At 37.6% G+C, this 72089-nt stretch overlaps 2 protein-coding genes across 3 annotated transcripts; both read left to right on the plus strand.

Annotated features, from left to right (window-relative positions):
• Window positions 1–21477: 21477 nt before the first annotated feature.
• LOC128264875 (uncharacterized) lies at window positions 21478–22263 on the plus strand. Its single transcript, XM_053000579.1, has one exon. The coding sequence runs from the start codon at window positions 21506–21508 to the stop codon at window positions 22193–22195; it is 690 nt and encodes a 229-aa protein (XP_052856539.1). The 5' UTR covers window positions 21478–21505; the 3' UTR covers window positions 22196–22263.
• Window positions 22264–29629: 7366 nt separating this feature from the next.
• LOC128264874 (uncharacterized) lies at window positions 29630–32872 on the plus strand. Of its 2 annotated transcripts, none has more exons than XM_053000577.1 (2): window positions 29630–32605; window positions 32646–32872. In XM_053000577.1, exon 1 carries the CDS (start codon window positions 31900–31902, stop codon window positions 32560–32562), a length of 663 nt encoding a protein of 220 aa, XP_052856537.1. In that variant the 5' UTR covers window positions 29630–31899; the 3' UTR covers window positions 32563–32605; window positions 32646–32872. Both variants share the same exon structure in this region; 1 of them encodes a protein (XP_052856537.1).
• Window positions 32873–72089: the final 39217 nt, after the last annotated feature.

Here is a 72089-nt window from a genome sequence, read left to right on the forward strand (position 1 = left end):
CACACTACCGTCGCCGTCAATTCGAGTTGGAACTGAGACGGCGCCAATTCTGTTCCAAACAAACGAAGTTGCAAAAGTCATCAGCGAGCAATTAAAAACAAAAAAGGCCCCAGGCGGTGATATAATAACTCCTAAAATGCTAATTGAACTCCCAAACTGTGCAGTTGAGGTAATTTGTAAACTATTTAACGGGATTACACGACTTGGCTACTTCCCAAAAAAATGGAAAAAGTCGGTAATCATAATGATCCCAAAGCCAGGAAAAGATCACACAATACCAGCCTCATATAGACCGATAAGTTTACTCTCGTGTCTGTCAAAACTGCTCGAAAAATGCCTTTTGACACGCATAATCCCATATCTGAAAGAGCACAACATTATTCCGGCGCATCAATTTGGCTTTCGAGAAAGCCATGGAACAATAGAGCAAGTTAACAGATTAACAACAGAAATACGAACTGCATTCGAGTCTCGGGAATACTGCAGTGCGGTATTCCTTGACGTTGCGCAGGCTTTCGACCGAGTCTGGCTCGATGGCCTTGTGCATAAAATCAGAGCGTTACTACCGGAAAACACTCACAGGATACTTGAATCGTACCTTTACAACAGAGCCTTCGCCGTGAGATGCAACACTACAATATCCGACGATTTCACGATAGAGGCTGGAGTTCCTCAAGGTAGCGCCTTGGTCCAACTCTATTTCTCCTTTACACCGCAGATATTCCCACGAACGAGCGGCTAACTACTTCTACATTCGCAGACGATACCGCGATCTTAAGTCGGTCCAAATGCCCAATTCAGGCAACAGCACAACTAGCTGATCATCTCGTGGTAGTGGAGAGGTGGTTATCAGACTGGCGTATAAAAATAAATGCGAAAAAGTGTAGACACATAACGTTTACTCTTAACAGACAAACGTGTCATCCGCTAACTCTGAATAACACGCCACTTCCACAAGCTGACGATGAAACGTACCTTGGCGTCCACCTTGACAGCAGACTTACATGGCGGAGACATATCGAAGCTAAGAAAATTCATCTAAAACTAAAATCCAATAACCTCCATTGGCTCATAAACGCTCGCTCCCCCCTCTGCCTGGACTTCAAGGTTCTGCTCTACAATTCAACGCTTAAGCCAGTCTGGACTTACGGCTCCCAATTGTGGGCAAACGCGAGCAGCAGTAACATCGACATTATCCAGCGAGCACAATCAAAAATCCTGAGAACTATCACTTGGGCACCTTGGTATGTTCGGAACGACAACATCTACAGAGATCTTGAAGAAATTTCAAAACCACACCAAGCTAACTTCTCATCCAAACCAACTCGCCAGGGCCCTAGCCAGGGTTTCCAACCGGACCCGATTGCAAGGAAATGACCTTCCAGCTCAGCAATAGTTATTAGAGCCCTTACATCCCGCGTCAGTCAACTTGACTGTCAGATATAGCTTTTTAATTTAAGATTTTATATACTTATTGTTAGTCTCAATTCAGATAAGATTCAATAAATAAAATGCATATGTAGAAAAAAAAAATTAAATTCATGGTGACCCCGACGTGATCGCAGTTGGGTTCGCAAATTGATTACCAATTTTTGTCTGTGAAAAAGTAGAACAATTACCTTCAAACACACAAAAGCAATTTATTCGTGTAGCTTCGGCTAAAAAATTAAATTCCGAAATAAATTTCCTCGCTGAAAATTTTCTGTCGTTCCTTTGGTTGTTGCCCAAGACGTTTCTTCCGCCGCTGCATCAAAATCGGACGACTATAGCATATAGCTCGTTCCGACTTATATGCTACCTGCAATAGAAAGACAACTTTTGGGAAAGTTGCATACTTAAATTTGCCAACAGATCAATTTCATCAGAGTAGGGATCAGTTAAATTTGGTCTGTACAGACAGCCAATTAAGATTTTGATGCAGTTTTAGCATTTCTAATTTCAAGGAATATGTACTCAATAGCGCTGCGATCCTGTTGGCTACGAATAAATGTTGTATTCAGTCTTTTATGAATATGGCCATCACGATCAGATCTAATTAAATAATATCCACAACACTGAACAATAAGATCAGACATACCCGGGACAAACCAAGTTTCTGAAACACAAATGACATCCACATTTGATTGAACAAAAATATTTCTAAATTCATAAATTTCTTTAGTTAAAATTTGGGCATTGATGTGAAAAAAAAAAATAAACACACCACACCTAGAATCTTAAGAAATTTACTTTTAGTTAAAAAAATTAAAGATCATTAGTATAGTTAATATTCGATTATATGTCACGAAAGGAGTTTTCAGGTTCTATGTCTTGCTGATTAGCGGCATCAGACTGGTTGGAGATAGAACTCTGTTGTGGAGCAATATTGATAAGTTTTTAAAGACTTTCGATGGGTATGGCTTCCCCTTCGGCTTGATGTTTATGTGCACCAGATCCCTACGGGAAAAGTCTGCTGCTAGCCGCCGAATTTTGAGGAGTAAGCTGCTCATTGACATAGAAAGGCGTAGCAACCTCAAAGCCTAAAAGCTGAAGATTTAGTGGTTGCTTATAAGCACGACGATATGCACCGATCCCTCGCAGAAGCGTCGCCTTGTCTCGAATATTTTCCATCTTTACAAGCATAACCGGGTCCACAACAGCATTTTGAATTTTGCTTCGAGCTCTAAATATAGATTTTGTCCTTAGCGCTGGTGCGATTCCAAGTGAAAAACAAAGCGTGTTCAAAAGGGCCCGAAGATTCTCAGCTGCAGCTAATTTTTCTTGGAGAAACGATTTGATTCGTTCCTCGGATTCCTTCATCTGAAGAGCCTGCTCACCGAAGCGCTGGTTAATGAGGACCATGAGAGTTGATGATGAAGGGGTAGGAATATCTGATTCTCGGAGATTTCTATTCAGTTCAGGATTGTTTGAAGTTCCAGCTCCCATTTTAGCTTTTTTACATGTCCATCCATATTTATGTAAAATAGTGAGGTGGTTAACAGTAGCACTGCTACATTTGTGTTGAACTGCTTGCAGCCGAAGGGGTACAACTGCTTGCTTACGATTGGTTGTTATCCGGCAGCACTCAACTCTCATTAACTCTGAAGATGCAAATAGATATCTTCTTTCACCAAACAGTTGCACAAACAACAGCCCAAGCGTTTCCAGGTTATTTTAAATTGATTTTTTGCCGTAGGTAACGAGTCAATTGCAAAAGTTGCAAGTTTTCGCGTGGCGACTGATTTCACAAACACAGTATACGAATTGAATTATAGGTTGTTTTGTTTACACGGCTTAGATAAAAAGCTTGACGGAACGCTTTGTTGACGTCTGCCCTCTTCGACTCTCTCTCCGATTGAATGGTTTCACTCTTATCACTTCCATCATGCTTCGGTGTTGCATTTCAAAAAGCGCACATACGCGATCATTGGACTCAATTTGGGGTGTAGGCGATCCCACTTTGACTTCCTCAATGGATTCCGCGGCGTTTCGAGCCGTGCACTTTCTAGGCTGTGATATTTCGAGACCGCACCTCGATCGAGACTGTGTCGATCTATCAATCAGAACTTCCTTTTATATACAGCCAAAATTGGCCAACATCCTCTTGATTACAGACTATACCAAATACCATTTGGCCGTCTCTTTTTCTCGCACCATGTCACACCGAGACACCGAGACAGACACAGAAACCCATATAAAAAAAGTAAAGGGAAAGAAAGAAAGAAAGGAGGGAGGAAAAGAAAAGCATCAAATAGCAATTATAACATAAGCTTTAATTCTAAGTAAAAATGTGGTTTCAAGTAAATCAACATTTCATATTAATTCTTATTTTAATAACGTAATACCACGAAAACAAAAGAAAAATATTCGACACGGCCATCCTGATATGCACGTCCACGTGTGCTACAAAATAATAAGAGTAATTATAAGGTACCGTTCAATCTGAAACGATCATAATATTAATAAAACCTATTAATACGTCGCTCGCGGTTCCTTTTTCTAATAGTTACTAGTTAACTAGATTATTCATTTGTGAATAAAGATTTAAAATTTGGCGCCTCACCATAACCAGGTGAATACATGAACATGTACCTACGGCAACCTAGTGGCTAGAGTTGATCTAGTAGTATGATTGTATAGAATTTTACATTGTAGTCCATCAATGTTACATCTTAGTTAGAATGCTCTAACGGATTACCGACGTCGCTTGCGTCACTTGCTTCATTGGAATCCACCAATAAGCTATCATCATCTTCTATTCTCTCATTACACACATTTAACTCTCTAAGAATCTCTTCAATAGGCATTTTCCTTAAAGCGCGTTTTCATACGTTCGTTTATTAGTCAGTGATTTTAAAACAAAGCGGTCCCCTACAAGTAACTCTGATGCCTCCTTCGTTTTTAAGCAAAATATAATCACCAATTTTAAAAAGTTTACATTTGTTTCTATCAAATCTTTTCTTTTCATATTTAGCATTATTTTCCATATTTTCTTTGGCATTTTTTCTTACAGTGCTTTAATCTATCTTATTATTCTCTTCGCAGAGGGGCATCATATTAAAAGGTCTCGTTTCTTTTCCAATTAACAGTTCTAGAGGACTTGCTTTAAACATTAGGTAAAGGCATCACACTGGTCTATAATATACTCATTTTGATCCCTTTTGCCACTTAATTTTCCTGTTTTATTTACTTTCTGTATAGAGTGTAGTATAATTGGCAATTTACCTGGGGGTGGTTTTGTCAATTTACAGGTGATACAATTATTTACGAATTTTCGGACATATTTAGACATATCGTCGAGCCAGTAGAACTCATACACCGTGTCCAATGTCTTTTCCCACCCGAGATGAACTATTGCCCCATGGACGTGGTTTATGTAGTGGAGTATAGAACCTCATATCGTATGTTTAGTTGCGCCACCTAGCGGGCGGTTTCGGTTGTAAAGGGCAACCTTAAGAGGGGAAGATTAATCGTCAATAGGTAGGACTGCATTAGCGTTAACGTTTTTAGCGATAGCCCAGCTCTAATCCCGGTTGTAACCCATCTTATAATATCCGCCCTCGAAAACCTCATGATTTCTTCTTAATCTGAGTCTCGACCTGAGCGGTTGTATAGCTGGCAAAAGAACAGCGATAATACAACTAAAGTACAAGCGATAATACAACTAAAAGTAAAGAGGTTGTGGCCGATCAAGGCTTTCGCAGCTCACCACTGCACAAATTTTTGCGCGGCATACGGTATTACAGTGGAAGTGAACCAATTCTTGGCCAGATTCTGGCCAAAACGGTTAGTTACCACACCCTCACGGGTAAGTCATAACCTATAACCGGTGCAAGTGAACATGCCCTCATTCAGGCGTTTTATTTGTCATAGGGGACGGCGTTCTTACATGCCCTTTCGTCGCCGAGTACCTCCGGCGATCATATCGTCAGTCAATTTCTGCCCCAAAAAGGAAGTTCAATTCGTCCACGTCTTCGTCTAAACCACGGAGCAGCGAGGAGAAGGAAACGCCATCAGGAACTCAACATAACCAGCGCCAGCATCATGCCGCAATAAGTTTTCAGTGCATTTTTTTTGGTATCATACGTCTGTCGACTTAATTAAATTGCATACCAACAAGTGATTATAAACCCGTCTGTGCTCTCATAATCTGCAGCTATGGCCTACAGTAATTAAATCCCAGTATTTCCCATAGTGAAGTGTCTAAAACTAAGTCAGAATAGAGCCCAAAGGTAGACGCAAAGCAAAATGCGTATATAAGAGTAAAAGCAAACTAAATGTAAATATAAAAGTAAACAAAGAAATGCATGTATACAAGTGATCGCAAAGCTGAGTACATATAAAAGTAAACGCAAACCTTAATGTAAACACAAAAGTAAAAGCAAACCCAGATTTTTACACAGATAAAATGAAGTAAATTTGAAGTTGCCAAATAAAAACATATAACCGGTTGAAGACATAAAAATCGTATAAGATAAGGCTAAGTTCTACTAATTAAAATCAATAAAAAAATATTAATAAGTTAAAATGTTAAAAGAAATGTGAATAGAAAAAGAGCAGTAGGTGTGCATAAGAAGAGAACAAGAAGTTCGAAAGCTTTTATCGTTAGTTATAAATAGACTAAAAAAGATGCGAATATAGGTGGAGAGGAGGAACATGTAAAATTCTAGAGATGTGTATGTAAGTTTCGGACCAGTTAAAGATGTGCAGACGTATGAGCCGAAAAGGTTGTAATTGCCGAATTTCTTTGGCTTGCATATTGTATACAAATTTTCAGCAACACCACCAACATATGGAAGCGCTTTCATCAGTGGGATTTCTCAGGTGAGCCAAGTTTGACAATTTAATACCCTTCGGCAAAGTTAACGGTCTTGAGAGTTATCCGAAATTTTATTACGCAACTAATTGATCAAGTAAAAATTTATCGCTATACAAAAAAAAAAAACCCTTGAAATATAAAAGCAACCAAATACTAAATAAATTGTCTGAATGATAACGATAATATTTCTTATTAAACAAACAAAAAGAAAACAGTGAAGTAGAAAAGTAAATCTGTAATATTCGATTTAAATATATTTTAATACCCTTTTGTTACTGAAATGAAAATAAAAAAAAAATGAAAATTTAAAGTTTTATTAAGAATTATGCATGCTAGTTTTAAACAATACCTGTATACACAAAAATATCTTAATTTAAATGAAGTTAATATCTTCCCCCCTTATATTTAGTGAATAAACACTTATTATAATGTCTGAGTAAACAATCATCTTTTTAACTCCATTCTAACCCGAGAGCCTTCGTAGAATCAGTTATTAAAAGGGGCCTGATGCAGTATTGTATTGGAAGAGCATTGGCCATGGTAGAGAGGGCTGATAACACCCCCATTTACATCTAGGGGCGTGTAGTGTGAGAAGTGCTATCTCTGTCTGTCTGTCTGTTTGATATGCTATCTCTTTTCCGGCCGATATTGGCTCGTTGCCTATTTGCACGCAATACATATTATTTGTTAAAGATATTTAAGAGCACCCGTAAGCTGCAGCCTCCCAAGAACACCACGACATTCGCTGACGAGCTAGAGCCGGATTTAAACGCGTGCAGGGCTAACAGTTTGCAATATCATCAGCTCAACGTTGTTCGTTACAGGAATAATAATAAATAATAACTAAATAATATTGGCGCCCAACGTGGGGCCTTACTGTACAGTAAAACCCACTAAATAGCATACAAATACTATACATTTTCCTTTCAGTTATATTTCCATAATTTTCCTAGTCAGCCGTGTCAACTTTCTATCGCATTGGAATGCAGTGCTTATATTTTCAGAAAGAGTAAAAACACACCACGAAGAAAGTTTTGATGCAGCTGTCTCCTTTATTTGTGTTAAACCACAATGGTTAAGTGCGTTGGATTTTGGTCAATTACAATTATCTAATTATTTTGGCTACCCACACTTGACGCAGCGATGCATAGGTAATTAAGCTAAAGTCTAGTAATTCGGCACTGCAGGAGAACAGAGCTAATGCTAAGAAGCAAAAGCCTGGCCGCAGGTTATGAAATTAGGGCTTTGAGCAATTGTTACCAGGGAATTTTATTTCAGGCAGAGTGTGAAGTGCTTGGAACTACAATCCTAAAAAGAACTATTAGTAGTTTAGGTTGGCCACGCTACACATAAAGGTCAGATAATCAAAATAGCCAGTATTCTCTTGTTGTGCATTTATTCTCAGCTTTATCTTTTTCTCCATTTTTCTTAAGAACTTCTCACATCATTTTTAACTAGAGCTTCGTCGATGAGCTCTTGGTTATGCATGGAGTTAATTGTTTTTCCGTCATAAATTTTAGTAATAGCATAAGCTAGTTGCTTACGATCTTATATTTTCGATTTTTCCGAATTTTTCTTTAGCTAGTTGCGTTTCATTTTAATATTTGATTTACAAAACCAGCCAACTGTTGTCTAAGCGGGAAATTAATAAACTATGGGAGTAGACCATTCAGATAGCGAAGAAGCCGGAAGATCGTCTGATTTTTGTGTCTTATGCAATTCGCGCATTCTTGAAAAAGATTTATACAAGACAAAATGCGGGCACGGGTTTCATAGAAAGTGTGTAAGCACACATTTGAAGAGCAAGAAAACCTGCTCAACCTGTAAAGCTGCTGGTTCTGGAGAACTTACTACAAGATCAGATAGTTTTATCGCACAAAAAACAAGAAGTCAAAAACTTTTAAGTTCACAAGCAGAGGGCGAAAGTCAGGGATCAGAAGATATGGAGAAAGAAAATCAGAGTCGAGAGCGTGGGGGCGAGGACCTACAAAGTATGGTGTTAGATGCAGTAAAATCTATGCAACACGAGTTGCTTACGCAATTATCAGAAAAAATGTCAAACATGATACAATCCAATCTAGCGGCCAGAATCCCCCAAACCGACACTTCATAGCGCTACCGATTTAGGGTCCTCACTTGATCAGCTTCTTGGCATAGATGCAAGGCAATCGAATGCAGGACAAAATCTTTCTCAGGCTAACATTTCACCTAGATCAACAGCCACAGAACTTTTTCACAGGCCAGATAAGGTGGCACATATAATGAATGGATGGAAACTCCGTTTTAGCGGAGACACAGGCGGCATAAGCGTAGATAATTTTATATACAGGGTACAAGCTCTAACCGGTCAAACACTTGATTCAAAATTCGATGTAATTTGTAGCAACGCAAGTGCATTGTTTGAGGGTAAGGCAAGTGACTTTTACTGGCGGTATCATAAATCAGTGCAATCCGTAAAGTGGAGCGAACTGTGTGGCGCACTTCGTCGTCAATTCAGGGATACTAGGACAGATGTAGATATTCGAGAATTGATTAGAGATCGAAAACAAAAAGAAAAAGAGAATTTCGATTCGTTTTATGATGCTATAGTTCAGTTGACTGATAGCCTGGATTGCCCTTTGAATGAAAAAGCCTTGATAGAGATTCTAAGGCGCAATCTGAGAGCAGAAATAAGACACGAAATCTTAAATATTCCTACGGAAACAATCTCAAAACTTCGCGAAATATGTAGAAGACGAGAATGTTTCCTTGATGAGGTAAAGCGGAATACACCGTGGTCAAAATCCTTGATCGCAAAATTAAAGGGCTTATGGATACCGGAGCGGTCAGTTCGCACAGGAAATTCTTGGTAGTAAAGTCCCCATTCGCAGAGTGTTTAATAATATTTGTACTGCAGATGGAAGCAAGCAGAATATTGTAGGTCGATTAAGCACAGATATAGAATATAATGGTCAGATAAAGGCTATTGATATGCACATAGTTCCTTCTCTGAAGCAGAACCTTTATCTCGGCGTTGACTTTTGGCAACTTTTCGATTTGTTACCTCCCGATATTCAGATTTCGGAGCTAAGCGCTCATAATCTGTCTGAGGAACAGAAGAAAACCCTCCAGAAAGTAGTTGATCAGTTCCCATCATTCGCATCCGCTGGTTTGGGTAAAACAAGTCTCCTTTCACACCACATTGATGTGGGTGACGCTAAGCCCATAAAGCAGCGCCATTTTCCCGTATCGCCAGCCGTGGAAAAGCTGTTGTATGGAGAAGTAGATCGAATGCTGCAGCTCGGCGTAGTAGAAGAGTCTGATAGCGCTTGGTCCTCGCCAGTGGTCCTGGTGCAAAAACCTGGAAAGGTTAGGCTTTGCCTAGATAGCAGGAAAGTGAATGCAGTTACTGTCAAGGATGCGTACCCACTGCCACAGATTGACGGCATCCTAAGTCGCCTACCAAAAGCCGTTTTTATAAGCAGTCTGGACCTTAAGGATGCATTTTGGCAAATCCCGTTGGATCCAGCATCTAGGGATAAGACTGCGTTTACGATCCCAGGTCGGCCGCTTTACCAATTTAAGGTAATGCCGTTTGGCCTTTGCAACGCTGGCCAAACAATGTCGCGTTTAATGGACAAAGTTATCCCTGCTTCACTGCGCAATGAGGTTTTCATCTATCTTGATGATCTCTTGCTAGTGTCAGAGAGCTTTGAAGACCATATAAAAGTCCTGAAAACAGTCTCTGATCGCATCCGATCTGCCGGTTTGACAATCAATGTTCAAAAAAGTCATTTTTGCGTTCAGCAGGTCAGGTATTTAGGGCATGTCATCGGGGAAGGTGAGATACGCACAGATCCGGAAAAAGTGTCAGCGATTGAGAAGTTTCCGTTGCCCAAAACCCTGAAAAGTATGAGAAGCTTCCTAGGTATGGCGGGCTGGTACCGCAAATTTATAGACAATTTTGCTACGGTAGCTGCACCCTTGACAGACTTACTTAAGGCAAAAAGAAAATTCACGATGACAGAGGAAGGACATCAGGCAATTATAAAGTTGAAACGAATGCTTTGTTCCGCACCTGTCCTTAGAAGCCCAGATTTTTCAAAGCCCTTCTACATCCATTGCGATGCTAGCAAAAGTGGCGTAGGAGGTGTTTTAGTCCAGAAAACGGAACAGGGTGACGAGTACCCGATCGCTTTTGTCTCTAAAAAGCTTAACAAGGCCCAAAAAAGCTACTCAGTAAGTGAACAAGAGTGCCTGGCTGCAATTGTAAGCGTTAAGCGATTTCGTCCCTACGTAGAAGGTCAGGACTTCACGATAATTACAGACCATGCATCGCTGAAGTGGTTAATGGGTCAGACGGATCTCAATTGCCGTTTGGCAAGATGGGCTCTCAAATTGCAAGCGTTTAAATTTACGATCGAACATCGCCGGGGATCACTTAATGTAGTTCCAGATGCTCTCTCTAGAGTCAACGAGGACGAAATAGCGAGCATTGATGCTTCACAGGGCTTGCTGGTGGATGTAACGTCCAAACATTTTCAAAGCCCAGAATATTTAAGCCTGGTAGATAGTGTTAGGGCCAACAATTCGAAATTTCCTGACTTAAAAGTGTTAGATAACTTGGTTTATCGACGATCAGAGCATGCGACAGGTGAGCCTCTTCACGATGTTTATATCTGGAAACTATGGGTACCAATACAGCTGGTGCCCGTTGTGTTGGAAAATGCACACAATCACCCACTTGCTGCTCATGGAGGCGTGCATAAAACTCTAGAACGTATACGCCGCTACTATTACTGGCCTGGTTTGGTGGGTGACGTAAAGTCATACATAAGCAAATGTGAGACCTGCAAGTCCACAAAAGCCCCCAACTGTCCGTTAAGGCCTCCCATGGGAAAAGCACCAGAATCTCAACGATTCTTCCAGCGTGTTTATATAGACTTTCTAGGTCCATACCCTCGGTCGCGTAGTGGAAACGTCGCAATTTTTATAGTTCTGGATCACTTCTCGAAGTTTGTCTTCTTGAAAGCCGTTAAAAAGCTGGAAGCGGCCATCGTTGTGAAGTATATGAGAGAGGAGTTGTTTCATTTGTGCGGCGTGCCGGAAACAATAGTTTCAGATAACGGCTCACAGTTTAGGGCTGAATTGTTTCAAAAGTTGTTAAGGGAACACAGGATTACTCATAAGCTCACAGCAATCTATTCGCCCCAAGCAAATGCATCAGAGCGAGTGAATCGCTCAATAATTACTGCTATTCGATCGTATGTAGATGCTAGCCAAAAAGATTGGGATGCAAATCTAAGCAGCATTTCCTGCGCCCTTAGGTCTGCCACCCATTCAGCCATCGGGACATCTCCTTATTATATGGTATTTGGCCAACACATGGTGACATCAGGAGGCACTTACTCCTTATTGAGATCGCTGCAATCTTTACAAGATAGAGGGGTGACATTCACTAGAACAGACTCGTTAGAATTAGCTCATAGCAAGGCAATTAAGTTATCAGAAAAGCAAGACAACAATAATAGAGAGCGCTACAATCTTAGATCGCGTGAGGTTTCCTACTCCAATGGTCAAGAAGTGTTTCGGAGGAATTTTAAGCAAAGCTGTTTTCAAACAGGATACAATGCCAAATTAGGTCCTGCATTTGTGAAGGCACGTGTGCGTCAGAAGCTAGGAAATTCATACTACGACATTGAGGACCTTCAAGGTAAACTCGTCGGACGCTACCATGCAAAAGATCTGCGCCAATAGTCTTGGCGGGATCAGCCTTGTTGGGTTTACCCCCAAGTCTGATTTTAGCGGGGGGGTGTTGTAGTGGAGTATAGAACCTCATATCGTATGTTTAGTTGCGCCACCTAGCGGGCGGTTTCGGCTGTAAACCTTAAGAGGGGAAGATTAATCGTCAATAGGTAGGACTGCATTAGCATTAACGTTTTTAGCGATAGCCCAGCTCTAATCCCGGTTGTAACCCATCTTGTAATATCCGCCCTCGAAAACCTCATGATTTCTTCTTAATCTGAGTCTCGACCTGAGCGGTTGTATAGCTGGCAAAAGAACAGCGATAATACAACTAAAGTACAAGCGATAATACAACTAAAAGTAAAGAGGTTGTGGCCGATCAAGGCTTTCGCAGCTCACCACTGCACAAATTTTTGCGCGGCATACGGTATTACAGTGGCAGTGAACCAATTCTTGGCCAGATTCTGGCCAAAACGGTTAGTTACCACACCCTCACGGGTAAGTCATAACCTATAACCGGTGCAAGTGAACATGCCCTCATTCAGGCGTTTTATTTGTCATAGGGGACGGCGTTCTTACATGCCCTTTCGTCGCCGAGTACCTCCGGCGATCATATCGTCAGTCAATTTCTGCCCCAAAAAGGAAGTTCAATTCGTCCACGTCTTCGTCTAAACCACGGAGCAGCGAGGAGAAGGAAACGCCATCAGGAACTCAACATAACCAGCGCCAGCATCATACCGCAATAAGTTTTCAGTGCATTTTTTTTGGTATCATACGTCTGTCGACTTAATTAAATTGCATACCAACAAGTGATTATAAACCCGTCTGTGCTCTCATAATCTGCAGCTATGGCCTACAGTAATTAAATCCCAGTATTTCCCATAGTGAAGTGTCTAAAACTAAGTCAGAATAGAGCCCAAAGGTAGACGCAAAGCAAAATGCGTATATAAGAGTAAAAGCAAACTAAATGTAAATATAAAAGTAAACAAAGAAATGCATGTATACAAGTGATCGCAAAGCTGAGTACATATAAAAGTAAACGCAAACCTTAATGTAAACACAAAAGTAAAAGCAAACCCAGATTTTTACACAGATAAAATGAAGTAAATTTGAAGTTGCCAAATAAAAAGATAAGATAAGGCTTAGTTCTACTAATTAAAATCAATAAAAAAATATTAATAAGTTAAAATGTTAAAAGAAATGTGAATAGAAAAAGAGCAGTAGGTGTGCATAAGAAGAGAACAAGAAGTTCGAAAGCTTTTATCGTTAGTTATAAATAGACTAAAAAAGATGCGAATATAGGTGGAGAGGAGGAACATGTAAAATTCTAGAGATGTGTATGTAAGTTTCGGACCAGTTAAAGATGTGCAGACGTATGAGCCGAAAAGGTTGTAATTGCCGAATTTCTTTGGCTTCCATATTGTATACAAATTTTCAGCAACACCACCAACATATGGAAGCGCTTTCATCAGTGGGATTTCTCAGGTGAGCCAAGTTTGACAATTTAATACCCTTCGGCAAAGTTAACGGTCTTGAGAGTTATCCGAAATTTTATTACGCAACTAATTGATCAAGTAAAAATTTATCGCTATACAAAAAAAAAAACCCTTGAAATATAAAAGCAACCAAATACTAAATAAATTGTCTGAATGATAACGATAATATTTCTTATTAAACAAACAAAAAGAAAACAGTGAAGTAGAAAAGTAAATCTGTAATATTCGATTTAAATATATTTTAATACCCTTTTGTTACTGAAATGAAAATAAAAAAAAAAATGAAAATTTAAAGTTTTATTAAGAATTATGCATGCTAGTTTTAAACAATACCTGTATACACAAAAATATCTTAATTTAAATGAAGTTAATATCTTTCCCCCTTATATTTAGTGAATAAACACTTATTATAATGTCTGAGTAAACAATCATCTTTTTAACTCCATGCTAACCCGAGAGCCTTCGTAGAATCAGTTATTAAAAGGGGCCTGATGCAGTATTGTATTGGAAGAGCATTGGCCATGGTAGAGTGGGCTGATAACACCCCCATTTACATCTAGGGGCGTGTAGTGTGAGAAGTGCTATCTCTGTCTGTCTGTCTGTTTGATATGCTATCTCTTTTCCGGCCGATATTGGCTCGTTGCCTATTTGCACGCAATACATATTATTTGTGAAAGATATTTAAGAGCACCCGTAAGCTGCAGCCTCCCAAGAACACCACGACATTCGCTGACGAGCTAGAGCCGGATTTAAACGCGTGCAGGGCTAACAGTTTGCAATACCATCAGCTCAACGTTGTTCGTTACATTTTACTATCGTCCACGTAAATGAAAAGTATTTTAGAACGCAATTCATTTATCGATTTTATGGAGTAGATTGCATCGTAGCCATCCATGCTCGCGTCAGTGTACAGTTCGAGAGGATATTGGGGGTCAAATATTAAAAGCACATGCTTATCAGTTAAAATACCGATAATTTTTTTACCCACTTTCTCATGGTCGCTTTTCCACTTGTATACTTTATTTTTTGACAGGTGAGGGCGTACAACGGCTTCATTATCTCAGAAAATTTTTGGACGAACTGTCGAAAGTATGACGCTAAACCAAAAATAGCCTTACTGGTGTAACTGACTGCGGAGGGGGTAGATTGACCAAGGCATGTACCTTTCGCGGATTTGGTCTAACTTCGCCATCCTTGATTTGAAAACCTAAATAATCCACGCTTGTTTTTTAAAAGGATATTTTCCCGATATTTAATGAAAAAGCAATTTGAGGTAATGGCTCAGAACAGTTCTTAATCTTTTAAATGCTTCTTCTTGTGTACTAGAGGTTTTTAAGATATCGTCCATATAAACTATGACATATGAATAGGCCAGATTACCTAACGCTTTAATTACCGCCCTTTGAAACACAGGTGCCGCATTCTTAAGTCCGAAAGGCACTTAACTCAAACTGATCCTCTTCTGTAACGCATGCTGTACGCTCAACTGAGTTTGCGTGAATCGGAATCTGGTGATAGCCTCTTGCCATATCCAAACACGTGAAATACTTTACCTCACCTAATCTAGCAATCTGATCGATAATAAGAGGCAACGGTTACTTTTTTGCCACCGTGTTCGAATTTAACTAGGGATAATCTATACCGAGTCAGTCAGATACATATTTTTTTTACTAGAAACATTGGACTAGCAAATGTAGAAGAGCTAGGTCGGATGATATTAGCTTGTAGTAATTCTTTTATTCTTTTACTCACTTTTTTTTTTTTTCCTCTTTACTGATTCTGTTTGGACCGTTTTTTTTGGATAAATTAATCGAATATAAAACTCGGTGGTTGTCACTCGCCTTGTAAGGAATCCATCTATAAATGCGTCCCAGAATTCATTCAAAATACACAACAAGCTAGACTTATTTACACCATCCAACCCAGTAATGATCTGCGGTATCGGATTTGAACTTTGGTAATGTTATTTGAATTGGATTTATTTTTTTATTTTATTTATTTTGCATCCTAGCACTACGAGTAATTAAACTCTTAGTTTAATCACTAACCATACAACGTATAGGCTGGTCATTTCATAGAACGATTTTGGACACAAAAAAACGGCAAGCGGGAGGCCCCCCGTGCGTGCACTTCGTGTGCGTTCGGGTTTTTTGCTCTCTCGTTCTTATTCTCATTTTTATGCTCGCGCACTCATTGCACGAGTTCAGTCGTTCAGTCGCAGAGAGGCGCTTTTTGAAGAAGGCTGCCCTGCGCTTGAATTCGTCTTTTTATGTATGCGTGATCATGCATTCTCATACACGGGAGCATGTATGCGTTTATTTCATTTCGGCGCATCAAGAATATTTTGTCTTTTGCCACTATTCAAACTTGGTACCCTAAGAATATGGGCGTATTTACTATTGGGTTATGATAAAAATATGAATATTATATGTTATAATATATTTTATAATATTTCAGCATACATTTTATTTTTGTTTACAAATTCAAATCAGTGGTAGCAGTAAAATGTTTTACATATATGTACGTATTCGAATTTATAGAAATCAGTCCACAGTGTAATTTTAATTGTCTTTAAACAAGTAATAAATAAAAAAAAATACTTTATATATTTTTGTAAAGGTAAATGGAACAAATATAAAAATCCGAATTTTTTGTTTAATTGTTATTTTAATGATAATAATTTTAAATTTTAATTGTACCAATATCTTGGATTAAAACGAATTTTTTAAAGACAATAACAATTGTTACTACTACTCAGAATCAATGCAAAATGGATAAGACTCACCGGATGTTGTCGAAGTGCTTTTTGGTCCAGATACGTTACACAAGTTAATACGCTTTTATTCTGTGTCCCAGATTCCCACACTGGTAGCATGTAATGGTTCCCCTCTTAGCGTCGATCGGTCGGCTGAAAATTGAATGGGTTCCGTGTGGTTTCTTCGAGCTGCTTTTCATCGCGTGGCAGTCGACGATTTTATGGCCAATTTTCCGCAGAAATGACATTTCTCCGAAGCGATATAATTTCCTGTATTGACTCGTTCTGCACCTCTGCTCGTGTTTTAATATCCGTTGTAGTGCGCTTCCATTCATAGGTTTTTCTGACACTATCAGGTCCACTGTAGAGCAATAGAAGCTGCACTTGCCCCTGCGGTATCGGATTTGAACTTTGGTAATCTTATTTGAATTGGATTTATTTTTTTATTTTATTTATTTTGCATCCTAGCACTACGAGTAATTAAACTCTTAGTTTAATGTACTAGTCACGTTGTGTTGTGATACGGAGTTACAATATTCTGATTCTAGATTACAATTTCTTTTAATATATAAAATTAACATTTATTTAAATTTGAGTTAAAATGTAGTTAAGTTAGATAGAGTTTGTGGTTAAGTTTTCAGCATTTTATGTCAATTCTTATTTTAAGAACGTGATACCAAGAAAACAAAAATAAAGATCCGACATACATATATATATTTTAAGTAAGTTATAAAAACAATGTACATACATACGTTTCGCATACATATATTAGCATACATTCGGCTTCTACATTTATTTTTAATAAAATATTAAATGTACAATAATATCAATTTGCTTTTTTTTAGCATTAAATATTCAATAATATAGTTTTGATATTAAAACATAAAGCTTACAACATCATCGATTCTACATTTTAATATCAAAAAAATTTTAAATAATTTGAAATTGTTTTTGTGAATGTTGATATTATCGAATCGCGTACTTTTTCATTTCAAAGATTTCAAAGTATTAAGTATCACTCATAAAATCAGACGGAATTTCATTGGAATGAGTATCATATCTTACCAATTTAGTATGTGTATATATGAAATTCAATAAAAGAGATTTACTTCTATTCTTGTAAAAAAATAAGCTGTTTACTTAACCTTATAGCCTATTGGAAGCTATGCAATTTTTTTTTGTTTTGTTATTTATTTTATTTATTTTTTGGGCTTAACAACTAATACCATATCATTTAAGAGTGAATATATTAAATGTAACTTTGTTTTAACTTATTAGAGATAAGGCAAACAAGGGTAATTGGAGTTAGTGGCCTATTGAACAATTATAATTATTTTAAATCCATTCATTTCCTGTTTCTGAAAGCCAAACAAAGTGACACATTAAGACGGGCTAAGAGAGAGACAATTGCTACTTCAACACCTGAAATGTTGGATATCCAATTCAAATTCATTACGCTAAAACATTAAATGCTATAGTCGATTACAAGTCACAAAAATCATTTTCCTGTAAACGAGCAGGGTTCCCAAAAAGTAATGTGAAAGAAAAGCTTTGAAGCTCAATCAAAAACGGTTATAGACTACTATAGGGATTAAATACAAACATAATCTGAAATAAAACATTAGTCTTACCTACGCATTGCCACCCATATTTTTCATGAACAATATAAAGCTCCCATTAAATTCGGGACATCCCTCAAATATCGCTATCGACCAAACGAATGTTAAGGGGGGTTATCGATAATTTACAATTTTATTAATATCCTGCAAAAGCGGCAAGGTCGTATCTAAAATATGACAGCGTTCTAGAGAACGACCGCTCGCAGGCATACACCGCTGCACCTGAAACTTTAAACGCGTTTAACTCGAAACGGTATTTTTGAAAACTGCTGACATCATAGCTCGACTACAAGTTTACCGATCGGTCAAATTAACACTTAATGATCTTGAATGGGTCGTACATACAAGGACCTACGAACTTTTGGATAAGTTAAAATTTGTCCATTTGGCATAATTTTAAAGATAATATTTTACCCCAAAAATTACTTTTTCGTTAAAACCGATGTCATTTTGTTAATATCTGATCGTAGGTTATTGTAAGGGAAATGTATTTAGCTTTCATAATCTTTCAGAATTTTTCGATTTCAGACTCTAATTCGACAGAAATCATGTCAGCAGTTAGAGTTTTTTTTTTTTGGACCCTCGGCAGATAGCTCATAGCTCGTTATTTCTCAATATTTATGTAAAAGAGAAACCTTAAATTAAAGTTGACAACTTACCTATTATGTGCAAAAAAATTTCTAAATATTCTACTATGTACTTTCCATTTTAAAAAATTGAAAAAAAAATCCTTAATTTTTCGTTAGTTACACTGGTACAGCTCCTTAAAAAGGTCTTTCACCTGTTTTAAAGCCTATTTTATTTTAAATCTCCAGTTCTGCTTAACCGATTGCGTCGATAGCTTATTTAACTAGAAATGGAACACTCTTTAACTTCATACATGTTATAAGGATAAGTTTCCTAACATAGATGCTAGAGCTCGACAAGTTTCAATAAAACAAGCTATTAACCTCAACAATCCGCCGATAAATTTATTTTATACGGACAATATTGAATTTTTGTACTAGCTGGTAACCAGAATAAAAAAAAAATAAAAATTAAAAAAAGTAAATTACACAAACTTAAAATCAACAATTTTACATCGCGTTCTGTATTTACATGTATATTTTCAATGCGTTTTGTTATTATATGGACGGCCGTCCACAGTGATAGTGCACTTGCAGCAATTTATAAACATTTTTCTACTTCCACAGTATCAAATTAAAAAAAAAAATTCAGACGTGACCGATTATTTTAGCAAGACCAGATTGGTTGGCACTTAAAAAAAGTCTTGGGTTGTTTATTATTTTTTTCAAATCTAAGAAAGGTGTAATGTATTTGCAGAAATAAATATTTGGGTAAGGTGAGAGGTACAAAATTTTCGCAGTATGTAAACAGAGAAAACAATTTTTAAAATGTCATTACAAAAAAAAACAATTCAAAACTTTGTGAATACCAACATTTTTGGAAATCATACAAATTATTTTACAATGCATATATGAAATGAAAAGTACTAAAGTTTTCAAAAATTTTTTTTAAAGAAACAAAGTTTTCGCTATATACGTTGTAAAATGTTGTTTTTTATGCTAATGCTAAGGCAAACTTTAAGTGAACGGCCAATCATACAGGTGTCTTCGAAATCTGAACTAAAAATAAGCCAAATTTCGTTTCCCCCTACCGTTCCAGGAAGACCAAACAATTTAAGAACGTAACTACATATATAGGAAATGGGCAGTAGTGGTCGGTACACATACAACATAAACATAAATGACATGCTCTGCTTCTCTGCCGGCAAAACAAAATGCTTTGCGTCAACGACTTATACAAAATAAATATTCTTAAATATCCTAAAAAACATTAAAATTATGATTTACTTGCTTATATGCTTAAAATCATTGAAGCTTTGATGATTTGAAGCTCAACTATTCGATAATTCATATAACAGCTTTAAGATATTTTTTTTTCGATTTTAATAGAATTAAAAGGGTAATTCTGAACTTTCAAATAATTAATAAATCAGAAGAAAGAAAAAAGTTTTATATAAAAAAAATATTTTTTTAATATTTTTATTGTTTTTATGGGAGTTATATGATACAGTAGTCCGATTTTATTTAATTTAAACCGTAATTCTGAAACATTTTATCATTACTATATGTCGGAGAACTAAAAAAAATTAGGAAACAGCAAAGTTATAATTTTTTTTATTTATTTTTCCCATTGTTCTAATGTGAGCTATATGCTATAGTCGTCCGATCCGGCTCGTTCCGACTTATGTACTACCTGCAAAAGAAAGACAACTTCTGGGAAAGTTTCATGCAGATAGCTTTAAAACTGAGAGACTAGTTTGCGTAGAAACGGACGGACAGACGGACAGACTGACTGACGACTCTCCTAGTGATGCTGATCTAAAATATATATACTTTATAGGGTTGGAAAAGTCTCCGTCACTGCGTTGCGAACTTCTGACTGAAATTATAATACCCTCTGCAAGGGTATACAAATTAATAAGTAAAATGCTTCATACAATTTTAAAATGCATATTTTCTCTCGTCAGTATAGATTTTAGAATAAAATGTTAAAATTTAAAGCGAGAACGGAAGTTAGCGCCAACCCTAATTTTTAATATCACTGCAGTCAATATGATATAAGACAATGAAAGAAAAAAAAGAGCGAGATATATATCATAATGTTAAACCTATGTACGTTTAATAAATTACGATTTTAAAATTTTCAAGAACTTATTTCCACCCGAAAATTCAGCTTAGAAAATTTTGGTCAGTATGAAGGATATATGACAGCTATTAGAAATAGTAAACCGATTTTGATTAGATCTTAAGGGATAGATTCTAACACTTATACTAAAATTTAAAAACAAACAACGAACTTTGTAATTTTGACCGACGGACAGACGTAAATAGTATAATTTAATAATATTCAAAATGTTACAAACTTCTGGACAATAATACCCTCTGCAAAGGTACAAAAATACGCTTTTATGGAAAAGACCGGTATTACCCGTGTTCATATAAAATTTAAATCAAAGCTAATATTATATATCATGAAACATCGTATAGCTATTTTTGCATTATTAATCTTTTTTGCTAACAATAAATATATTATATATAAAAAGCTGAAATAGCTTTTTGGGTACATATATATATTTAAAAAAATATATATTTTTTTGTTTAATTTTTAGTTTTTCCTTGTTCATTTTGTGATATGTTTATCAGATAGGAATAGATAGGGAGCAAAAAAAATTATTAATAGTTGCGCAAGAGCAGACGGACCTCAAATATAGGAAAAAACATCAGTGACACGTCGGCCTACTGTAAAGCAATGTTGCAGTGTGGGTCACCCTTGACTGCAAAGCCTGCCGACCTGGGTCCAATCTTATTGATTTCTGTAATATTAAATGAGTTTATATATTTAAAGTTCATAATATAATAATCCCTAAAACCAAATAGATATTACTTAATTTCAAATAAACGAGACTAAAACACAGATTTAATTCATATAAATTAAGATTTTTTTCCGTGTTAGTAACTACCTAGGTACTAGTATAAAACTGCTCCCCAACAAAGCTTATAAACAGTAAGGCTAGGGAATTCAAGAGCTATTGGTTGCCTTTAGTAAAATGCAGTTTACATCAAATAAATCAGAGTGTCGGCCCATTCTCAGGTTGATGCTTTTAATGGCACTAGCTGCGAATGCCTGTTGTAATTCCAGTTTGAAAGTGGTGCCAAACAGGGGTATTACTGTGGACGACCATGTTCCATGGGCAAGTGGAGCCAGACTTATTAGTGGCAGCCCATGGGACCAAGCTTGGCTCAGCTGGAATGCTAGACATACTCTCGGATTCGGGCCTACACCCAGTGAAGTGTCAAATGCCGTTTCAGTTGCTGGTCAGGCCTCAGCCAACTTTTTTGTTGCGCAGCAACAACTACAGGCTGCTAAGGAGAATGTGTTAAACCAACAACGTATTGCAACGGAAAAGCAAACGCAGGCTATAATATTGAAACAGAAGTCTCAGGCGGCAGCTGCTATTCAGCGCTCTGAGGCTATTCAACAACGACTCGCGGCATCAAAGGCGGCGGTAGCTCAAGCTGCCGCTCAAGCTGCTGTCGCTGAAATTAAAAAAACTGAACACGAAGCTGTCAAGCTTGGTTATTTTACTCAAATAGCGCACCCAAGCTCTAATCACCACATCTCCTCTTTAAAGCCAGCAAGCATTCATTTGCCTATATCTAATATGGAACCGATTGGATTTGGGTCCTGGCTAGATACTTATGGTAACAATTTCGGGAAACTAGTAAATGATTGGTAAACATTTAATTACCACTGGATAAGTTTTGTAATTTAATAAATTTAATAAAAAAATTCATTTGCAAAATATGTTAAAGTCAAAATGGAGTCTTACTTCGGCAAGCCGATGTTTTTATAGTATTGCAGAATTCACTAGCTTACAAACTTAAATCGACAAGATATACTTTTTTTTTCATTGTGTATTCAAGTTTCTCATTGTTTTCATGCCTATTTTATATTTGTTTTCCAGCTTACTAGAAATATAACGTTTTTTAACTTTTCTATACATGTGATAAGGATTGGTTTTCTAATATAGATCAAGCTCAAAATAAAAAAATCATCGCCTGAAAACCCAAATTAGTTTTGCGCGTTAAACCTTTCGACCCCAACCTTTTCCCAACTGCTGAAAATGCTTAAAAAAATTACAAGTTGCCACGCCCATTGGCTTTGTACCAAGTGTTGCCTGTGGCATCGTAAAAATCGTTACAATATTGTTAATAGAATTGTATAATTTTATTTTTGTTAATCTTTAACGACTGTTAGTCTATAATTTCAATACCGTTGTCGGTTTTTACATAAACATTTTCTACGATGCAAGTGCTGTCTCTTGCAAAAAACATTTACAAATGATCTTCAAATTAACTTTTATAGGCTCATACCCATGCAGCCTTTGGTATAACCCTTCGAAAAGAAATTGGAAAGAATTTTCACTTTTATTCCCATCGCAATTTTTTGGAATTTCGAGCACAAATTGTAGACAATTCCCAAAGAGTTGCCGATGAAATCTTTAGGATATCCCCAGGAATTCTGTCGGAAATCACAAAGTATTCCCTAGGAACTCCTGGGGAATTCCTTGAGAAAATTGGGAGGAATCCTACCGGAAGTCCTAGTCATAATCCTCAAAAGTTCTTGGGGAATTCCTCGCATAGGATTGGCGCATTAAAACGCATTTAGCCTAACGCGCATTTATTTACACAGTGAATCCCATAAGGCTTAATTCCGCATTTAAAATAAATGCGATAAAAAACCATTCGCCCCGAACGTTTTTAGAAAAATAACGGAAAATACCGATATATGCAAGGTTGAAGCAATTTTTAATTTCTTTCGAATATAAAATCTATTTTGTATAAAAATTAGTGAAAACAATGGTGCACGCTGCAAGTTCTGCTCCCAGTACCACAATGCATTACTGCTGGATCTCTGGCAGGAAATAACTCCCACACAAACGGGGATCCTTGCCCTTTTTTTCTTTGCAAACCTGTTAAACAACACCATCAGCTTCTCTTCCTTGTCGTCCAAGTTGGCCTCCAAATGCCTCGGTCGCATTATGGATGTCCTGCTGAGCACTTAAGAGTTGAGTAAACTCACTCTTATTCATTATTTTTAATTAATTTCTTTTGGATTTGACAAAATTCAAAAGTAAACAAACCCAGATCAGCTGTTCGTGCCACTCACATGTCGGAGTAGCATTAGCTAAATGCTAATGCTCCAATGGAATCAGGCACATTTAAAAAGTCCACTAATGCGGCAATGGAATCAGGCTATTAGTCGTTGTCACGTCAGTGACCTTTCCTCAATTATACCTTGCCTTGATAACGAAATACCAAGTGAAAATTCTCTGAAAGTTGACAGTCCCAATTGCCTCTGGAACGTTAAAAAAAACAAGAAAGGAAGCAAACTTCGGCAAGCCAAAGTTAATATACCCTTGCAGCTATTGCAAAAATTTAAAATTCTTAAAACCATTTAAATTGTGATTTACTTGCGTGTATGTTTAAAAACATTGAAGCTATGATGATTTGCAGCTTAATTATTCGATAGTTCCTATGGCAGCTATATGATATCATTTTCCGATTTTAATAATATTAAACCCGTAATTCTGAACTGTCAAATTATTAATAAGTCAAAAAGAATACGGCCGTCCACAGTGATAGTGCACTTGCAGCAATTTATAAACATTTTCTACTTCCACAGTATCAAATTAAAGAAAAAAACTCAGACGTGACCGATTATTTTAGCAAGACCAGATTGGTTGGCACTTAAAATAAGTCTTGTGTTGTTTATTATTTTCAAAACTAAGAAAGGTGTAATGTATTTGCAGAAATAAATATTTAGGTAAGGTGAGAGGTACAAAATTTTCGCAGTATGTAAACAGAGAAAACAATTTTTAAAATGTCATTACAAAAAAAAAACAATTCAAAACTTTGTGAATACCAACATTTTTGGAAATCATATAAATTATTTTACAATGCATATATGAAATGAAAAGTACTAAAGTTTTCAAAATTTTTTTTAAAAGAAACAAAGTTTTCGCTATATACATTGTAAAATGTTGGTTTTTATGCTAATGCTAAGGCAAACTTTAAGTGAACGGCCAATCATACAGGTGTCTTCTAAATCTGAACTAAAAATAAGCCAAATTTCGTTTCCCCCTACCGTTCCAGGAAGACCAAACAATTTAAGAACGTAACTAAATATATAGGAAATGGGCAGTAGTGGTCGGTACACATACAACATAAACATAAATGACATGCTCTGCTTCTCTGCCGGCAAAACAAAATGCTTTGCGTCAACGATTTATACAAAATAAATATTCTTAAATATTCTTAAAAACATTAAAATTATGATTTACTTGCGTATATGCTATGATGATTTGAAGCTCAACTATTCGATAGTTCATATAACAGCTTTAAGATATTTTTTTTTCCGATTTTAATAGAATTAAAAGGGTAATTCTGAACTTTCAAATAATTAATAAATCAAAAAAAAGAAAAAAGTTTTATATAAAAAAAATATTTTTTTAATATTTTTATTGTTTTTATGGGAGTTATATGATACAGTAGTCCGATTTTATTTAATTTAAACCGTAATTCTGAAACATTTTATCATTACTATATGTCGGAGAACTAAAAAAAATTAGGAAACAGCAAAGTTATAATTTTTTTTATTTATTTTTCCCATTGTTCTAATGTGAGCTATATGCTATAGTCGTCCGATCCGGCTCGTTCCGACTTATGTACTACCTGCAAAAGAAAGACAACTTCTGGGAAAGTTTCATGCAGATAGCTTTAAAACTGAGAGACTAGTTTGCGTAGAAACGGACGGACAGACGGACAGACTGACTGACGACTCTCCTAGTGATGCTGATCTAAAATATATATACTTTATAGGGTTGGAAAAGTCTCCGTCACTGCGTTGCGAACTTCTGACTGAAATTATAATACCCTCTGCAAGGGTATACAAATTAATAAGTAAAATGCTTCATACAATTTTAAAATGCATATTTTCTCTCGTCAGTATAGATTTTAGAATAAAATGTTAAAATTTAAAGCGAGAACGGAAGTTAGCGCCAACCCTAATTTTTAATATCACTGCAGTCAATATGATATAAGACAATGAAAGAAAAAAAAGAGCGAGATATATATCATAATGTTAAACCTATGTACGTTTAATAAATTACGATTTTAAAATTTTCAAGAACTTATTTCCACCCGAAAATTCAGCTTAGAAAATTTTGGTCAGTATGAAGGATATATGACAGCTATTAGAAATAGTAAACCGATTTTGATTAGATCTTAAGGGATAGATTCTAACACTTATACTAAAATTTAAAAACAAACAACGAACTTTGTAATTTTGACCGACGGACAGACGTAAATAGTATAATTTAATAATATTCAAAATGTTACAAACTTCTGGACAATAATACCCTCTGCAAAGGTACAAAAATACGCTTTTATGGAAAAGACCGGTATTACCCGTGTTCATATAAAATTTAAATCAAAGCTAATATTATATATCATGAAACATCGTATAGCTATTTTTGCATTATTAATCTTTTTTGCTAACAATAAATATATTATATATAAAAAGCTGAAATAGCTTTTTGGGTACATATATATATTTAAAAAAATATATATTTTTTTGTTTAATTTTTAGTTTTTCCTTGTTCATTTTGTGATATGTTTATCAGATAGGAATAGATAGGGAGCAAAAAAAATTATTAATAGTTGCGCAAGAGCAGACGGACCTCAAATATAGGAAAAAACATCAGTGACACGTCGGCCTACTGTAAAGCAATGTTGCAGTGTGGGTCACCCTTGACTGCAAAGCCTGCCGACCTGGGTCCAATCTTTTTGATTTCTGTAATATTAAATGAGTTTATATATTTAAAGTTCATAATATAATAATCCCTAAAACCAAATAGATATTACTTAATTTCAAATAAACGAGACTAAAACACAGATTTAATTCATATAAATTAAGATTTTTTTCCGTGTTAGTAACTACCTAGGTACTAGTATAAAACTGCTCCCCAACAAAGCTTATAAACAGTAAGGCTAGGGAATTCAAGAGCTATTGGTTGCCTTTAGTAAAATGCAGTTTACATCAAATAAATCAGAGTGTCGGCCCATTCTCAGGTTGATGCTTTTAATGACACTAGCTGCGAATGCCTGTTGTAATTCCAGTTTGAAAGTGGTGCCAAACAGGGGTATTACTGTGGACGACCATGTTCCATGGGCAAGTGGAGCCAGACTTATTAGTGGCAGCCCATGGGACCAAGCTTGGCTCAGGTGGAATGCTAGACATACTCTCGGATTCGGGCCTACACCCAGTGAAGTGTCAAATGCCGTTTCAGTTGCTGGTCAGGCCTCAGCCAACTTTTTTGTTGCGCAGCAACAACTACAGGCTGCTAAGGAGAATGTGTTAAACCAACAACGTATTGCAACGGAAAAGCAAACGCAGGCTATAATATTGAAACAGAAGTCTCAGGCGGCAGCTGCTATTCAGCGCTCTGAGGCTATTCAACAACGACTCGCGGCATCAAAGGCGGCGGTAGCTCAAGCTGCCGCTCAAGCTGCTGTCGCTGAAACTAAAAAAACTGAACACGAAGCTGTCAAGCTTGGTTATTTTACTCAAATAGCGCACCCAAGCTCTGATCACCACATCTCCTCTTTAAAGCCAGCAAGCAATCATTTGTCTATATCTAATATGGAGCCGATTGGATTTGGGTCCTGGCTAGATACTTATGGTAACAATTTCGGGAAACTAGTAAATGATTGGTAAACATTTAATGTATTATTATTTGTAATTTAATAAATTTAATAAAAAAATTCATTTGCAAAATATGTTAAAGTCAAAATGGAGTCTTACTTCGGCAAGCCGATGTTTTTATAGTATTGCAGAATTCACTAACTTACAAACTTAAATCGACAAGATATACTTTTTTATACCCTTGCAGAGGGTATTATAATTTCAGTCAGAAGTTTGCAACGCAGCGAAGGAGACGTTTCCGACCCTATAAAGTATATATATTCTTGATCAGCATCACTAGTAGAGTCGATCTAGCCATGTCCGTCTGTCCGTCCGTCTGTCCGTCTGTCCGTCCGTCTGTCCGTCCGTCTGTCCGTCTGTCCGTCCGTTTATATGCAAACTAGTCTCTCAGTTTTAAAGCTATCTGCATGAAACTTTCCCAAAAGTTGTCTTTCTATTGCAGGTAGTATATAAGTCGGAACGAGCCGGATCGGACGACTATAGCATATAGCTCCCATTGGAACAATCGGAAAAATAAATGAAAAAAAATTATAACTTTTCTGTTTTTTAATTTTTTGTTTAGTTCTTCGACATATAGCAATGTTTAATTATTTCAGAATTATGGTATAAATTTTATCAAAATCGGACGTCTATAGCATATAGCTCCCATAGAAATAATAAAAATATATAAAATAACTATCTAATAATTGAGCTGCAAATCATCATAGTTTCAATGTTTTTTTTTAGCACATACTCAAGTAAATCATAATTTAAATGTTTTCAAAAGTATTTAATTAATGCAATAGCTGCAAGGGTATATGAACTTAGGCTTGCCGAAGTTTGCTTTCCTTCTTGTTTTATTTTATCTAATAAATATATTAATTTTAACCGACAGCTTTATAATAATTAAAAGAGAGAGTGGAAAATTTCAAAGATAGTCAAAAAATTCAAAATGTAAAAAACTAATTGAAAAACATTAGAATCTAATACTTAAAACTACAATTTTAAAAAATTTATTTAAACAACCCTTTTTTCTTTACCATACAATTTTTATTAATCATTCACATTTCTTTTAAATATTTCTGTGTACTCAGAAATGAATAATATCTAACTATTGTCAACAGTAAACTGCTTCGTAGATTAATAATCTGCTCCAATGATCAATACTTTTGTACAACTGCCAACAATTTTATTATTGACACAGTGCTGTACAATTTCCAAGCATTGTCAGAACTGTGTGCTATGTTATTTCAATAGACAAGTGACAAGGAACGACTCAAGGTCTTACTACTCTTTTATTGTTACCAGGTTTTGCATCTTTGCAGTAATAAGACTGTAGTTCCAAACAAAACCTTCTGATATCAAACACCTCTTGACGAGGTAAAATTGAAGTGACGATCGCCCTTTAACTCCAAAAACTTCTGATATACTATTTTGTGTCGACTATTTTTTAATTTACCAAAAAAAAAATGCCTTTTTTTTCAATTAGTTCAGCAGACCCAATCTAACCCTAAGAAGAATGGAAATAGGAGTTTTTCGTTTGTCGCTGCCAGGAACGACTCTGTTCAATGCATGTATTGCAACTCAGCTAAACATCAGATTGGAAACTGCGCTTCCTTCGCAGCCCTGATAGTTCAGCAAAGATTCGATTTCGCTAAAAGAGCACCCTTATGCATTAACTGTTTAAGAAAGGGTCACACTGTCAAAAAATGCAAATCGAACAGATGTAGAGTGTGCAATTCCTCACATCACACTTTGCTACATATATATGCCCCAAACACAAATCTCGCGTTTCCACCTCCTTCTCAGCCCACGCTCATGCAGGAGTCTCCATCCACTTCGCATGTTTTGCATGCGAATGCATCGGATCGAGTCATTCTTGCAACTGCTGTTGTGAGCGTCCAAACAAAAAGCGGCGAGTTTGTATTAGCTCGAGCGTTACTCGACTCTGGTGCACAAATAAACTTTGTAACCGACGAGCTCGCTCAGAGGCTCAAAATTACAAGAGAGGACGTGTGCATGAGCTTGCGAGGCATTGGTGGAACTAATGCCCAAGCCACAAAAAAAATACACACGATTGTGAAGTCGCGAGTAGGGAACAGCCAATTGTCGTCCGATTTTTGGATTATGAAAAATATTTCTGGTTATCATCCGGATCAAGCGGTGAACACCAGCGGGTGGAGGGTGCCTGAAAATATTCAGTTGGCAGATCCATTCTTCTTCAAGCCCCAAAAAATAGATATGCTTATCGGCGCTGAAACATTCTTTGAACTTTTATCTATTGGCCAGATAAAGCAGGGGCCTGAATTCCCCATCTACAAAAGACAGTTCTCGGCTGGATAGTGTCAGGCAGATGTGCCTCTGAAAATAATAAAAACGCTGAAAAAATGGTACATCTCAGCTGCCAGGAGGAAGCGTTGGAGTCAATTGACACAACCATGCAGAAATTTTGGTCTGTGGAGGACTTGCCGCCCAAGGCTAAAGTCCATACTCCTGAGCAACAACTCTGTCAACAACACTTTGAGAAAAATACTCAAAGATTGTCGTCCGGTAGATTTTCGGTTCGTTTGCCGTTTAAATCTGACCCAAATACTCTTGGTTCGTCATACGAAGTTGCGAAACGTAGATTTTTGTCGCTAGAAATTGTCAAAGGACCCTTCGCTGAAGAAGATGTATATTGAATTCATGGAGGAATATGTTTCACTGGGCCACATGTCCTCCACCAATGACAAAATTCCGAATACTCCGCACTATTTCATTCCGCACCAATGCGTTTTACGGCCACAAAGTACTTCAACTAAGTTGAGAGTAGTTTTCGATGCATCGAGCCGTACTTCTACGCAGGTAGCGTTGAATGACATCTTGATGGTAGGCGCAACTATTCAAGAGGAGCTGTACTCGACTCTGCTTCGGTTTAGACTGCATAAGTTTGCCCTTGCGGCCGACGTCAAAAAGATGTATCGCCAAGTGATGGTGGACGAAGCTGATCGTAACTTCCAGCTCATAGTATGGAGACGAGATCCTTCTGAGTCCCTGAAAATCTTTAAGTTGAACACCGTTACATATGGAACTTCGCCAGCCCCCTTTTTGGCGATTCGGTGTTTAATGCGGCTAGGAGAGATGGCGCAAGCAACTCATCCAAAAGCCGCAAAGGTTATTCAGAATGATTTTTATGTTGACGATTTGTTGACTGGCGCCGGATGCGTTGAGGACCTGCAAAGCCTTCGAGACGAAGTTTCTCAGGTCTTGCAAGAGGCAGGCTTTGAATTGGCAAAGTGGTTTTCAAACTGCCCAGAGTTATCCGCATCTGATAGCGCTGTAATACCACTTATGGCAGACTCAGACGTAACCAAGACCCTTGGCGTGGTTTGGTTACCGGTTAAAGATTACTTTCAATTTCGGTTGGATGACTCTTTCCTGGATCTTATTTTGTCGGTGACTGCTCGACTTTTCGACCCACTTGGCCTCTTGTGTCCTTTGGTCACAAAGGCAAAGATGTTGTTGCAGGAACTGTGGCTTCGAAAATTAGATTGGGACGAGTCGCTACCGATGCAGTTGCTCACGTCGTGGGAGACGTTTAAAGCGACGCTTCTGCAGCTGCCTAAAATTAAGGTATCGCGATTCGTCAACACAGATCCACAAGTCCCGATTCAAATACATGGTTTCGCTGACGCTTCCATGCGAGCGTATGGAGCGAGCATCTACGTTCGGACTCAAGCTGAAGGTTTGAAAGTGTCTTTATTGACCGCCAAATCGAAAGTAGCTCCCCTCAGGACGAAAACTTTGCCTCGCCTTGAGCTGTGTGCAGCTCACCTTTTAGCAGATCTCTATAATCGTATCAGGCCATTGCTAAATTCTCCCATTGAGAATGTTTTCCTGTGGACAGACTCCGAGATCACTTTACACTGGTTAAAACCCATCCCTCGTCGTTGTCGGTTTTTGTTTCGAACCGGGCTGCAGAAATTCAGGAGTGGTCGGAGAAAGCAATTTGGAGACACGTTCCCACGAAAGTCAACCCAGCAGATATAGTGTCCCGAGGATGTGACGTAGAGGAGCTTACAACGTCCATTTGGTTCAGTGGGCCTTGCTAGACTCAGAAAATAATTGGCCTGTAAATAAACATTTCGAACTGCCGGCTGATGTAATGTCGATGGAGCTACGCAAATCGGCAATAGCTCTCGTAGTCAGCCCAGAGCCAAATTATGTGCTTCAGAAAATAGAGTCCTTGTCGTCGCACCTGAAGCTTCTGAGAGTTTTCGTGTGGGTTTTTCGTTTTATTCAAAGGTGCAGAAAGGTGTCGAAGCCCTTTGAAAAAAGTATTTCGCCAAGAGAACTGGATTTCGCTGTTGATAAAATTATCGAAGTTGTCCAATCGCTGTAAGCCGCAACTTTTGACGCAAATTATGGGAAACTTGCCAGCAAATAGACTTCGAGCTCTCCGCCCGTTCAATATTTGTGGCGTTGATTTTTGTGGTCCCTTCAGCACAACGTATCGTATCCGTGGTAAGCCACCGTACAAGTCGTACGTGGCCTTGTTCGTCTGTTTTTGCGTCCAAAGCGGTCCACTTAGAATTAGTGTCTGACCTAAACACTGATGCTTTCTTGTTGGCATTTCAAAAGTTCGTGAGTCGTCGCGGGATTCCGGAGAAGGTGTGGTGCGACAACGCCACCAATTTCGTCGGCGCAGATCGCCACATGAGAGAGTTCCGAGCCCGTCTGGAGGAGCAGGGGGGCGGTATCAAAACATTCGCATCAAAAAAAGGATGCGAGTTTGCGTTCATACCGCCCAGAGCACCGCACTTCGGCGGACTATGGGAGGCAGGTGTGAAGTCTGCAAAGCACCTGTTCCTTCGGACGGTAGGCCAAGACCTCTTGACCGCAGAGGAGCTCGGAACTTTGCTCACCAGCGTGGAGGCCGTGCTCAACTCCAGGCCCCTCGGCGCTCTAAGCAGCGACCCGAACGACGGCGAGGCCCTGACCCCCGGGCATCTGCTCATCGGCGGCCCTCTTCTGGCCCCACCATCTGCGGCACTCCCGGACCAGATCAGCCTGACCAGCTTGCGACGATGGCGAGGTGTCTCGTCTCTCAGGCACAGGTTTTGGCAGCGATGGTCCCGGGAGTACATCTCCAGCCTCCAGCAGCGGTCCAAGTGGCACCAGGGGGAGCCCAACCTCGTCGTGGGAGCGCTCGTCGTCGTCGCAGAAGACAACCTTCCGCCCCAGCAGTGGAGGATCGGACGAGTGGTAGCGGTGCACGCCGGCGCCGATAGCAAGATTCGCGTGGCGGACGTCAGGACGCAGGACGGCGAATATCGGCGAGCTGTCCACCGACTGACCCTGTTGCCCGTTCTGGGCTGAAGGACGTCGTCCCTTCAGAGGGGGCGGTGTTTGCGCACTCAGCGTTTGTATTTAAATCACTAGTTGTAGGGCGAGAGCGGGAGCCAATAAAGCTTTCGTCTGTTCGCTCTTGCGAATTCGCCCCGTCTCTCGCCACCGTAGCATAAGTTAGGTTCTAAGAGAAATTATTGAAATATAATTGTTAGTGATCAATCGAACGTCATCGTAGCCACTCCTTTTCGTCGCGCTTTCGACATAGTTTTCACAAAGTTTCGCAAATTAAAATCGTCTCGAACTACTGCGTTCACAAAGTTTTCGCGTTATTAATACAAAATAGTATTAAATTTTCAATTAGTTTTAAGTTTAATGTATCACTTCAATGTTTGCAAACTCTTAGTGACTAGCGCATTAACTTATAAGTTCCAAACTTGTAGCGTTAGGATGAAATTATATTACAAATACAAATACAATTTAGCAGTAAGAATTAGGGCATACATAAAAGAACAAAACTTCACAGTCATAACCGATCATGTGTCATTTAAGTGGCTCATGACTCAAACTGATCTTAGATCTCGTCTGGCTCGCTGGTCCCTAAGGCTACAAGGTTTTTATTTCAACATACAGCACCGAAAGGGCATCCAAAATATAGTTCACAATGCTTTATCGCGTACCTTTACCGAAGACCTGTTCTCCATTTTCCTTGACAGTCTGATAGTCGATTATCATCTTCCGAATTTAAATCGGTAGATTACGAGGATCTCAAGAACAAAATACGACAAAATCATTTTTATTTGCCAGACCTAAAAACTGAAGACGAGTGCATTTTCGTAGAGCGGAGCCTGCCCCCGGAGCTAAAGTGTCAGACGACTCCTGCTGGAAGCTTTGGGTGCCACGATCTCTAGTGTTGTTTGGAATAAATAAGACATTTGAATTTCTCAGACGGCAATACTACTGCGCTAACATGGTTACTGATGTTAAAAATTACATCAATTCATGAGATACCTGCCGGGTCAGACAACTAAACCTCACCGTTTTTTCAAAAGTTGTTTATTGATTTTTCGGGACCTTATCTAAGCAGTTAATCTGGGAATGTAGATATTTTTGTTTCCAAATTTCCATTTTTAAAGACTGTGCGTAAGTTTACTGCTGAACTATAAGAAGCTACTTGGAAGAAGATCTATTTTATTGTTTCAGAACTCCAGAACTCCAGATAGTATCCGACAACGAAGTTCAGTTACAGTCCAAAACATTTAGTTTCTTGTTAGCTTCTTCAAAGCGAGAATTTGAAAGAAGTTCGAGAATTATTATTATGATTTGGAAGACCTTCAAGGGCGCATTACAGGAAAGTTTAGTTATAATATAACAAAATTTTTAAAAAATACCACAGATACCATAAAATACCCTTTAAATGAAATTTTATATCTTCGGCTGTAGCGGTCCTACCTACTTCATTGCTTTTTGCCGATTACAAAAATAATTAAATAAATAAACATTTTTTTTTGTTAAAGTTAATAATAGTTGTCACAAAATTTAATACAATTTTTTGAAGTTGGTGCGATCGTATCTTTGTTCTTACCTCCTCAATGGCTTATTTGCCATTTTCAATATTTTTCCCAACGACGTAATTAAATTTTACTAAACCATTTGGTGTGGAATTTTTTTTGTTTCGGAATATAAAAATTGACAATGACTTCCTTTTTTGTATGACTAGGGGGTCTATGGTTGCACTTAGAGCACTTTAAATTCACCACATGTTTTTGTACAAAAAATGATCTTACATCTCCGGTGTCTTGTTGTTTCATGTTATTAAAAATAATTGACTGTAAGTCCGAAAAGTTCCCAGCACTAAAGGGTTTGTATAATTTAAAAACGGTTAATATTATTATATCGGTTTTCCATTTCACGAATGTTATGTATTTCGACATTTCTGTCTATATTTTTTATTGCCCTATCTTTGTTGTTGTTGGGTATAGATTAAGAATGTATAAGCCAGAAATGGTTTTTAACCGAGATAACGCAACCTACGCTTGTCCATTGTCCAGAGATGATTCTAAGCCCTTGGTTTTTATGAATGGTTATTGCATATAACGATTTATTGGAAATTGTTTTTGTACAATAAAAGCATTTTGATTATTATGAAATTTTGATTCAATACACTGAATTTCAAAATCAATTTTCTCAAATTGAACAGACAATTTTACAACAGATTTTTTAGTTCGGCCGTTAACGATATTGCGCCTTTTCAAGACCCGATGCAACAACTAAATTTATTTTTGCACCTTTATTTTCTTCTATAATATCCACTAAATACGCTGATTCTGAGCACTTTCTAATTTTTAAAGATTTTGTACACAGGCTTCGACTATCTCTCGTCGCGAGGGCAAAACAATTTACGTACAACCACGAACTAAAACTTTTGATAAACGATACCAACCCTGGTGTTATTTGCCTTCAGGGAACTCATATTAATTTTAGCTCCAGTACGTAAATGCATTCCCCACAAGCCCATACCAATCAACAGCAATGCATGCTCTTTAGGTATTGAAATCCTATCCCATCCAAATATCTGTATTTACATATCCATATATACCTCCCTCTCATTAGTAGTAGCCACGAAATTTTAAAAATGGTAGATCTTACTACTAAACCAATCCTATATGAGGGAGATTTCAACGTTTGGTTCCATTGTGGGGGTCATCCTCGCAAATAGAGGAAGTCATAAACAAATCAATTTTAACTCGCATCAATTTTAACTCGCAAATAGAGGAAGTCATAAACAAATCAATTTTAACTATCCTCAATAACGGCTCCGCTGCCTATCATTCCACTCATAACTCTTGCACGGCTATTGATCTAACGTTAGCTTCCGCGTCGCTGTTCCCTTTTTGTATGTGGTCTGTAAAAGACTCTCTATACGGAAGCGATCATTATCCTGTAAAGACAAATATTCAGTTTCAATCTAATCCCAAAAACATAACACCAACAACATAAGGAATCAAAGCCTCAGCTAATGTAGCAATCTCACAAACCAAACCCTCTCTACATCCGCGAAATGTTTCTTTGTGGAGCAAAACTCTGCAAGATCTAAGTCAACACAAACAAACCCTCTGGCATGTACCCAAACAAATTAAGAGCATCGCTGCCCTGATTGCCTACCGAAAATCTAATGCATTATTCAAATACCACTCCAAGAAAGCAAAACTGAATCCTTTGAAAGATTCACATCTAATATAAGTCCTCTATCATCTATCAAGAAAACTTGGTCTTAAACTTAACCAACTCTGTAAGCTTGTCTGCTAAGCTGCTCTATAAGCAACCCTGCACTTCTGCCACCATTCCGCTTTCACGGCGAATTGGAATACGGCATGAAAAATGAAATAAACTGCTGAAAAGAGAACCACGTTCGTTTTTTCTACTAATTATTTCTAAATCGGTCGGTGTTCACATGTTGCATTTATTACTCCTTTGCAAACAGCCAACAGGATTACATATATTTTTTCATTATTATGGCGCTATGTGATATTTCTCTTATAAGCACCCAAGCATACAAACACTACGTTATATAATTATGGTATGTTTCTCTTATAACAACATTGTAGCGAATGGTTTATTGCGGGCGGGACCCGTTGGAGCTTCTTAATCCGACAGCTTTTTGGTTATACTGCATTAAATTTTTCCATCAAGGCCTGGATATTCATTACAATCCCGATCATGTGTAGAATGGCAATCAAAACTGGAATGTAAAATATTTCGGAAATCTGTTGGTTATGATCAATGATAGTAGTTATTGCATAGCTTGTTTTATTTGTATGTTATTTTAATATATTTAACTTAATAAAGCTGTGTTTACAAGATATTACGGTGGTTCACAATTGTTCTTTTTTTCCTTTTTCTTGATTTGGAGTTTCCATATATAGGGGTCTGAAAAAAAAAGTCCTATAGAATCGCCCGTTCCGCCACATTCTGTTCTTATTAATGCACCCAAATAAAACACTCCGTGGTGCAGTCGAATTCAAGTCCATCTGGGTGCAAAAATCTGCAAATATACAATCTGCCAGCACTTGCGGTAATTTTCAGACACCTGGGGAGTCAAATTTTCCAACTGCAATTTCTAGAAGTTGAGAAACTCGGGCATTGAAGGTCGAAATAACATTCAGCCATTCTTCTGACCTTGTCTTTTCTGTGCTTGTGAAACAATGAACAGATGGGCTGGTACATCCATCTGATTGCATTTCTTATTGTATACTCAGCCTTATACCTGTCACACTTTGACAAATGTGACTTCTAAAAAAATATATTTTCACAATTTTGTACAATTGTGCTTTAAATAACGTCCACTAACGTGTGTCCTCGTCCTATACAGACAACAGTTCTCATGCTTTGCCGAATGAGCTAGCGGGCACCTTCAGATGTTTAGACCAACACTTTTTAAACTTAACCCTTGAGTGCTTGATTGTGGAGGATCGTATCTTCAACAATCCGGATTAACCTGGAGGATTGAAAGGCGGCCGATTTTATAGACCCAGCTCTAACTACAAGACGCCATCACTTGCTTTGTGTATCTCCTTCATATTTATTTTCAATCCAGTATCAGGAACCAGATTGAGGTAAGTTTAAAATTAACCGTGTTAATTTTGTTTTATTCAAACGCATTCCTTATACGTATACACGGAGTTTGCTGGCAGCACACTGAATAGTTTAAAAAACTGTGAGTTTGTGATTTTTTTTGTGCTATTTTGTAAATATAATCTGTAATAGTTCCAGTGTTTTCATATGTCGTAAAAATATGTCCTTATGTAAGCTTCCGTTCTCTTTTCTGAAATATGTATTGTATTTTCGTTGTCGGAGACATCTCCGACCCTATAAAGTAGCATCACTACGAGTGTCGATCTAGCCATGTCCGTCTTTCCGGTCAGCTGTCCGACCGTCCGTCCATTTCTACGCAAACTAGTCTCTCAGCTTTAACTATCGGCATAAAACTTTCCCAAAAGTTGGGAACGAGCCGAAACGAGCCGGATCGGACAACTATAGCATATAGCTCGAAAAAAAAAAAATAAATAAGGTTCGGACGTTAAAGATATTGCGCCATTTCTAGACCTGATGCAACGACTAAATTTATTTTTGCTCCTTATTTTCTTCTTTAATGTCCGCTAAATTCGCTGATTTTGAGCACTTTCTTAATTTTAAAGACCTTCGTTTATAACCTTCGTTTATAAAAAACAATTAACGTATAAAGTCAAGAAGCTCCAATCCTGGGCGACAATCGGCTTGCGCTAGCCATCAGCCCAATATCAAAAAAAAGGAAGACAACCCGAAAAAACTAGGACATTGCATTCCCCGAACTTCACCTACCTCAGTTGACAATCCAAGATATATACAATCGCCTCTATCAATACCGAAAAGACAATTTCTCAATTCTCATGCTTCGCCGTCCACCGTGCCTTAAAAATGATCTCCAAAAACATTGTGACGATTTCGAACCTCAGAGACGGCAATTTACTCATGCTTGTAAAATCTCAGGCCGATGCTGAAAAGTTTCTAAACACTACCGAGCTAACCGGTATATGCAAAGTACAGTGTAAACTCCATGAGGCCCTCAATTTTGTGAAAGGGACAGTTTATGCCCCGTACCTATGTGACATTCCCGAGAAAGAAATCGTCGATGAACTTAAATCACAAAAAGTTACGGAAGTTTACAAATTTATGAAATCATACGATGGTGTGTCTAAACCCAGCGGAGTCGTCCTAATAACATTCGAACTCTATAACCTCCCATCTAAAATCGAAATTTCCTGGCACTCGGTAAAACTTCGCGAGTACATACCAAACCCCATGAGATGCAAGTCTTGCCAACTACTCGGTCACACAACCAAAAAATGCGGAAACACCCCGCTCTGCTCCGAATGTGCCCAACCCTCCCACTTCCCCAAACAAATGCACAAAAATCTGCTGTGCCAATTGCGCTGGTGAGCATTCGGCCTCTTCTCGACAATGCCCCAAGTACCAAGAACAAAGAGAAATACTCAGAATAAAAACAGTCAGAAAATGCACTATGCGTGAAGCCAAAACAATATACAAAACAACGTCACATAATACGGTTAACACCGCCTCTTACTCTTCAGTAACCAAAACATCACATCATCATAGCGAATACGCAAACCAAAACAAAAATGACAAAATTAAAATCGCTTCCACCGAAGAAGCCCCGAAAAAAACCCATTCCTCTTCCCCCATTCTCCATTCCCCTCCCCCCATTCCCCATCCCTCTTCCTCCATTCAACAGTCCCCTCTCCCCGTAACTCCTAATCAGCCAAAGCGACCCGCTCTACTTGCTCATAACAAGTATAACCTATCTCCTGCATCATACGAATATTTACAAGAGATCCATGCTGAACACGAAAGTAGCAGCCAAGCAACATCTTCAAATCATAAAAAATCAACTTCCCACAATAATAATCTAAATAACCATGATTCTGACGATACTATGAGTGATTCATAGTTTCGTCAATCCAAAACCACCTTAAGCTCCAAACCAAATACCATCAATCCCCTCTTCCCACTTATGTCCGTTACAATAGTACAATGGAACATGAATGGTTACTTTAACAATTATCACGAACTACAACTATTGATAAACGATACAAACCCTGATGTTATTTGCCTTCAGGAAACCCATATAAATGTCAACTTAACGAATATTTCTTATCCCAAGAAATTTACTGGATATTTCTTTAATATTAGCTCTAATACCTATGCCAAACAAGGTGTTGGCATACTTGTTCGTAAAGGTATTCCCCACAAGCCCATACCAATCAACAGCAATACATGCTCTTTAGGTATTGAAATCCTAGCCCACCCCAATATCTGTATTTTTAATACATATATACCTCCTTCTCAGTTAGTAGTAGCCAACGAAATTCTTAAAATAGTAGATCTTACTACCAAACCAATCCTATATGTGGGAGATTTTAATGCTTGGAGTCCATTGTGGGGGTCATCCTCGCGAAACTCTAGAGGTCTCCAAATTGAAGAAGTCATTTACAAATCAACTTTAACTATCCTCAATGACGGCTCCGCTACCCATCATTTCACTCACAACTCTTTCACGGCTATTGATCTAACATTAGCATCCGCATCACTGTTCCCCTTTTGTATGTGGTCTTTAAAAGACTCCTTATACGGGAGCGATCATTATCCTGTAAAGACACATATTCAGTTTCAAACTAATCCCAAAAACTTACCACCATCTCCAAAATATAAAATAGATAAAGCCAATTGGGATCTGTATCGCAGCAAATGCAAAGATCTCTTTAATTTCCCTGCCACAAACGACTTAAACCTGTTTGCCGCCAAAATAATTAAAGGAATCAAAGCCTCAGCTAATGTAGCAATACCACAAACCAAACCCTCTCTACATCCGCGTAATGTTTCTTGGTGGAGCAAAACTCTGCAAGATCTAAGGAAACACAAGCAATCCCTCTGGCATGCCTACAAACAATCTCAGAGCACCGCTGCCCTGATTTCCTACAGAAAATCTAATGCTCTTTTCAAATACAATTCCAAAAAAGCAAAGCGGGAATCCTTCGAAAGATTTACATCTAATATAAGTCCTCAATCATCTACCAAAAAAACTTGGTCTGACCTAAATCGCTTAATAGGAAATTTCCCAAATAACCTCAGAGCAATTAAATATAACAACGTAGTTCTCCAGCACTCTGGAGATATTAGCGATGCCTTTGCGAACTTTTGGTCACCAAACTGTCCACCGCCTCCACAGACCTTGACTCCAATTTCACTCTTAGTGAGCTCGAATATGCCCTTAAGTATGCGAAAGGAAAAACACCCGGTATAGACCGAATTTCATATCCAATGCTTAAACAGTTACCCTCCGAAGCCAAATACCGACTATTAGAAATGTTTAACGCAATGCTAGCTAGAGGTACCTACCCTCATGTGTGGAAATCTGCCATCATTATCCCTATCTTAAAACCTAACAAACCAACACACGAATTAACATCCTTTAGACCCATTTCTTTACTCCCTTGCTTAAGCAAAACGCTAGAAAAAATGTTAGCCAAAAGGTTAATGTGGTTAATTACGAAACAGAAACTTATAAGCCCCCACCAAACAGCTTTTAAACAACAGCATAGCACTCTTGATTCTCTTCTGCATCTCCACCATTACGCATCGGACGCCCTTTCTACCAAAAATCATGTTACCATTTTGGCAACTGATTTTGAAAGGGCCTTCGATCGCGTGGGGGTGCATACAGTATTGGATCAACTTTCCCGGTGGGGGGTAGGTCAAAAGACCTTCAACTTAGCGAAGGCTTTCATGATCAACCGTACTATCCGAGTAAGAGTTAACAACACTCTATCCAAATTCTATACTCTCCACAATGGCATCCCACAAGGATCGCCACTCTCCGTGGTATTGTTCATGATCGCCTTCCAATCCTTGAATAACATAATATTAAGACATAAGCAAATTAAACTGTCAATTTATGCAGACGATGCCATAATTTTTAGCAAATGTAAGAATACCACTACACTAAATAATAAGTTTAAAGAAATCCTTGAAGAAATCCAAATCTGGGGAAACACCTCCGGTGCGACCCTTGCTGTAAATAAATGTAAACTTTTTCATATTTGTAAAAAACAACGCTGTACATACCCACCATTGTCGTACAATAACATAGATATAGAGCGAGTTCCTTTTCTTAAAATTCTTGGCCTGACAATTGATAAACGACTCACATTTAAACAACACTGTAACGAACTTAGGATCAATCTTATCAATAGACTAAACATTATTAAATTCCTTACATCTAAGCGTTCTTTCATTCATCGGACAACACTTATACAAGCGACTAGAGCTTTGTTGCTGTCCAAAATCGATTATGGCCTCGCCATTTATGGGTGGTGCGCGCCATCGAACTTAAAAAAGTTCTTACCTCCTTATCATGCTGCCGTCAGACGTAGCATTGGCGCATTTCCAACGACCCCAACCAAATGCATCCTAGCCGAAGCAGGATTACCGGACATTAAAACCAGAGTCGCGCAAACTACTTTCAAATTAATACCAAAACTCATGTGCTCATCCAACTCTATTCTGCTGAAGGACTTTGAAGTAGCCTCGAAGCATCGAAGGAAATTTAAAATCCAATCCACGATACGAAGATGTATAACCTTTATCAAGAGACACAACATAGAAACGCCTTATCGCTGGAATAAAGTCATTCCGTCCCCTCCGTGGAAATTACGCGCCACCGCCACAGACACTACACTGCACGATTTCCAAAAATCAAGGACATCAATCACAACGTTTAGGCAGCTATTTAAAGAAGTTACCCACAAATACTCCGATAGGAAATGGCTTTACACCGATGGTTCAAAGTCCGACGCCACAACCAGCTTTGCAGTGGTAGACCAACACGGATTAATTGTTTCATGGGGTCAGCTACCTCACCACTTCTCCGTTTTTACTGCGGAAGCAGTAGCTATTATTCAGGCAATTAAACATGCTCTCGAACTTAAGGGAAGATATGTCATCTGCAGTGATAGTCTGTCCACCCTACAAGGAGTCCAAAACTTTTGCAATAACAACAACCTCTTATCAGAAATTCGTCACCTCTGTATCAAAAACAACAGCAAAATAAAACTATTATGGGTCCCGGCTCATATAGGAATAGATGGGAACGAGTTAGCTGACAAAGCTGCAAAACTAGCTGGACGAGCTCCGTGCCACACAATCATCCCTGGAGTACAACAGGACATCTGGAAAAACATTAAAAACATATTACTTAACATCGAACTGGAAGACTGGTCGTCGTTTAACCACTGGTATAAACAGTTTAATCCTGGCAAAGAGGTCATCAAGTTTCCTACGTCGATCAACAGAAGGGAATGCGCCATTCTCACTCGGTTAAAAACTGGACACACAAATTTCACGCATAAACACATCCTCAACGGCGAAAGGCGGCTAAACTGCCCTAACTGCGGAGCTGAACTATCAGTCAAACATCTACTTGATACCTGTGCCCACTACCAAAACACCAGAATAAACCTATTCAGGTCTTACCCCGCCCTCAAAACTATTATCAGATCTTACAGCTTCTAACTCCAATCGAATATTATCTTTCCTACGCATATGTAAAATTATACACCAGCTCTAAATGTTAATTCTCAAATACAAACAAAAGTTTAATCAATTGTCGAGTCGATGGCCACAGTAGCTAGTTACTCTTTTTTTCCTAAATTAGTTATCATATTATAAATTTAATTTTATGTATAATAGCTAATACTGAATAAAAAAAAAAAAAAAAATGTTTTCAAAAGTATTTAATTAATGCAATAGCTGCAAGGGTATATGAACTTCGGCTTGCCGAAGTTTGCTTTCCTTCTTGTTTTTCATTGTGTATTCAAGTTTCTCATTGTTTTCATGCCTATTTTATATTTGTTTTCCAGCTTACTAGAAATATAACGTTTTTTAACTTTTCTATACATGTGATAAGGATTGGTTTTCTAAAATAAAAAAATCATCGCCTGAAAACCGAAATTAGTTTTGCGCGTTAAACCTTTCGACCCCAACCTTTTCCCAACTGCTGAAAATGCTTAAAAAAATTACAAGTTGCCACGCCCATTGGCTTTCTACCAAATGTTGCCTGTGGCATCGTAAAAATCGTTACAATATTGTTAATAGAATTGTATAATTTTATTTTTGTTAATCTTTAACGACTGTTAGTCTATAATTTCAATACCGTTGTCGGTTTTTACATAAACATTTTCTACGATGCAAGTGCTGTCTCTTGCAAAAAACATTTACAAATGATCTTCAAATTAACTTTTATAGGCTCATACCCATGCAGCCTTTGGTATAACCCTTCGAAAAGAAATTGGAAAGAATTTTCACTTTTATTCCCATCGCAATTTTTTGGAATTTCGAGCACAAATTGTAGACAATTCCCAAAGAGTTGCCGATGAAATCTTTAGGATATCCCCAGGAATTCTGTCGGAAATCACAAAGTATTCCCTAGGAACTCCTGGGGAATTCCTTGAGAAAATTGGGAGGAATCCTACCGGAAGTCCTAGTCATAATCCTCAAAAGTTCTTGGGGAATTCCTCGCATAGGATTGGCGCATTAAAACGCATTTAGCCTAACGCGCATTTATTTACACAGTGAATCCCATAAGGCTTAATTCCGCATTTAAAATAAATGCGATAAAAAACCATTCGCCCCGAACGTTTTTAGAAAAATAACGGAAAATACCGATATATGCAAGGTTGAAGCAATTTTTAATTTCTTTCGAATATAAAATCTATTTTGTATAAAAATTAGTGAAAACAATGGTGCACGCTGCAAGTTCTGCTCCCAGTACCACAATGCATTACTGCTGGATCTCTGGCAGGAAATAACTCCCACACAAACGGGGATCCTTGCCCTTTTTTCTTTGCAAACCTGTTAAACAACACCATCAGCTTCTCTTCCTTGTCGTCCAAGTTGGCCTCCAAATGCCTCGGTCGCATTATGGATGTCCTGCTGAGCACTTAAGAGTTGAGTAAACTCACTCTTATTCATTATTTTTAATTAATTTCTTTTGGATTTGACAAAATTCAAAAGTAAACAAACCCAGATCAGCTGTTCGTGCCACTCACATGTCGGAGTAGCATTAGCTAAATGCTAATGCTCCAATGGAATCAGGCACATTTAAAAAGTCCACTAATGCGGCAATGGAATCAGGCTATTAGTCGTTGTCACGTCAGTGACCTTTCCTCAATTATACCTTGCCTTGATAACGAAATACCAAGTGAAAATTCTCTGAAAGTTGACAGTCCCAATTGCCTCTGGAACGTTAAAAAAAACAAGAAAGGAAGCAAACTTCGGCAAGCCAAAGTTAATATACCCTTGCAGCTATTGCAAAAATTTAAAATTCTTAAAACCATTTAAATTGTGATTTACTTGCGTGTATGTTTAAAAACATTGAAGCTATGATGATTTGCAGCTTAATTATTCGATAGTTCCTATGGCAGCTATATGATATCATTTTCCGATTTTAATAATATTAAACCCGTAATTCTGAACTGTCAAATTATTAATAAGTCAAAAAGAATATTTAAAAAAAAATCTGAAACATTTAATCATTATTAAATGTCGAAGAACTAAAAAAAAATTTATAAACAGCAAAGTTATAATTCTTTTTCATTTATTTTTCCGGTTGTTCCTATGGGAGCTATATGCTTTAGTCGTCCGATCCAGCTGGTTCCGACTCATATACTACCTGCAATAGAAATACAACTTCTGGGAAAGTTTTATGCGGATACCGTTGAAACTGAGAGACTAGTTTGCGTAGAAACGGACGGACAGACGGACGGACAAACGGACATGGCTAGATCAACTCTCCTAGTGATGCTGATCAAGAATATATATACTTTATAGGGTCGGAAACGTCTTGTTTTTAATTTTATTTTAAGCTCTTCGACATATAGTAATGATTGAAAATTTCAGAATTACGGTTTAAATTTCATCAAAATCGGACGAACTTATCATAGCTCCCTGAAAACAATAAAAATAAACAAAATTTTTTTTTTTAATTTTTTTTTAATTATTGAAATAGCTGCAAGGGTATTTGAACTTCGGCTTTCCCAAGCTTGCTTCGTTTCATGTTTGATTTCAAATCGTGTTAATCAACTCTGTTAACCAACTCTGTAAGCTTGTCTGCTAAGCTGCTCTATAAGCAACCCTGCACTTCTGCCACCATTCCGCTTTCACGGCGAATCGGAATACGGCATGAAAATGAAATAAACTGCTGAAAAGAGAACCACGTTCGTTTTTTCTACTAATTATTTCTAAATCGGTCGGTGTTCACATGTTGCATTTATTACTCCTTTGCAAACAGCCAACAGGATTACATATATTTTTTCATTATTATGGCGCTATGTGATATGTCTCTTATAAGCACCCAAGCATACAAACACTACGTTATATAATTATGGTATGTTTCTCTTATAACAACATTGTAGCGAATGGTTTATTGCGGGCGGGACCCGTTGGAGCTTCTTAATCCGACAGCTTTTTGGTTATACTGCATTAAATTTTTCCATCAAGGCCTGGATATTCATTACAATCCCGATCATGTGTAGAATGGCAATCAAAACTGGAATGTAAAATATTTCGGAAATCTGTTGGTTATGATCAATGATAGTAGTTATTATATTATTATATATTATATTTGTATGTTATTTTAATATATTTTAACTTAATAAAGCTGTGTTTACAAGATATTACGGTGGTTCACAATTGTTCTTCTTTTCCTTTTTCTTGATTTGGAGTTTCCATATATAGGGGTCTGAAAAAAAAAGTCCTATAGAATCGCCCGTTCCGCCACATTCTGTTCTTATTAATGCACCCAAATAAAACACTCCGTGGTGCAGTCGAATTCAAGTCCATTTGGGTGCAAAAATCTGCAAATATACAATCTGCCAGCACTTGCGGTAATTTTCAGACACCTGGGGAGTCAAATTTTCCAACTGCAATTTCTAGAAGTTGAGAAACTCGGGCATTGAGGGTCGAAATAACATTCAGCCATTCTTCTGACCTTGTCTTTTCTGTGCTTGTGAAACAATGAACAGATGGGCTGGTACATCCATCTGATTGCATTTCCTATTGTATACTCAGCCTTATACCTGTCACAATTTGACAAATGTGACTTCTAAAAAAATATATTTTCACAATTTTGTACAATTGTGCTTTAAATAACGTCCACTAACGTGTGTCCTCGTCCCATACAGACAACAGTTCTCATGCTTTGCCGAATGAGCTAGCGGGCACCTTCAGATGTTTAGACCAACACTTTTTAAACTTAACCCTTGAGTGCTTGATTGTGGAGGATCGTATCTTCAACAATCCGGATTAACCTGGAGGATTGAAAGGCGGCCGATTTTATAGACCCAGCTCTAACTACAAGACGCCATCACTTGCTTTGTGTATCTCCTTCATATTTATTTTCAATCCAGTATCAGGAACCATATTGAGGTAAGTTTAAAATTAACCGTGTTAATTTTGTTTTATTCAAACGCATTCCTTATACGTATACACGGAGTTTGCTGGCAGCACACTGAATAGTTTAAAAAACTGTGAGTTTGTGATTTTTTTTGTGCTATTTTGTAAATATAATCTGTAATAGTTCCAGTGTTTTCATATGTCGTAAAAATATGTCCTTATGTAAGCTTCCGTTCTCTTTTCTGAAATATGTATTGTATTTTCGTTGTCGGAGACATCTCCGACCCTATAAAGTAGCATCACTACGAGTGTCGATCTAGCCATGTCCGTCTTTCCGGTCAGCTGTCCGACCGTCCGTCCATTTCTACGCAAACTAGTCTCTCAGCTTTAACTATCGGCATAAAACTTTCCCAAAAGTTGGGAACGAGCCGAAACGAGCCGGATCGGACAACTATAGCATATAGCTCGAAAAAAAAAAAATAAATAAGGTTCGGACGTTAAAGATATTGCGCCATTTCTAGACCTGATGCAACGACTAAATTTATTTTTGCTCCTTATTTTCTTCTTTAATGTCCGCTAAATTCGCTGACTCTGAGCACTTTCTTAATTTTAAAGACCTTCGTTTATAACCTTCGTTTATAACCTTCGTTTATAAAAAACAATTAACGTATAAAGTCAAGAAGCTCCAATCCTGGGCGACAATCGGCTTGCGCTAGCCATCAGCCCAATATCAAAAAAAAGGAAGACAACCGGAAAAAACTGGACATTGCATTCCCCGAACTTTCACCTACCTCAGTTGACAATCAAGATATATAACAATCGCCTCTATCAATACCAAAAAGACAATTTCTCAATTCTCATGCTTCCCCGTCCACCGTGTCCTTAAAAAACATTGTGACAATTTCGAACCTCAGAGAGGGAAATTTACTCATGCTGGTATAATCTCAAGCCGATGCTGAAAAGTTTTTAAACACTACCGCGCTCACCGGTATATGCAGAGTACAATGTAAGCTCCACGAGGCCCCCAATTTTGTGAAAGGGACAGCTAATGCCCCGTACCTCTCTGACATTCCCGAGAAAGAAATCGTCGATGAACTTAAATCACAAAAAGTTACGGAAGTTAACAAATTAATGAAATCCTACGATGGTGTGTCTAAATCCAGCGGAGTCATTCTAATAACTTTCGAACTCTATAACCTCCCATCTAAAATCGAAATTTCCTGGCACTCTGTAAAACTTTGCGAGTACAAACCAAACCCCATTAGATGCAAGACTTGCCAACTTCTCGGTCACACAACCAAAAAATGCCGAATGTGGCCAACCACTCCATTTCCCAAACAAATGAACACAAAAATGTGCTGTGCCGATTGCTCTGCCGAGCATTCGGACATTTCCCGACAATTACCCAAGTACCAAGAAGAAAGAGAAATACTCAAAATAAAAAGAGTCAGAAAATACACTACGCGCGAAGCCAAAATAATATACAAAACAACGTCACATAATCCGGTTAATACTGCCTCTTATTCTTATGTAGCCAAAACATCACATAATCATAGCGAAAACGCAAACCAAAACATAAATGGCAAAATTAAAATCGCTTTCACCAAAGAAGCCCCAAAAAAACAAATTCCCTTTCCCCCATCCTCCAGTCCTCTTCTCCCATTTAAAACAACCACGAACTAAAACTTTTGATAAACGATACCAACCCTGGTGTTATTTGCCTTCAGGGAACTCATATTAATTTTAGCTCCAGTACGTAAATGCATTCCCCACAATCCCATACCAATTACAGCAATGCATGCTCTTTAGGTATTGAAATCCTATCCCATCCAAATATCTGTATTTCCATATCCATATATACCTCCCTCTCAATTAGTAATAGCCAACGAAATTTTAAAAATGGTAGATCTTACTACCAAACCAATCCTATATGAGGGAGATTTCAACGTTTGGTTCCATTGTGGGGGTCATCCTCGCAAATAGAGGAAGTCATAAACAAATCATTCCACTCATAACTCTTGCACGGCTATTGATCTAAAGTTAGCTTCCGCGTCGCTGTTCCCTTTTTGTATGTGGTCTGTAAAAGACTCTCTATACGGAAGCGATCATTATCCTGTAAAGACAAATATTCAGTTTCAATCTAATCCCAAAAACATAACACCAACAACATAAGGAATCAAAGCCTCAGCTAATGTAGCAATCTCACAAACCAAACCCTCTCTACATCCGCGAAATGTTTCTTTGTGGAGCAAAACTCTGCAAGATCTAAGTCAACACGAGCAATCCCTCTGGCATGTATCCAAACAAATTAAGAGCATCGCTGCCCTGATTGCCTACCGAAAATCTAATGCATTATTCAAATACAATTCCAAGAAAGCAAAACTGGAATCCTTTGAAAGATTCACATCTAATATAAGTCCTCAATCATCTATAAAGAAAACTTGGTCTGGCCTAAATCGCTCATTAGGTAATTTCCCAAATAACCTCAGAATAATTAAAATTAACATCAAAGATCTCCATCACCCGCAGATAAGAGCAACATTGTCTTTGCAAAGTTTTGGTCAGACTACTCCAAGGACTACAACTTCTCACACCAATACAAGACTCGTAAAACAGAAATTCTTTCTCAGGAATACACACCCACCAAACTGTCCACCGCCTCCACAGACCTTGACTCCAGTTTCACTCTTAGTGAGCTCGAATATGTTCTTCAGTTTTCGAAAAAAAAAAAACACCCGGGGTAGACCGAATTTCATATCCAATGCTTAAACAGTGAACAACACTCTATCTACATTCTGTACTCTCCACAATGGCATCCCGCATTTATATAGACGATGCCATAATTTTTAGCAAATGTAAGTATACCACTACACTAAATAATAAGTTATAAGAAATCCTTGATGAAATCCAAATCTGGGGAAACACCTCCGGTGCGACCCTTGCTGTAAATAAAAAAATATGATTTTTCATATTTTGTACATACCCACCATTATTGTTCAATAACAAAGATATAGAACGAGTTTCTTTTCTTAACTTCTTGGCCGAAAAATTGATAAACGACTCACATTTAAACAACAGCGAACTTAGGTGTATCTTATCAATAGACTAAACCTTATTAAATTGTTAACATCTAAGCGATCTTTCATCTATCGGACAACACTTATACAAACGACTAGAGCTTTGTTGCTGTCCAAAATTGATTATGGCCTCGCCATTTATTGGTCGTGCGCGCCATCGACCTAAAAAAAGATCTTACGTCCTTATCATACTGCCGTCAGACGTAGCATTGGCGCATTTCCAACGACCCCAACTAAATGCATCCTCGTCGATGCAGGATTACCGGACATTGAAACCAAAGTCGCGCAAACTACCTTGAAATTAACACCAAGACTCATGTGCTCAACCAACTCTATTCTGCCGATGAACTTTCAAAGCGACGAATGAAATTTGAAGTCCATTCCACGATTCGAAGATGTATAACCTTTATCAGAGACACAACATAGAAACGCCTTATCGCTGGAATAAAGGACCCCAAACACACATTTAAGCAGCTATTTGAAGAAGTTACCCACAAATACTCCGATAGGAAATGGCTTTACACCGATGGTTAAAGTCCGACGCTACAACCTCCTTTTTAGTGGTAGACCAAAACGGATTAACTGTTTCATGGGGCCAGATACTTCACCATTTCTCCGTTTTTACTGCGGAAACAGTAGCTATTATTAAGGAAATTTATCTTGCTCTCGAACTTAAGAGAAGATATATCTTCTGCAGTGATAGTCTGTCCACCCTGCAAGGAGTCAAAAACAACCTGTTATCAAAAACCACAGCAAAATTAATCTATTATGGGTCCCGGCTCATATAGGAATAGATGGGAACGAGTTAGCTGACAAAGCTGCAAAGCTAGCTGGACGTCCTGGAGTACAACAGGACATCTGGAAAAACACCAAAAAAATTTTGCTGGACATCGAACTGGAAGACAGGTCGTCGTTTAAGCACTGGTATAAACAGTTTAATCCTGGCAAAAAGGACAATAAGTTCCTTACTTCGTAGGGAATGCGCCATTCTCACTCGATTAAAAGCTGGACACACAAATCTCACACATAAAACCCATCCTCAATGGTAAAATGCGGCTGAACTGACCTAAGTGCGGAGCAGAATTACCAGTCCAACTTCTACTAGATACATGCGGACACTACCAAATATCAGAATAAACCTACTCGGTCTTACCCCGCCCTCAGAACTATTATCTGACCTAACAGCTCCTAACTCCAATCTACTATTATCTTTCTTACACACATGTAAAATTACACATCAAATTTAAACACCTACAAAATATCATTAAATGTTAAATCTCAAATAAAAATAAAAAGTTTTATTAATGGAGCTAGTTTCTCATTCCCCTATATTAGTTTTTATATACAAGACGAAAATAAATCTGATCATGTAAACGTAAAAGTGAAAAAATTCAAATATTCTTACGCTAGGTACATTTTAACTTTTAAGATTACTGTCCCAAACGAGTTTTTGGAAGCAATATTCTGTGCCGACTTTTGGCCGCAACATATGTTGGTAAAAGAGTTCGAAGCGAAGAACAAAAAAAGTACACAATTTTAGGCTTGATTGTCCCTTAAGGAGAGGAGGAGTAGTCTTGATTACTGTTGACTTAAGCCTCACGTCTGAATCGTTAATTTTTCATGAAATGAATGACATTGAATTACTAGAAATGAAATTATCGTTCTGAGTTTCCAATTTATGCGAACCACCTTTCCGTTATACAGGCCATTTTAAAAAAACATTCAGATAGAGATCCGTTAATAGTTTTAAATGATTTTAAAATACCGAACAAGACTTGGTGCGCTGATGAAAAAACTAAGGTCTTACTTCCTTTAGCGAAGCATAATTTTATTGACGGTAGATCTGCCGAAAGCCTGGATGCTATCCTTGCTCCTGACGAGCAGTTAAAATATCCCAAGACTAAAGCACGTTGTTTTCAAGTCGGCTTTATTTGCAAGTGCAAAAACTTGTCATGTATTTTCTTTAGTGATGTAACAATGAGCTTGATGAAAATTGAAAAGAATTGATAGCACTAATTTGATACAATTTATTTGATGATTCATACCAACGATTACAAAATGAGCTTTGCACAGCTAAGATGCGTATCTTCGTCACATGGCTCCAGTAATGACCAAAAAATTTTTCAGGTGCGACGCCTCAAACTCATCCGAGGGTAATGGGTACAACGCCCATAAATTCATTATTGCCGTTGTTAGACCTTCGTAGTTAAGGGCCGTTCCAATTGTACATTTAAGGAAAAGTAGCTTGGCAACCTTTACAGAACTCTCCCACAATCCTCCGAAGTGTAAAGAGCCTGGGAATAAAGTGAAAACTCACGTTCCGCTGACAGCAAGCATCTTGAATGTGATGTTGAAAGGTCCGTTCAAACTGCCGATAAAGCTGCCGTGACGCTATAACAAAATTAGTCCAGGTGTCGCATTACAGATCTGTACTTAGGCCTCGTGCAAATAATCGCTTCAGAGCCGCCAAGAAGGCATAAGAACTGAGATCAAACACAATCTCCAAGTGACAGGCCTTCGTCAGAAAGATGAAGAATCAAAGATATGATATACTTTTTCTAAGCGACTTGCTCGCACATTAAATTGCACTCACAAAGTGCATGCGAAGTCCTTTCTAGCCACTTAAAAGGGATTACATTGTCCTTTGATGCGACTCGTTGGTAAGGCACCATATCTTGTACTGCCAGTACAGGTCGCAGGCGAAAACAGATAGTCCATCTTCTCACCGTTTTGCGCGCTAGGTTTCTGCAATTAAGTATCCAGTATTCTTAACGCGCGAAGGCACACAGTGATTAAGCCCCGTCACGAAATGTAAATGTAATCAGTAAAATAGCGTACCTCTGCAACCTTTATATTATTAGATTCGTCAAAAGTTACGGTCCCTGTAGTTCCAGTCGAGGCAGCGAAGTGACTCTGATTTGGCTGTCACTAAGTGAAATGCGGTCGTTCCCGCCTTACTGATAGTCGCACCAATGTATTTTTTTTATAGATATCAATATGTTGCACAGTGTAATTGATTGATTGGTCTCTTCTAATACCTGCCTATACATCCTAGTGATGGCCTCTAGCATATTTGCAAAACCTAAATCCTATGAGGATGTCAAAACACTCTTGTTGCAGTTTGGTTCCAACAAGCATCGTCTTGTCGAATAATTTCCTATTGCTTGACTTGCAAAAAGCATCAAATACGACGCGAAGCTTCGTCGTTTTACTGTCGGGTCTAAGAACGGCTGAGGCATAAAATATTTTTCCTCCTGTACATCATATGGCTCGACGACCTCCAAATGCCTTAATTACAGATAATCCTTGATGAATTGTTCATATTGCTGCTTTTACACATTGTTTCTTATAAACCTTCTTTATAAATTGACGAACCGTGAAAGCGCCGTTTCCCCAAGTTCAGGATGCGAGTCAATCAATGGTATTTTAACCATATATCGACCGCTCATATCCAGCTTGACGATAGAAAGAAATATGTCTTCTGTTCATCCGCGGTGAGGTTGTACTTAGATTTTTGAACTTCTTCACATTCCCAAAAGCGCTGAACTAGCTTCGTCAATACTGTTTCTTGACGAGCACCGACATCCCGTTCGACGAACTTCAGTTGCCTACTTCCACCCAACCTAAAAGGGACATCTGTAGCAGTGGCCAATTGTTTCCCAACTTGACTTGACCTGCCACCATTAGTACAAAAATTATAGACACCCAAATCAGAATATCAATATCCCTTGACAAATATAAATCAGCGTCTGCAAACTGTATTCCTTTGGGTGCATTCCTATGGGAGTCTAGACTCGAGCAGCTAGGATTTCATTGAGTTATCTCCCGGAGAAACACTGAAGCTACGTTTTATATTCTTCTGATCTGAATCTCCGACTGCCTTGCCTGAAGCTTTAACTTTGCAGCCAATTTTTGAATCAACAGGTTTAATTGACTATCGCAATCCAAGACGCACATACAATTCAGAAAATTGACGTATCCAAAAGACTTGTAGAAACTCTAGCTAGCAAGGTGCTTTAAGAAGATCCTGACTCCGCTTCTCTGGTCGTATAGAGTCAGATTCTATTGAAAGTCTTGACCTCTTCAACTTTCCGATGAGTGGCGCCAAACATAACGAACTTCGAATACATTCTTGGTATCGTTGCACTGGAGACATATCCTTAAATTTGTGACAAGCGTTCATTCCCGATTGCATCAAAATTGGGACACCGATTTTATTGAGAGTATTTTCTCATAATTCCATTATTTTTCTTTGTGGAATGCTGTATTGGTGTTTCAAGGACAACCAGAAGTGGTTTCACATTCTTATACATTATCTAGCGATAAGCGATAGTGTTAAGGATTTATCGATACCCAAGTGTAACCTAAGAAAATGGTGCAAGCGAGTTGACACTACACACTATTCGCCAGAATCTTGTTTAGAACAGTTAAGTTTAAGCAAAACCGTCGAATCTTAATTATAGGTCATTATTAAATATTAAATCAAAGTCAGCGTTCTTTATTAAAAGAGGACCCTGCAATTTTTTGGGCAAAACTACGTGGAATGCGGTAAATGCAGAGAGCTGATGGAATGTAGCGCGCTTGGTTTAACCAAAAAGTATACCCTGCTTAGGGATAAGCTTTAAGTTACCTAAATATAGATAAAGTAAGACAGCTCATCACTTTATAATTTATCCCGCGATTCTAACTCCCGCTTTCCGCCAAGCAATGATTGGATTTCTCTTCACCCAGAGTAATTACCTTGTGGCTGCCAAGTTATGAAGAAATCTGGAGATCTGTACCAGCGGAGAGCGGCGCTACCTATCTCCACAGTAGGTTTGGCTGGTACTTTGCCAATCGGTTGGCAACGCCATATTGTTAGTTCCAGAGTCACCGGCCAAAGCGGATGGCCAATAAAGGATATAATTATTAGTTGATATAAAGTGTTTCATTCAGTCGGAGATCGTGGTCTTTACACCAGTGTAAACAACGGGGATAAAACCGGAGATTAAGTTTGTGCTAACCTTTTTGCAAGAAAAAGATAATCGGATCCATTAAACCAGCAAACTTTAAGTATGCAAAGAAAATGTAAGTAAATAAATGAAAAAAAGAAGAAGAAGAAGACACAGGCACACAGCATTGCCAGAGTGGAAAAACCCTTGCCAAATGGAGGGATTAAAGAAATGAAGAAAAGAGAGCGTCTATTCCAAATGGAATGAGATCCAAATAAAAATAAATATTCTATTCCAAATGGAATGAGCCTAAGCTAAAAAAAAAAATGAAAGAGTCTATTCCAAATGGAATGAGATCAAGAAAAGGAAGTAAAAGCCTTAAGTTATCTGTTCCTAATGGAATAAGAGAGAGGAATAAGAGAATACAGAAAAGCCCGATGTTGAAGGACTATTTTGGGATTTATTTTTTTAATTTCAGGAGAAATTATGACGGAGCTGAAAGCTTTTCTATTCCAGGCGATTGACAAGGCGCTATGGCGTACGGAGTGGGAAATGTGGCTGCGCGCATTTACTATATATGTGGAAACGGAGGAGATCACAAATGTCTATAAAAAGAGGAATAAACTCCATCACTTGGGTGGACCTCAGCTTCAGACGGTTGTGTATAACATTCCCGGCGCCATAATACCATACGACGACAAGGCTACAAACGACGTGTTTACTCCTTTGGTAAGGAAACTAAAAGAGTATTTTTCACCGCTGCGCAATGCCACGTTTCCGCACCTGTTTCGGTCGATGACATCGGAGGAGGGAGAAGGTTTTACGGATTTTTTTCTTAGATTACGCCAACAAATCGAAGAGATCTGTTTAGTCGATAAAATTATTGATGTCTGGGCCCCACTAGACTTAAAGCAGAAATTGCTTGAAAGTAAGCAAACTTTGAAGGAGGTCTTAAAAACATGTTGCATTGACGAGCAATTAAATAAAAAAACGCAGACTATGACCGCACCAACTACCTCAAGCAGCATTAACAAAATTTTACAGGAGAGGGCATCGAGAAAACAGCGTGGAATGCCCCGCCAGGAACATGAGGTGCAGAAAATGCGATAAACTCGAGCATTTTTATAAGAAATGTCGTACGAGGGTACGAAAATCAATCTTCGGTATGGAAGAAACCGGATCGAAAACGGCGACGTCAGGGAAATAGTAGGATACAATCAATAAGTTTTAAGGATAGTAAATAAATACAACCTTTTTGTTTGAGTTCTGTATTGAAACTGTTTTGTTTTATTTAAAACTTCTTGACAAGATACTTATGTAAAAATCTTATTCTAATCTTAGCTATGGTCTACGCAGAGACCTAATCTTTTAGTCTGGGCGGGGGAGTTATTTATTTTGCCCCCCGCACAAGAACTCTCGGTGAAGGCACATCTGGGATAATATTAGATAGCTTAAGTGGCCTGCTGTTACAGATTACAAGTGTATTTGAAAAACGGAACTCTTGTCGGGTCCCAGATCGTAAATTATGGCTCTTGATCGAATTACACAGTTCTACAGGACATGTGCAGAGCTCATTAAATCTTAGACATAATATTTATCAGTGTTCGTCTGAACATTCTGGCAAGGGCCGGCAAACTGTGGTGTATGTGTTGTAATTACATAATTGATTCAATTGCAATATAAAATTAGTCGACTGTATTTATTCGATATATTTTATTTTGCATTATAAATTTAACACCTTGCACGGCTTGAAATGACTTATGTTTTAGGATAACAAAATTTGAATCTTTAATTTATTTATTTTTAATCAAAACATTCTTTAACATAATTTATTTATAACATAAATTGATTAAATATTAATTATACCGTTTGGTATGGCAATGGCTTGTAATTGCCTTCGTACATTTATTTTTCTTATAAAATATACAGTTAATACAAGAATTATAATAATTGCCAAAATTAAAGAAGCATGCCCAGTTACATAATGGAAGTCTAATTCCTTTAATTCTAACTTGTGAGTCTTTAAATATTGTATTTCTTGTGTTAATCGATTGATTTCATCAGTATGATTTATTAAGGGCAAATCGAGCTGGTTCCAGACTATCTTCGGTACATCATTAACATCTCCAATATAAGACACAGAAAATGTTCCCTGATCTTCTAGCTGAATACTGTGTTGCGCAGCTAATATTTTGTCATCAGTTCGAGCAGTACAATCTGACCTTAGCGTTAATATTCCTTGCTCAGGTAAATCCACTATTTCTATTTTCGAGTTGCTGCACTGAATTCTAGATTTTGAATGGTTCTGAACCTTAAAAAGCCAACTGCTCTTCCTTTCTAACTCGACCCAATATGATTTACTCTCAATCACTGATTTATATTTGCAATCTGATTGCTTATTTGGTTTGAGAGGCTTAAGCTCACAACTATTATCGTTAGCACTACTCCAAGGCCAACTTCCTTCACAAACCCTTTCATTAAATTGCCATCTTTGACACTTATTAATGGTTGATTCTGTCATAAGGTGATAAGCATCTATTTCAAAATTGTAAACTAAGTACTGAGAGTCGACATGTACTGTAATCATACGTTCATCTAGCCTAACTGGTACTGGGATAATTTTATAAAGCACCGAAGCATGTCTTCCAAACAAAGGTATTTTTGCATTGATAATTAACTTTTTATCTACAAATAACCCCCTAGCCGTGAGTAAAGTATAATCCTCTTTTAATTCTGTACCTGTTCTTTTTCCTGGCAGAACTAAATTCTCTGACAAACTGTCTTTTATTTGGAAAATCTCACTTTTCAACTGACTAGGTTTCAATATATTGGTATTAAGTCGACCATGATTGATGTCAATTAACAGGCTTATGACTCCGGATTGAATCTTTTCGCATTCATCTATAATGTTACTTAATTGTTTTGTTATCATGAAGAAGTTGATGGACTCCTTGTACACATAATAAGATTCCTGCAATACCGCCGTCATGTTCTCAATTCTTTTATTCATTCCTTTAAAGTTTAAATTAACTTCTTCAGTCGTTCTTTTCAAAACATTAGTCGTAGAATCAACTAAGGAAGTTTGTTTCCTACTTAACTCATTAAGACTATGTTGATTGCTTAATAAGTTTTTCATATTGTCCTCCATTTGTATCCTGTCGTCTTCATCCATTATCCCAAATAATATGTGATAAAGCGATCCCATAAATCCAAACGGAGCTCGTTTATTTCTTCACTTCCCCTGAGCCATAAAAAGTTTATTATTTTCTTCTATGTCTGAGATCTGCCTTTCTGTGTTATTGAGAACTAAAAGACACTGATCCTCAAAACTAAGAAGCCTTTCGCAAATTACTCTCATTTTTGGGATTAGGTCTTTACCTTTTTTAATCATCTCGAAATAAGCGTCCATATTATAAAATATAATTAAATTCCAAGAGGAGGCTACAATCTCTACGTCACCCATTGGATCTAGATATATAGCCGAAGTTTTGTTTATTTTATCAATTGCATATTTTGGCTGATCAACTTTAGCTGAAGCGTAAGAGAATTGACACAATATACATAATAACAAATCCATTATAAAAGAAAGTTTCGATATTGTCGATGTACCTCTTGTTCGTCTTTCAGGTTTTGTTTCTTCAGGGTCAGATTCAACTTTGTCCACAGACTTAATTCCTTCTAAAGGACAAATTTTAGTGATTGGTCTAGCTACAAATCCATCTTTTATTTTTATTTCTACCACTCTGACCTTTTCATCTTTGCCCTTGTGGATCCTTTCTACTTTGCCTATTGGCCACCTGGCTGGATGAGTATTCTCATCTTTTAATAACACAATTTGTCCCTCTTCTATATTAGGACTGTCTCTCTTCCACTTGTGCCTCTGTTGCAGAGTATGTAAATACTTCTCTTTCCACTTAACCCAGAAATCTCTTTTAATTTTCTGGATTAGTTTCCACCTGTCTAAATTCCCAATTCTCTCATTTTCAATTAGTTCAGCTATTTCTAGCGGTGGACAACCAATCAAGAAATGTCCTGGTGTTAGGACTTCATCTTGATCAATTTCATTTTCATAGGTATACAATGGTCTTGAATTTAAGCATGCTTCTATCTGACATAAAAGTGTTGACATTTCTTCGTATGTCAGACTATTTTCCCCGATTACCCGTTTCAGGTGGTATTTCATGGATTTAACTCCAGCTTCCCAAATACCTCCGAAGTGAGGTCCTGCCGGGGGGATAAAATGCCAATCAATTCTATCTTTTTCGAGCTGCGCGGCAATCATTGTATTTTCCTTGATTGCTTTTTCTAAATCTTGATCTAATTTTCTTGAGGCTCCTACGAAATTAGTTCCGTTATCCGAATAAATATTAGCACATTTACCTCTTCTAGCAATAAATCTTCTGAGTGCTGCCAGAAATGCTTCCGAGGTTAAATCACTTACCATTTCTAGATGTATGGCTTTGGTGGCCATACAAACAAATACGGCAATGTATCCCTTATACGTCTTTAGTCCACGATTCTTGAAACATTTAACGAAATAAGGACCTGCGTAATCTATTCCAGTATTAAAAAATGGGTACGACATCGTAACTCTATATCTAGGCAGGTTTCCCATTATTTGTTGAGCTGTGTTTTGTTTGTATCTCGCACACTTGACACATTCTTTTAAATACTTTTTTAATGAATTTTTTAACCCAAAAATCCAATACTTTCTTTGGATATAATTTCGCATTAGGTTTATTCCTACATGCAAAGTTTCATTATGAGCATTTTTTATCAACAAGTTAGTTAAATGGCATTTGTCCAAGATTATTGGGTGCTTAACTTTAAATTCTGCACCTGAGTTTTCTTGTCTTCCTCCCACTCGCAGAATACCATCATTATATAAAAACGGGTTTAACGACAATATCCTATTATTTGTCTTAATTTCCTTATTTGTTTTTAGGCACTTTATTTCATGGCTGAATTGATATTCTTGTTGCTTTCTTATAACAATCTTTTCAGCTAGTTTTAACTCTTTTACAGATAGGAAGGAAGGATAGAATTCCTTTTTTATCTTGATTTGAATGAATCTATTTATGTATACTATTACTCGTATAATCTTTTCAATACTGGAAAACCTCTCCAGTAAATTATAAATAGGATTATCGGTTTTATTATTTAAAATTGAATTTATCAAAACAATTTCTCCTGTGGATTCCTGGTAAGGCCATTGCTCCTTTGGCTCAGATAACCACTTCGGACCTTTCCACCAAAGATCACAGTTAACCAATTGGCTAGAACTAATTCCCCTTGATGCTCAATCTGCAGGATTTTCTTCAGACTTCACATGATTCCATTCGGTATTCTTCAGTTTACGAATGTCATCTGTTCTTCGTCTAATAAACTTGACCTTGCTATCTCCATTGTTTATCCATGCTAAAGTGATAGTGGAATCACTCCAAGCGTAGATTTCCATGGATTCATTAATTCTTTTGATCAATCCACTAAGTAAATGAGCTGCACATAACTCTAGTTTGGGAATAGTTTTTCTATTTTTAATTGGATTGACCTTACTTTTGCTGGCTATTATATTCACAGAATTTCCTACCTTAGCATATACTACGGCTGCATATGCCTTTTCGGAAGCGTCCGCAAATCCATGAAGTTGTATCCCCAAACAGTTCTTGGAACTAATCATCTTGGGATTCGAATCTTTTCTAAAGATAACAAACTTTCTTTATAATTTTCCCAATAATCTTTGTCTTTCTTGGATAACTCCTGATCCCACTCACTTTTATTTATCCATAATTTTTGAATAAAAAGCTTTTCTAAAACAGTGACAGGAGCCATAAATTTTTGATAATGTCGATAACACCTCCCTTTTGTTAGTCTTTTTGGATTCCCCGCAATTTACTTTAAATTTAAATAAATCTTTTTGGGGTTCCCATTGAAGCCCAATGTGATGGTGCGGATGCAGAACCATATGTGACTGTTGTCAATTTATAATTTTTTATTTTTTCATCTAGAGAGTTTCTCCATAAAATGTACTGGTATTGCTGATCCTCATCATCAATCTTTATTTGACGATACATTTTTTCAACATCCGCGGATACCACATATTCCCATTTTCTCCATTTAACGATAATGTCAAAAATATCCTTTTGAACTCGTGGACCAACCCACATTATATCGTTCAAACTTTTGTTATTAGTAGTTTTTGCTGAAGCGACAAAAACTACTCTTAATTTGGTCGTCAAGCTCGAATCTCTGATCACGGCTTGGTGCGGTAAGAAATACTTACCTTCATTCTGCACTTCGACCATATGTCCTAAATTCATATATTCATTAATGAAATTAGTGTAATCTGCCCTTAGTTTCTCGTTTCTTTTTAGTTTTTTCTCCAGATTCATGAAACGAGCCATCGCTTGTTTCTTTGAATCCCCTAAGGAGACATAATCTTTAAATGGAATTGACACAATGTATCGCCCATCTGAATCTATCTTTGTAGTTTTTGTGAAATTATTTTCACATATTTCAGATTCGATATCATTTTTATCTTCATCCTCTACTTCCCAATACCGATCCATATCTTTTAATTCTATGGTGGTTGCTACAATTGTCTTCTGTCCCTTTGATTTTTTACATCCAGAGATAATCCACCCGAAATCCGTTTTTTTTGCCGAGGAGGCCATTTATTTTGACCACTCCACTCTGTAGAATGTCAGTATATAGATCTGCTCCAATAATTAGATCTACACGCCCCGGCTTATTAAAGTCGGGGTCAGCCAAATTATATTTTTCCCATTTCGTTTTGTCAACATTAACTTTGTGGGCTGGGAGAGCCCTCATAAGTTTTGGGAGTACTAATGCTTCAACTTTTAAAATTTTTTGGGAAGCATTACATTTAATTGAAAGATGAATTTTGTGCTTCGAGATGCACTTTCCTGTGGAGGATACTCCACTGATCTCTGTTTGAGATCGAATATTTTGTAACTTTAGAATCTGCACAGATTCTTCAGAAATTATGGTGCTTTGAGAACCACTGTCAATCAAAGCTCTGAAATTTTCAAACCCTCCATTCGAGGATTTTATTTGAACGCGTGCTGTAGCAAGCAACGCCTGTTCGGATGTCCTGCAAGTGTTAACCTTTTCTAATTTTTGGTTAACGTTATAATATATGTAGCATGCTGTGGTGATTTTTCTTGCAAATAGAACATGAAATGTCGCTTTGACATTTTTTATTAAATGAGTGTTTCAGACATTTGAAACACAAATGGGCATTTTTTACTTGTTCCATCCTTTCTGATGGATTTAAAGCCTTAAATTTCTGACACTGGAATATAAAATGTCCCGAAATTTTACATATGGGACAATTATTAGTAGCTAATTCTTTTATATTGCTACTATACATTTTTTTTACAGGCTTTTCATCCTGAACTGAGCTTATCGAACTTAGCCGTTGCTCTAAAAATTCAATGACGTCCGATAACGCTTGAATCTCTATAGTTTTTTTATCATGGCTCTCATATAGTTGGAGAGCTTCTTTGTTCAACATCCTAATTATTATGTGTGCAAACATAATATCCACTTCATCAGAAATTTGTGCCTTCAATTTTATCATATGTATTGACTCGTTAATCGTGTCAATAAATATTTTTAGTTGCCTAACTGAATCAACATTTACGATTTGAAGATCCAGAAGGCGGTTTAATTGATCGGAAAAAATTTTCCTTTTATTTTCGTACCGCTTGGTTAATAACTCCCAAGCGGCCTCATAATTCTCCCCAGATCCCAACAATAAGTGAGAAACCACATTTCTGGCTTCTCCCTTAAGTGAGATCTTAAGGTAACTGAACTTAAAAGAAGGACTTAGATCCTCTCTTAAATGAATGAGTTCATTAAACAACTCATAAAACAAATCCCAGTCTTTGGAATCTCCAAAGAACGTGGGTACCTGAATTTTAGGTAACGTTGGCAAATCATCAATTTTATGACTTCCAACGTTAACCTTTCCGGGCACAATTTGTTCGATTTTTTTTTTCATTGTGTTGGTTATTGACGAGATGTCGAACTCTAACTCGTTCAACTCCTCGTCATAACCCCTATCAGTGACATCTACTTGGTCGGCTTGTTTTAGACCTACTATTTTTGTCCAATAAAATTCTAATTTCTGGACTCTAATCTCAAAAGTTGAAACATTATCTAGCTTAATGTCTTCAAAAGTTTCTTTTAATTATTCTCGTACCTGTACTATTGCCCTATCTAATTTATTGACAACTTTAGAACTACTGGCCTCTAAGTCAACTTCGTCAGCTTTGTTTAAAACCCTATTTATCCTATCTTTTATATTTGAGAGATCTAACATCATTTTCTCATAATGGTTCTTCTTGAAGTAGTCATGATCGACTACTCCAATTTGAACCAAAACCGAATGATTTTCAACACATTCGGACCTTAATTCCTCATACTGTTTCAAATATTCGAATGATAGATTCTCTAAGGGTATGAATTAGTTTTGTAATTTCTACTTGCCTTTTTATTAAGGCAATAGTTTCAGCGGACAACATGGTTTTGGCTTTGGTTTTGTATATGTATATGTATATGTATATATATATATGTCGGAACATCGAGTTCCTCAATGAATTCTGCGGCGTTGCGAGCCGTGCGCTTTCTCGGCTGTGACATTTCGTAACCTTTCGTAACCGCACCTCGATCGAGACTGTCCGATCTATCCATCAGAACTCCCTTTTATACAGCTCAAATTGGTCAACATCCTCTTGTTCACTTACTTTGCCAAATACCATATGGCCGTCTCTTTTACTCGTACCATGTCACACCGAGACTGCACATAACAGAAATCCGTTAGGCTCAACGCAACACTTACACACAGAAACTCATATAAAGAAAGGAATGCGAAGGGAGGAATAAAAAGCAACGAGTGGCATTCATAACAAATTCTAAGTAAAAGTGTATTTCCAAGTAAGTCAGCATTTCATGTTAATTCTTATTTTAAAAGCATAATACCACGAAAACAAAACTAAAGATCCAACACGGCCATCCTGATATTCACACGTCCTCGTGTGTTACAAACTTTAAAGGAAATACTAAGAGTAATTAGAAGGTACCGCTCAATAGGAAACGATCATCAAAATAATAAAACGTATTAATACGTCGCTCGTTGTTACTTTTTCCAATAGTTACTAGTTAATTAGATTATTCGTTTGCGAAGAGCCTTTACTAGAAATCGATTCCCAAAGATTTTAATACCATCTACAACAAACACACCACTTAGGTTTCCACCACTAATTAGGCGCCTCACCATAGCCAGGTGAATACATGACCATGTACCTACGGCAACCTAGTGGCTAGCGTTGATCTTAGTGTATGATATAGAATTTCGCATTGAAGTCCATCAATGCCACATCTTAGTTAGAATCCTCTAACTGACTCTCGACGTCGCCTTCCACGTCGCTTGCTTCATTGGAATCCACCAATAAGCTATCATCATTTTCTATTCTCTCATTACATACATCTAACTCTCTGGGAATCTCTTCAATAGGCATTTTTCTTAAAGCTTCGTGCGCGTATTTTTACGTTCGTTTATTAGTTAGTGATTTTAGAACACAGCGGTCACCTTCAAGTAACTCTGACATTAAAATTGGGCCTTTAAACCTACTATCTAATTTGGTCTGATGCCTCTCTTCGTTTTTAAGCAAAATATAATCACCAATTCTAAAACTTTTAACTTTACATTTGTTTTTATCAAATCTTTTCTTTTCATATTTACCATTATTCTCCATATTTACTTTTCTACTTTTTTTTTCTAACAGTGCTTAAATCTACTTTGTTATTTTCTTCACAGAGGGGCAAAATATTAAAAAGTCCCGCTTTAATTCCAATTAAAAGTTCTAGAGGGCTTGCTATCGTAATTTGATTTACAGTGGCCAAATCTTCTCAAAGTTCTTCATTTTGAATTCCTTAAATAATGGATAAAGTTTCTTCATCTCGTTGCTGCTCAACAAGCAACCAATTGTCCGATATTTCGGCCATCGAAACGCATTTGTTTTCAGGACTAGGATACGATTTAGTAGTTACCTTTGGTGGCAACGGATTAAAAACATCTACGTGGCCAGTTTTGCACCAGGTACATATTTTATATCAAAATCAAATATCTGCATATAGGCCCACCAACGTTGTACTCTTAGTGTAAGGCTTATTTTATTTCGCGTAGCTTGCAGAGAATCACAATCCGTAAATACATCAAAATGTCGGCCGTGTAAATAGTGTCGAAAATGTTTCATAGTGTTAAACAAGGCCAGTTTTTCTAACTCGTAAGAGTGGTAACGTGATTCAGTTGCGGATGTTTGTTTACTGAAATATTCAATTACCCTATGTTTATTGCCGATTTTATGGAGTAATATTGCACCGTAGCGTCAGTGTGAAGTTCGAGGTTATATTGGGGTCAAAAAATTAAAAGCACCGGCTTATCAGTTAAAATTTCAATAATTTTTTTCGCACTTCCCCATGGTCGCTTTTCTTTTTGAATACTTTATTGTTACAGGTAAGGGCGTACAACGGCTTAATTATTTCAGAAAATTTTGGGACGAATTATCGAAAGTATGATGCCAAACCGATAAACTGCCTTACTTGTGCAACTGACTGCGGAGGGGGTAGATTGACCAAAGCATGTACCTTTCGCGGATTGGGTCTAACTTCGCCATCTTTGATTTGAAAACCTAAATAATCCACGCTTGTTTTTTAAAAAGGAACATTTCGCGATATTAAATGAAAAACCAGCTTGTGATAATAGGCTCAGAACAGTTCTTAATCTTTCAAATGCTTCTTCTTGAGTACTAGAGGTTATTAAGATGTCGTCCATATAAACTATGACGTATGAATATGCCAGCTCACCTAACGCCTTAATTACCGCCCTTTGAAACACAGGTACCGCATTCTTAAGTCCGAAAGGCATTGTTAAGAACTTAAATTGACCCTATGGTGTAACGAATGCTGTACGTTCAACTGAGTTTGGATTAATCGGAATCTGGTGATAACCGCATGCCATATCCAAACATGTAAAATACTTTACCCCACCTAATCTAGCAATCTGATCATTTATAAGAGGCAAGGGACACTTTTCTGCCACAGTGTTCGAATTTAACCCGCGGTAGTCTAAACAGAGTCGGTCAGATCCGTCTTTCTTTTTACCAGAACCATCGGACTAGCAAATGGAGAAGAGCTAGGAAGGATGATATTAGCTTGTAGTAATTCATTTATTCTTTTTCTCACTATTTTTTTTTCCTCGATACTGAGTCTGTATGGCCGCCTTTGGACGGTCTTATTTGGATTAATTAATCGAATATGAAATTCTGTGGTAGCACTCGACTTTTAGGGAATCCATCTATAAATGCGTCCGAGAATTCATTCAAAATGCACAACAAGCTTGACTTATTTACACCATCCAAACCAGTATTGATATTTGAAAAATTTCAACCTTTAATCAAAGCAGAACAGGTATTTATAGATACAGTTTTAAACAGTTTAAATTTATCGATCGTTATTGATACGCCAAAGCCCTGACTTAGAATTTCGCGGACAATTATACTACTATAATTAATATAACTATCTTGAACAACATACAGAATAATTTCAAGCGTGTACTCGCTGATCGTGACATTAGATAATATTTGTAACGTACTAGTTACCGTATTATTTCATATCCCTCTTCAGCTAACAACATTATTGGTTCGTGTGCCGGAAAGCTGTTGGGATACCAATTCTTTTACGAGGGAGCACTCTGCTCCAGAATCAAAGCAAAATGGATACGACTCACCGGATGATGTCAAAGTGCTTATTGGTCCTGATAAGTTACACAAGTTAATACGCTTTTCTTCTGATTTGCCCATGGATTTGTGATGATAGACGTCCAAGGCAAGCCGATGCAATATGTCCTAGATTGTTTTCACTTCTTTGTGGTTCTGTATTTTTCACTGCTCTTATCACTTCTATCATGCTTCGGTGTTGCATTTCTAGAAGTGCACAAACGCGATCATTGGACTGAATTTGGGGTGTAGGCGATCCCACTTCTGATGTCGGAACATCGAGTTCCTCAATGAATTCTGCGGCGTTGCGAGCCGTGCGCTTTCTCGGCTGTGACATTTCGTAACCTTTCGTAACCGCACCTCGATCGAGACTGTCCGATCTATCCATCAGAACTCCCTTTTATACAGCTCAAATTGGTCAACATCCTCTTGTTCACATACTTTGCCAAATACCATATGGCCGTCTCTTTTACTCGTACCATGTCACACCGAGACTGCACATAACAGAAATCCGTTAGGCCTAACGCAACACTTCACACAGAAACTCATATAAAGAAAGGAATGCGAAGGGAGGAATAAAAAGCAACGAGTGGCATTCATAACAAATTCTAAGTAAAAGTGTATTTCCAAGTAAGTCAGCATTTCATGTTAATTCTTATTTTAAAAGCATAATACCACGAAAACAAAACTAAAGATCCGACATATATAAAAATAAATTGCTGTTCGTTAGTTTTGCTAAAACTCGAGAGCGTCTGAATGGATTTATTTTTTCTTAATATTAAAATGCTCGTAACTTATAAAAATAAATTTTAAGATTAACTTAGCTGGTGTCTTTGTTGTCGTCACTGCCGTTTTCGCCGTTGTAGTTGTTTTAGCTGATGCTGTTGTTGCTGATGCGCTTGTTGTTGCGGCTGTTGTTGCTGATGGTCGTTGTTGCTGCTGCTGCCGTTGTCCTTGTCTCTGTTGCCGCTCCTGTTGTTGATCCTGCTGGCCTTCCTTCAGTTGCCGTCTCTTTGAGGGTCTTCGTTGTTGTTTTTAAAGTTGGATTTTTTTTTTTTTTTTTAATCTTTTTATTTATTTAGTTTTGAAGAGTTAATATTGAGTTTTTTTTTTTTTTAGCTTTAATATTTGTTTTTATATATACTTTTTTTTTTTTGCACTTTTTCGATGTGTGGCCTCGAATACGCCTGATTTTAATTAATCACTTTTTTTTTTTTTAAATTTAACTTGTCGATTTCTCGACCACAATTTCACAAAAATTTTTTATATTTTTTTTATTATGTTTGAAAATTGCTTTAAACAATAAGGACTCTTATTTGTCCTTTTGCTTTTAAATTTATACTCTCTTTCTTACCATAAAGGGGAAAACAAGAGTCAATTAAGGTGCTGGCTTTCATCTAAGTCTCTTACCACTGGTGGGGGGAAACTGTAGAGTTGCTCGAATGACCAAAATGTTAAGGATAGTAAATAAATACAACCTTTTTGTTTGAGTTCTGTATTGAAACTGTTTTGTTTTATTTAAAACTTCTTGACAAGAAACTTATGTGAAAATCTTATTCTAATCTTAGCTATGGTCTACGCAGAGACCTAATCTTTTAGTCTGGGCGGGGGAGTTATTTATTTTGCCCCCCGCACAAGAACTCTCGGTGAAGGCACATCTGGGAGCGATAATATTAGATAGCTCAAGTGGCCTGCTGTTACAGATTACAAGTGTATTTGAAAAACGGAACTCTTGTCGGGTCCCAGATCGTAAATTATGGCTCTTGATCGAATTACACAGTTCTACAGGACATGTGCAGAGCTCATTAAATCTTAGACATAATATTTATCAGTGTTCGTCTGAACAATAAGTAATGAAACTCAAAATGAGTATGGCGATTCAAAGCCTACCAACCTGTTTAGAGTAGCAAATGAGCAATCCGGAAGAGATTCTGTGTAAAATAAGTGGTCATACGGTCGCCATGGTTATTGAATCGGGCTCAAAGTATAACCTTATCAGCCATTCGGATTGGCAACAATTGCGCGAGAGAAAAGCAGTCATGTTTAACGTTCGCACATAATCAGTTAACCAATTTAGAGCTTATGCCTCAGACCGTCTACTCAAGGTATTACAAATTTTCGAAGCACCGATTTCGGTACGGAACGATTCTGAACTGATTGCTACTTTTCACGTTATTGAAAATAGTAAACAATCTTTGTTAGGACGTAACACAGCTATAAAACTCAACGTCTTAAACTGGGACTAAGCGTACATAAAGTTGAAAAAGTTGAACCGTTTCCCAAATGGCGTGATGTTTCGGCAAACTTTCGATTGACGAATACATTACTCCCAAAATAGTTATTGCATTTAAAGATGATGGTAATATCCGTATATGCATAGATATGCGGCGTGCAAATAAAGCTATTCAGAGAGAAAACTACCCATTGCCAACTTTTGATAATTTTATTAAGGGGTACCAAACATTTTTCAAGGCTCGACTTAAAAACGCCTATTATCAATTGGAATTGGTCGAATCCAGCAGCGGAATTATAACATTTATTACGCACCGTGGATTATTTCGATTTAAACGTTTAATGTTTGGGGTGAACTCGGCACCTTAAATATTCCAAAGGTTGCTGGAAAAACTCTTATCTCCTTGTCAAAATGCCTTAAGCCACATTGACGATATAATAGTCTTTGGGAGCAATATGGAAGAACATGACGCAACCCTAAAAATGGTAAGAACAATTTTCAAAAATAATAATGTTTTGCTGAACGAAAAGAAATGTACACTAAGAACACAGAAATTAAAATTTTTAGGCCACATTTTGTCCGATCAAGGGATTGAAGTTGACCCAAAAAAAGTTAAGGTGATGAATGAGTTCATCATAAATAAAGAAGAAATACGCAGTTTCCTTTGTCTAGCTACATACGTGGCAAAATTTGTGGTTGACTTGGCAGACAGTACTGAGCCATTAAGAAAATTACTAAAGAGTCATGAACCATTTTTTGGGGTAAAGAGCAGGATGAAGCATTTAAAGTATTTAATGAAAAATTTTCGGCAGTACCAAAACTCTCATACTTTAACCCTAAAGACAAAACGTGTTTTATTGCGGATGCTAGTCCGGTGGCTCTTGGTGCTGTGTTAGTACAGTTTGTCAAATCTAACAGCCCACGAATAATATCATTTTCCAGCAAGAGCCTTTCACCGGTAGAAAAGAGATATTCGCAAACCGAAAAGGAAAGCCTGGCGTTAGTGTGGGGTGTGGAAAAATTTTATTTTTATTTGGCTGGTTTGAAATTTGACTTAATAACCGATCACAACAACAACCGATCTTTAAACCAACATCACAACCCCCGGCTAGAATTGAAAGGTGGTTGCTGAGGTTACAATCTTACCGTTTTCATGTTGTTTATAATACGGGAAAAGAAAATGTTGCTGATTCGTTGTTAAGACTGCGCCAACATACTGATGCAGAACCTTATGACTGGGCTGGAGAGGAGCATATTTTTCGCGTTCAGTCAACATCCATACCTAAATCCATCTCCATATCTGAGGTCAGCGAGATGAGGAGATGTTGGATGCAATGACGTGTCTTATTACCCGTTTCGGCTGAATCTGTCTTTAGTCGGTGATATCCTACTTCGAGGCACCCGGTTAGTAATTCCACGAAAACTACGAGGAGTAATCCTTAACCTTGCCCACGAAGGGCATCCAGGAATAAGTGCCATGAAACGAAGATTGCGTTCAAAGGTTTGGTGGCCATGTTTGGACAAAGATGCTGAACAATGCGTTAAGATGTGCCGAGATTGTCAAATAGTGTCAATGCAATCAGGGCCTGCTCCGATGCAACGACCCCGTTTCCGGATGGACCCTGGAAATGTCTAGCAACTGATCTTCTGGGACCATTACGTAACGGTGAGAATATATTAGTTCTCATAGATTAATACTCAAGGTATATAGAATTTAAATTAATCAGATCTATATCATCCAAAACAATTATTGATGATATGGAGGAGATATTTTGACGGCTGGGATTTCCAGAGACGCTAAAAACTGATAATGGTAGGCAATTTGTAAGCGCTGAATTAATTAATTAAGTTTATGCCATACAAACGGAATAAGGTTAATGCCTACACCTCCCTACTGGCCCCATGCTAACGGCAAAGTAGAGAACATGAACCGATCTCTTGTGAAACGTTTGAAGATAGCTCACACGTATAACGACAGCTAAAAGAAAGAAATCCAGAGATTCGTATTGATGTACAATGTTACTCCACACGGTACCACAGGCGCTCCACCGACGGAGCTAATGTTCAACAGGGTGATTAGGGATAAAATCCCTAGCATCCAGGATCTTGTTGGCGAGATGGCTGACTCAGAGGAAAAATACAGGGATCTGCTGGAAAAAGAAAAGGGGAAACAGTATGCAGACAAATCCAGGAGCGCGGGAATCTTGGATTTTCGAATTGGCGACAAAGTACTTCTAAAGAACGTAGTATTCCCACACAAATTGACGCCTACATTTGATACGACCACCTATGAGGTTACTAAGCGAGAAGGAAATGTTGTCTAGATACTCGGGGGTGGTAAGACGTACACCAGAAACGTTGGTCATTTAAAAAGATAGTAGAGACTAAATCGCCTATGTCGACAAATCCGGTGAACGTCGCACCGACTCCTTTCCTTCAACTTCGATATCTTTACAGCCAACACCAGAGACTTTAAGCTCACAGGATGTCTCGAAATTCTATGCTTTAACAGACAGGATGATTCAATGTCTAGTAAGCAGCATATACCAAACGAGGACCTGAGACTCCGTCTAAAGAAAAAGGAAGGGGTGTTGAGATCTGTACCAGCAGAAAGCAGCGCTAAGGAGAAGAGTAATGTTCTCTCCCTATCTCCACAGTAGGTTTGGCTGGTACTTTGCCAATCGGTTGGCAACGGCTTATGGTTAGTTCCAGAGTCACCGGCCAGAGCGGATGCCCAATATAGGATATAATTATAAGTTGATATAAAGTGTTTCATTCAGTGGAAGATCGTGGTCTTTACACACTGCCTACACGTGTAGTTTTAAATTAAAAATAACGAAGTGATTCGTGGGAAATATTATCCTGCGCGTACCTATACATGTTTTCATAGAATATTTTCTGGATTTTGGGTTCCGCTTAAAGGTATTTAATTCCCTTCACTGAAAATTTTTACATGTACCATACTTACATACGCCCTACCACATGTTTTAGGCACCCAGTTCCACACCAAGATCAAAGCGATAGGATTCACTATTGGTCCGCCTATACACCCAGAGAAATAGTAGACTTAGGTTATGCATTACCTAAAAAATTCAGTATGGACAAAAATTTCAGCTTCGGGTACCTCATTACCTAAAACTCTCAGAATATGGACTATTTTCCTACTTTTAAGGTTATGAATGGACTATTTTATTAGGTTAATTCTGTGAGATGTTTTGATAAAATATTATTGGTTAACAATACAATGTATGAATAAGTTACTTATTGTTAAACAGTTAATAATTTAAGGAATTATTTTAAGTTTAACTTTGCTTAAATTTTAAACTGTACGATGTATTCGGTGGGCGATATTTCGATAGATAGATTTCCGGAAAATTTAAAGCTATCGGGGCCATCACTTACAGAAAGAACGCGCATTTCGTAAAGTTTCTTGAAAGTGCAATTGCAATTGAAATGTTTTGAAGACAATTAAATGAGCAAGTAAGAAATGCGAAATACTTTTATT

This window comes from Drosophila gunungcola, unplaced genomic scaffold, assembly GCF_025200985.1.
Source record: "Drosophila gunungcola strain Sukarami unplaced genomic scaffold, Dgunungcola_SK_2 000083F, whole genome shotgun sequence".
Taxonomy (NCBI): Eukaryota; Metazoa; Arthropoda; class Insecta; order Diptera; family Drosophilidae; genus Drosophila; species Drosophila gunungcola.

Excerpts from the sequence above, each read along its gene's own strand:
- LOC128264875 (XM_053000579.1), top strand. The coding sequence starts at position 21,506 with ATGCAGTTTACATCAAATAAATCAGAGTGTCGGCCCATTCTCAGGTTG.
- LOC128264874 (XM_053000577.1), top strand. The coding sequence starts at position 31,900 with ATGAGAGAGTTCCGAGCCCGTCTGGAGGAGCAGGGGGGCGGTATCAAA.